The 72,089-nt window shown below is 39.4% G+C and overlaps 3 protein-coding genes and 1 pseudogene across 3 annotated transcripts; 1 reads left to right on the plus strand and 3 right to left on the minus strand.

The window, feature by feature from the left end:
• Positions 1-4,956: 4,956 nt before the first annotated feature.
• Positions 4,957-5,538, minus strand: LOC110713743. The gene has a single exon (XM_021892190.1). The coding sequence runs from the start codon at positions 5,536-5,538 to the stop codon at positions 4,957-4,959; it is 582 nt and encodes a 193-aa protein (XP_021747882.1).
• Positions 5,539-16,797: 11,259 nt separating this feature from the next.
• On the minus strand, positions 16,798-20,821 carry LOC110713543 (annotated as a pseudogene).
• A 13,945-nt stretch (positions 20,822-34,766) lies between these two features.
• Positions 34,767-36,411, plus strand: LOC110713713 (wall-associated receptor kinase 5-like). The gene is made up of 3 exons (XM_021892163.1): positions 34,767-35,536; positions 35,630-36,031; positions 36,179-36,411. The coding sequence occupies exons 1-3, from the start codon at positions 35,104-35,106 to the stop codon at positions 36,229-36,231; spliced, it is 888 nt and encodes a 295-aa protein (XP_021747855.1). The 5' UTR covers positions 34,767-35,103; the 3' UTR covers positions 36,232-36,411.
• Positions 36,412-37,208: 797 nt separating this feature from the next.
• Positions 37,209-56,121, minus strand: LOC110713803 (hydroxyproline O-galactosyltransferase GALT6-like). Its single transcript, XM_021892244.1, has 7 exons — positions 54,954-56,121; positions 39,784-40,016; positions 39,130-39,420; positions 38,920-39,048; positions 38,661-38,834; positions 38,188-38,295; positions 37,209-38,094 (listed from the first exon to the last, which is right to left on the minus strand). Exons 1-7 carry the CDS (start codon positions 55,690-55,692, stop codon positions 37,888-37,890), a joined length of 1,881 nt encoding a protein of 626 aa, XP_021747936.1. The 5' UTR covers positions 55,693-56,121; the 3' UTR covers positions 37,209-37,887.
• Between the last annotated feature and the right edge of the window lie 15,968 nt (positions 56,122-72,089).

The following is a 72,089-nucleotide window of genomic DNA, read 5'->3' on the forward strand; positions in this document are numbered from 1 at the left end:
TCAGAAAGGTCTTAAGAATTCTTCCAGACAATGACAGATGGAGAGCAAAGGTTGCAGCTGTGCAGGAATCAAAAGACTTCACCAAGTTCAATCTAGAACAGCTCGCGGGTTCCCTCATTACCCACGAGATCCAGTTGAACAACCGGACTCAGGAGACTTCAAAAGTCAAGGGCTAGCACTAAAAGCTAATGAAGAATCCGAAGAGAAGTCTGACATTGATGAAGAAGAAGCTGCAATGTTGGTGAGAAGGCTGAAAAAATTCTACCGTAACAACAAGTTTTTAGACAAGAAGAAAGGATACAGTAAAAGAAATCAGGAATCCAAAGCCAAGTCTTCTTGTCACAAATGTGGAAGCACCAACCACTTCATCAAAGAGTGTCCATAATGGGAATCTGAGAAAGGCAAGGGAAAAGAAGCTGATCTAAACAGAAACTCTAAGCCTAACTTTTCTAAAACAAATTTCAGGATAGCAATGATTTCCACGTGGGGAGAATCAAGTTCCGAAGAAGAGGAACAGGAACACACAGACGATGAAGTAGCCAATCTCTGTCTAATGGAAAAGTATGATGATGAGGTAGTCATTCAACCTAGTTATTTGAAATCTCTCTCAAAGGATAAATTAATCTCTTTATTGTTAGAAACCTTAGATGAATATAAAGAATTATGTGCAAAACTAAGGCAAGCCGAAAAGACAACTGGAATTTGTAGAGATCATGTTAAGTATCTGAATAGCTTAAGAAATGATGTTCAAGGCAGATTCTTTGAATTGTTAGATAAAAATATTATGCTAAAAGAATCCCTTGAAAGAGTCAAGAGTGAGAATATCATGCTGAATATTGAATTGACTCAATATAAAATGCTGTGTACTAACATTGATTCTTGCAGGTCTACTGAAGTTCCTTTAATCATGTTTAATAATGAACTAGAGCATGTTAAGAAAAATATAAAGGATACTAATGATAAAAATGAGAAACTAGAAAAGGACCTAGAAATTGCAAGAAAAAGTAAAAATACAGCAAGCACGGGTGTTCCCAAGTGGGTAAAGGAAGCTCAGACAAAAAGGAGGAAGAAATTTCTGAGGGGGAATCTAGCTCAGAAAGTGAGAGTCTTGACCTCCCTTATACAGGGGGACTCAGGAGGAGTAAGAGAAAAATTGTCAAACCTGCTACTTCTACTCTTAAGCCTGTGATTATTGAAGACATTAGTTCTTCAGATCACTCTGACCCTGATTTTACCCCTACACAAGTTCCTTTTGCTTCCGAGCCATCTTCTGTTCATGACTCCCCCCCAAAACAAGCTCAAACCTCTTCCACTCCTGTTTCACCTCCAAAACAGACTTCTCCCTCTCCCTCCCCAGCTTTTCCTACATCACAGCCTACAGGCTTTGCTGCCTTCTCTGGAACAAATGCTTCTGCTTTTGATATTCAACAGGTGAAAGCAGAAATGGAGCAGCTGATAAAGATGGTGTGCACAAAGCTGGAGGACATGGCAAAGCAGCTGGCTTCTCTTCAATGCCAAGTGCAGGCTGTGGCAGATGCTCAGGCGACCAGTTTTACTTGGATGGAGAACAAAGTTGATGCTGCTGAGAAGAACATATTGCACAGCACTCAGGAGATATTGGAGACGATTAACAGGGTGGCTTTTGAAGAAGTGGAGGAAGCTTCTAATGACCCCATAACCCCAGCTGATGAACCTACCTATTCCCCATAATTGCAATTTCGAACTTGTCACTTTTAATTTCTTTTGCTTTTGCTTGTTTCATTTGGATTTCAGTTTGTAATTCTTAACTCTTGCTACTCTTTCCTGCTTTTGATTTTCGTCTATGGGAACTTGGCTCGTATTTTTCATATGATTGTGTGTGTTTGTTGATAATTTAGTACCTAACTTATTTTTTCCTTGCATTATTTGAGCTCACTATTCCCTACGTAGTCTAGTGGGAGTATAGCAAAATGTTTTTTTCAATCTTTTGATAATGCCAAAAGGGGGAAAAGACAAACTTCATGGCGGCTAAGGTGTTTACCAAGGAACTCACACATCGAAGGTACAAACTTTTGCTAAGTTCAGTTAACTCAATAAAGTACTAGTATCTAAGTTTTAAGTCTTTGTTAATTTTTCTTTTGCTCAGTCTTTTTAAAATAAATACTTTTTAGTATATTTCTAAGTCCTTTAATTACTCTTATTTTGTTTTCATGTCTCGCTTTAAATTTTTGTTGCATGCCTGGATGATTTTATTTACCTAAGTTTGTCAATGTTTGTCATCATCAAAAAGGGGGAATTTGTTGAGCCTTTTGGTTTTGATGGACAAATTGACAAACTCGACTAATGAATGTTTTGAGTCTTTGGTGAATAAAGGGTTCAAGCAAAGTTCGTTCCGGAGTAGGAACTTGGATGCGGAGTAGCATTCTCTAAAAAGCCTCATGCAAATCTCACGTTCTAGTTTTAATTGTGAGCACTCAATAATATAAAGTCGGAAAGGAACTCAATGACTTATGTTATTAAAAAGACTACTGGAATAAAAGTTAGTTTTAAAAGATAATTTCTTAAAGAAAAGATAATTTATAAAAGTTTTATTTAGTCATCTATTTTCGAATAAAGATAATTATCGAAGATAATTATCTAGTTGTTTTAATATAAATAATTAATTTATCTTTTCAAATAAAATCTTTTTAAACAAACTTTTGATAATCTTTTTAAACAAACTTTTGATAAAGTTAGCAAGCAGTTTTCTGTGAGAAAATCTCTGATTATACGGCTAATGTTTATCAAGTTGTTGAGATAGTGGATTAGTGAGATAAGGCTAGGAAACCTCCTTCATGATCACCATCTGTCAAGATAAATCCACAAGTTGTTAGTGGGGTGTTGGCATGTGGACGTGATTATAGTGGAGGTTAATGACTAAGCCTTCTCTATAAATACTCATGCAAACTATCTCAGCAAAATATAACTCTTGAGCATAAATATTCCAGTAGCCATCTAATAACATAAAGAGAGTTATTATCCTTCTTATATTCTTGAGTGCAATAGGTATTTGTAATTACATATTGTATTCAAGTACTTTGGGGTTGGGATTGTGAGTTTGTGTAAGGTGAGGTCAAGGAAGCTTCGCTGCTGAAGTCTTCTGTGAGAGTTGGGAACAAGTTCCTAATTTGTGGAACTTGTTAACGGGTTTGAATCTTCACTTGTAAAGAGTTTGATTACATAGTGGAAATTTAGAAAAGCCTATATCTACTCTCGTCATTATTTCATTTAGTTAAATTCCGCAAAAGTTTTTAGATTTCACCTCAAATACAATTCACCCCCCCTCTTGTATTAGCCAGTTAGACTTTCAGTATCAAACAACAACAACATTAAAATCAGTTTTAAAAATCGTTCGCCTAGATTTGACCAATTAGTATATGATACTCCTGGAGTACCTATTGTACTCCAGGCTCAACCTAAATTAATGGGCTAAAACCCAACTAAAAGAAGCGCATGCGAAATTTTATTTTACGAAATAACAAATAAAGTAAATAAAATAACTTAAATTGTATATAAGAAAGATAGACTCAAAATGTCAGAATCAAACCATTTTATTTATCTCTCCACTCACTTTTCTTTTTTCTCTCTCAGTTTGAAATTACAGTTTCTCCAATTGAAATGGAGTGAAAAATCTTCAATTGCATGTCTGCAAAATATTGAAGACAAAATTCCTACTCAAGCAAGCCCAAAACTAACTTAAATTAATACCTGAAGTAAGTTTTTAAATAATTGTAAATTATTTTGCTAATTAGCTTTGAATTTGTGATAATTTTTGTATTTTTAAAAATTTAATATGCAATTAATACATGCAGATATGATGTAGTAGATGAAAATGAAAAAGGAGATAAAAAATTTCGCTTCTACATTTTGATTTTTGGCTACTGTTATCTCAAGATAATATTACTGTTCTTTAGATCTTATGTTATTTTGTGTTTAATTTGTGTTATTTTAGTCTTTGAAAGTAGTGGTGGGGAATGTTATTTTGTAATTTAAATGAAATTTTTTACTTAAAATCTAATGTTATTTTGCTTCTTAGGCTTCTGTTATTCAATTGCGTTCTTGTGTTATTGTGTTAAAACCATGTGTTATTTTACAGTCACCATATGTTATTTTGATAAATATAATTATGTTACTAAATTTTTCGTGCCTACAATTGTGTTACTTTGTATATAATCTTATGTTATTCTTTCAATATTTTTATGTTATTCTGTACATTTAGTTTTATTCTACTGCTTTTGTTTGATTGTCTTCTTCGCACTTATCTCCTTGTTTAATCTGCCATCATTAATGGCATTCCAATATGCTTTTTGAGTTTCTCTCTCCTTTTTTTTCCCCTTTCCCCATCTTAATTGACTGATTTAGGGTATTATAATCCTTAATTTATATCAAATTTTCTCTCTTCTTTTCTCGTTTGGGGATATCTTTTTTTTTTTTAACAATTGTGAAGTTTTAATCCCGGAGTACCGTGAGCATTGTACTCCGGGAGTACAATAGAAATTGCGAGATTTGACGAACCACCAAGGCTGAAACGCCTAGTTCGTTCAAACAACCGTATGGTTGTTCGAAATTTCTAGGCGTTTCATCTCAACCGCCCAGAAATTTCGAACAACCATATGGTCGTTCGAAAGATCTTGGCGTTTGAGCCTAGATCGATCGAAAATTTTGGGCGTTTGAACCGATTGAAAATAATAATAAAAACAAAAAAAACTTCGTCTCCGGCGATCACCTTCCTCGTCGTTTCCGCGGCTGATTGTGTAGATAAAAAAAACTTGAGGTACAAGGACGTGGTGGTGGGTGGTTAAAAGAGGAAGTGGTGGTGGTGGGTGGTAAAAGGATGTGATGGTAGTGGTTTAGAGAGAGAAGAGAGAGTGAGGGTTTGTGGGGATAAATTGTGTTTGGGGGAGTAACTTCTTTTTTTTATGTAAGGGTCTCAAATACCTACCCGCACAGCTTTAACTGCAAATCAGTAGTTAAACCACTCTCAAACTTCCTAGCTTTTGCTTTCTCCGTAGAGACAGACCCTTCAGCAAAACGGGACAATTCAATAAACTTGGTGTAGTATTCCGTAACTGACATCCTGTCCATCCTAAGGTTTGAGAATTCCTCAGCTTTCTGCTTCTGCAAAAAGCTAGGATAAAACTTGTCTCTCACTTTCTCTTGGAATTTGGTCCAGATGAAGTTGAACCCAGGTAGTGCTCTAATGGTAGTCTCGTTTTGTTGCCACCAAAGGTCAGCTTCACCCCTCAGGTAATAAGTAGCACAACTCACTTTTGAGTTTTCAGGGCATCCCACAGCTCCAAATAGTTTCTCAAATTCCCTCAACCAGTTTTCCAATATAATAGGGTAAGGCTCGCCTTGATATGTTGGTGGCTTACTTTGTGACACCTTATTAAAGAGCACTCCTTGAGCATCCCCATTACCAGTTGAGTTTCTTGCCAATTGTTGGGCAACTGCTGCCAATTGCCTTACTACTTCATTCAAATCGTTTCCACCACTACCAGAACTTCTTCCCCCTGCCATTTTGCTTCTCCTGAATTGAGGACAAGGATTTATATTAGAAATGGCTAGGTTTAGCTCTCAAGACATACACTCATCTATTACTTAACGACCTTTAAACATTCACAGTAAAATTTGAAGCTAACAATTTGGGATAGCGAGAGCTAAGAATTCCCTTAATTTGTAGCTTTATCACTCAATTATTGATTGTAACCAACCATACATTTAATAAAGCATCAAATAGATAAAAAAAAAAATAATTCCCATAGACGCCCATAGCTTAGAAATGTTCGTTGGAATCAAGTTGCTTAAAAGTTGATTATTGGAATAGTGATGTGAAATGGGAGATTTGGAAAACAAATGAATTTATTTAAAAAAAAATTTAACAAGGAAATTGAAGGGAATATTTTCAAGCCTTTAAATCCCACTAGATTGAACCCCACTGTGATCATACACTAAAGTACGGTGGCGTCCAAAAGGGAAGAAGATAGAGCAAAAGAGTCGCCAACAAGTTTTTAAGGAACTTGTAAACCGTTCACGAGGTGAAGGTTACACCCCTTAACGATCCAAGAGATCGTCAACTCCATAAGGTCATGAACCAAATAAGGGTCCGGGGATGATGGTACAAATCCAACCTAAAAGAGATTGAACCTGCCCTAATAATAGACCTCTACTTTATTCTGCTCGTATTCATGTGCGCTTTCTGACTAACATGCAATCAATAGATTAACCCTAAACCTGTTTAATCTATGTTGGTTGAATTTTAATGCACAAATAAACTATTATTGGTGATCACTTGAATTATAATCACAATTAAGCTAACAAGATTATTAATTATTTTATTAAGCATGATTGCAAATACAAATTCCCTTTAACATGCAATAAAAGGTGATCAAGCAACAACAATATAAAATAATATGCATATCAAGCAACATAATAAATAATCAATATCATTAATAATAATCATATCAATCATAATCATAAATATTAGGAAGAGTATAGGAAACATCATACTTTTAATCATACTTAATATTAAAAATACCCTAGACATGATACTAGGAATCAAAATAACAATCTAAGCATGATATCTACATCATGAAATCAATTAAACCATCAAAGCACTTACTTGGATGCCTCGTATCTCTTTCTAATAACAAAATACACACGTTAGTAACTTCAAGGAAAATAATAATCAAAACAATTAAATTAAATAATTGAAAGAGAGATTTGGGACCAAACCCTCAGAAATTAAACCTTTCACGTCTAGGGCGAAGGCAACTTCGAATATGGCTAGGTGTTTCAAGATCTTGTGAATGCAGAATTTTGTATGAAAAAGTAAAGTTTAGAAAAGAATGCTAAAAGATTAATGTTATTGAGAATTGATGAAAGAAAGATGATGAATGAAGAGAATTGAAGAATTAGATGAATGATAATTGGTGAATGATGAAGACTTAAGAATAAGGAGAATTGGTGAATGTTGGTGATTGTTGATGATTGAAACCAGAGTTTTTGATACGATATTTATAGAGAAAATCATCCAAAAAAGATAATTTATCAAAACAGAGTCTGAAGATCGCAAAACCACCTTGGCGCCAGCCCTGGCTCATTGGCGCCAGGACCAGTGGCTAGCGCCAGGCGCCAATGGCTGGCGTCTGGCGCCAATCCTGGTTCCAGGCGCCAAGGCCTGGGGTTGGACGCCAAACCGGCTTTTAACGCGTTTTCGAAATTCTGATAAAATTCCCGTACTGGAAGATAAAATAATATAATTTCAGTCGAAAATGCTATTTGATCTAATTAAAACTCTAAAGAATCCTAATTGAATTAAGAATGATAAGAACCTTCTAGAATGTTCTAGAAGACCAAAACCATTCCTAATTACATTAGGAATGATAAATCATATTAGGCCCTCCCCTAGATCATTGGGCCGTACTTAAAACTCAAACCGGGCCCAGTTTAGTAAATTGGACATAACTTCCTCAATATTCATCGGAATTGGGCTTATAATATATCGTTGGAAAGGTCTTTGCAAGCCCCATCCAACTACACCACTATTAGACCCATATCATGGACCAACCAAACTGGATTGGCTGTTTTCTTAAAATAAAGTTTTCAAAAACAGGGAGAAGAGAAAAGAAAAGAAATAAAACTTTCCGCAACACTAGACCTTTCCACACTTTTGTTTCATTCGATTATGATTCGACGTGAAAGGTACTCATCACTGGATTTGGTTTTGGGGAGACACAAATGGGTGTCTACAGAAGCCCCCACTTTGACTGAGTTTGGAGAAACGCAAGTTTCGAAAAACGAAAGTCAAAGTATCGATAGGGACGGAGAATGATTTAGAACGTTCTGCGATCCTAAATCAATCTTGTAACACCGATACCTGCAAAAAAATGTTAGTTAAACAGATAAAAGAGTTAAGAAATGTGTATCTTGCACCGTCGAGCACACGCTTCTGAAAGTAACTGATTTGCTGCTTTACTGTTTTGATGACCTCCTGCAAGCTAGAGAATGCCATCCCGCTTGAAAACCGCTACGCCTTGTAACTGTCTCCAAATTAGAAGATTGCTTCTCCTGAAGCTACCTTCTCCGCTGTGATAATATTCTACGTCCAAGGGAATACCATCGAAGATTGCTTCTCTTGAAACAATCCTCAGTTGTTTGTGACAACTCTCCACAATCTAGGGAACGCCATCTTGCTGTTTGTTTTGACGATCTTCCGCAATCTAGGGAACGTCGTCGATCAATGTTGCTACATCTTGAGCCTTTTCTTGAATCATAGTGACAACCTTTCCAATCATAGCAAAAGTCGTCGAAGACTGCCCATCTCGTGCTATCTTCTCAAATCTTTGGTGACAACCTCCACAATCTTAGCGAATGCCGTCGAAGACTGCCCATCTCAAGCTATCTTCTCAAATCTTTGGTGACAACCTCCACAATCTTAGCGAATGCCGTCGAAGATCGCCCATCTCGTGCTATCTTCTCAAATCTTTGTTGACAACTTCCACAATCTTAGCGAACGCTGTCGAAGACCGCCCATCTTGTGCTATCTTCTCAAATCTTTGGTGACAACTTCCACAATGTTAGCAAATGCTGTCGAAGACCGCCCATCTCGTGCTATCTTCTCAAATCTTTGCTGACAACTTCCACAATCTTAGCGAACGCTGTCGAAAATAACTTTACTTGAAGTCATCCTCAATTGTTGCGATAATTTTCCCAAAGGAAAAATACCGAAGACCCACGCCTGTCGTTTTTTAAAAGTTCACCTGAACTTTGCTTTTGCTATGCCTGTACGTCAGCGCTTTCGTTGCTCTTAAACCTGTATGTCGGTGTTTTTTCTGCTTTTGAGCCAATGCCTAGGCGCTTTAAGCTAAGTGAGACGATCTTTCATCAAGTCGATCACTTATTGCAATTGTAATCAAACTGACTACTTAATCATGTCAAATCGCTTAGAGGGGCTAACTGGCGTACCAAGGAACCCAAAAAATATATTGCAGAAGGCTAGCACAACCCCAACAGGTGGTTGGCTGCTTTATCGTCGCTGAAAATCAATCAACGCCAAACATATGGAATTAGCGCCAGGCGCTGGAATTGGCGTTTGGCGCCAAGCACAGAAAGTGACGCTAATGCCTAGGGACTGGCTCCAGCACGGATTCTCCTTTAAATTCAATTTTCCGTTTTATTTCTTGCTCTGTTCGTCACGAACGCTGCGATAGGGTCTTCCCTGTTCTGCTGCACTTGTATTTATTTTGACTATAGAACTTTGCTAATCTCTTTAATCATCTTAGGGTTGTCCTAAGGCTTAACGTTGCTTGACTCATTGACTTGACACGACTCAAGGTATAAGCTTGACTCGATGTGATTGACCGAATCGAGGTTGACTCGACTCAAAGTGAAATGACACGTGTGACTCAAATCAAAGTGATATGGCACGTTATGACTCAATGTGTACATGACTCGTGTGTGCATTGTAATGTGATCGTGCGACTCGAAAATGCAAAAAAGAAAAAAATTTCCGTCAATTGTATTGAGGGTACCGACTTTCTCCCGAAAAAGAAAGACGTGAAAAAGAAAATCAAAAGTTTGAAGATGCATGTTGAATGAGCTTAGCCAAATGTTGTTTGATACTATCTCTCAAGGTGCAAGGATTAATCCATCCTAGGCTATCTAAATGGTTGACTCCATGATGAAAGTATTTGGGTAACTTAGGCACGGAGGCTAAGCACTTCATACTTCGTGATGCAATGACAATTATGAGTGATTTTGACGAAGCATGCTTCAGCGTTAAGATTTCATGACAAAGGGTTCCTAAGGGAAGTATATTTGGTCATGTATCTGTGAAGTGTGTGATAGTGACACTAAAGTTAGGCCGCAAGAGCTAAGAGTGTGGAAAAATATATTATTGAAAAGAGTCAAATGGTGGTGACTCTTAGGCTAGGTAAGCTAATGATGTAGGGACCAAACCCCCAACTCTAGCTCTAAGTGAAAAGGGATGAGCATTGGATATTCCTTGATATGATCATGGTGCAAGTGTGTGAATGTGAATATGAATGCATGTTTATTACGGCCGCACCTCAATGTGAGGTTGCCTACGTATCCGTTAGGAATCAGGTCGAACATAGCTCTAGCCAAACCTCGCACAAGTGTGTATACCTCAAAAAGGTCTTTTTACGGGTTGTAACGTGGTTAGGCTAAAGGTTTAAAGAAGAAGGGGATAAAGGCTCAAGACCCTAGATAAGCCCCCAAGGTGTGCAACCTTGCTTTTGAATATTTGTATTTTCATGCTTGAGGTTTTCTACTCTTCTTTTTTTTTAGCTCTCTTTTTGCTTTAGCATTTATTTTATTTTAATAAGTGTGGGCAATCCCGATCATGCGGTCTATCACTCACTTGGCATTCATGTTTCTCAGGCACGGTACCGAGCACTCGATAAAAGACGCAATCTGAGACGTGTTCTTATCGAAGATATTTTCACATCAAAGACATTGGAACACTTACCCTTTTGTACACTTGTTTTCGTTTTTATTATTGCTTATTTTTTGCTATTGCTTTCTTTTGAATTTGCTCAAGCTTTCTTTAGAATTGCATAAGTTGCACGCCATCCCATCCCAAGGTTAGGTAGATGTAGGTTGAAAAAAGAAGGGTCTATCGTTAGACGAGGCTCAAAGTGGTTTATGAAGAAAGGATTTGTAAATTAGAAAGGCGAAAGAAGATATGATGTGGCTACAAGGGGTGCCTCAAATCCTTAGTACACCTTGTGCTTAATTCGACATGGTTTTTTTTTATATTTTTTTTACAATGCAATGTGATGATCATATGCAAGGAAATAAATGCCCATTTTATTAAAAAGGGAAAAAGGAAAAAATCCTATTAATCTAAAAGAAAAGAAAAGGTGCCTATGCTAGACTTATTGGGGAAAGGAAAAAATGAAGAAGAAATAGAAAAAGAGGCCATGAAATCTTGTCGTTGAAGCTCGCCTCTTGTCTTGTGTTGTTTGCTTTATCATCACTCCCTCTTCTTGTTAACTGGAGGCATGGGAAGCTTGTTATTATCAATCAAATGTTGGATATCCTCCTTTAGCTTCCAACAGTTCTCAGTAGTATGACCCCTACCTTGATGATACTTGCAGTGTTCGTTTGGATTCCAACTAGGCAATCTCTTTTCAGGTGTGGGATCTTGAATAGGTCCAATGGGAGTAATGAGTCCTTTGGCATGGAGTCGGTCGAAGGCAGTATCATAGCTCATCCCAATGGGGGTGAAGTCTTTCCTTAGTTGCTTCTTAGATCCTTGGTTATCCATGGCTAAAACTTCACTGAGATCAAAGGTACTAACATTGTTACTAGAGTGGGCGTTTTCGGAAGAAGAAGGATTGTCGTTCTTCTTTCCTTTCCAGCCACCGTGGTTACTATTGTTAGTAGCTTTTTGCTTTGCAAGGTCATCTTCGATTTCAATTCCGATGTCATAAACGGCCTTGAAAGTATTCAAATTGTGTTGATATTTTAGGTGCTTCGAATACTTTTCTTGGAGATTCTTGATAAACATCCTCACAGATTCTTTTTCGGTGGGGACCTCAATCATCTAGGCGGAAGTTTCCCTCCATTTATTAAAGAAAGAAGTAAAGCCTTCATTTTCTTTTTGTCTTAACATCTCAAGTTGTCTATGATCGGTTTCAACTTGGATATTGCACTTGTACCTATCAAAGAAAGCGTTTGCTATCGATTCCCAGGTAGAGGTTTTCTCCTTGTCAAGGGAGAAGAACCATTGTTGGCAAACGGTTTCAAGAGATAGTGGGAACAGAGAGGGGAAAACCTTCTTATCGATACCCTTAATGGTCATTATGGTTTCAAAAGCTCTTAGATGGAAGTAAGGATTATATGTTGCCTTGAATTTTGGGATGTCGTTGGCATTGAACTTCTGCGGAAGAAGATCTTTGTCCACCGAGACCCCTTGCGAACTCATGCCCTGAAATTTATAGTCACTAGATAGCTTGCTTAGACTCTCTTGAATGAGATCCATCCGTTGTTGCTTCACGGGATCATCGACCTTAAGTGTGAGGAGCTTCAATGTTTCAGTCATGGTAACCAATTGGTTCCTAAGCTCATTGACTTCTTCTTGAGTTGCCATTATCTTCTTAGCCTTCCTCTTTTGACGAATCGGTTTATCAAAAAGCGAGACTTGAATAAAGAGGTTGTCCTTGATTAATCGCCCTTCTCTCCTCGACCAAGTACTGTGGAAAAGGAATTTGGGGATACTTATTGTTAATTATTTGACTCAAACTTTATTCAACATGCAATGGATGGAGGAGGTGAAGAAAGATCGGAATAGAATGTGAAAGAAGATTTAGATGGAGGGATATGAAGAATTAGGGATAGAATGCACCCCCCAACTCAAATTAGGGATAGAAGATTTAAATGTTCGTTGGAATCAAGTTGCTTAAAAGTTGATTATTGGAATAGTGATGTGAAATGGGAGATTTGGAAAACAAATGAATTTATTTTAAAAAAAAAAAATTTACAAGGAAATTGAAGGGAATATTTTCAAGCCTTTAAATCCCACTAGCTTGAACCCCACTGTGATCATACACTAAAGTACGGTGGCGTCCAAAAGGGAAGAAGATAGAGCAAAAGAGTCGCCAACAAGTTTTTAAGGAACTTGTAAACCGTTCACGAGGTGAAGGTTACACCCCTTAACGATCCAAGAGATCGTCAACTCCATAAGGTCATGAACCAAATAAGGGTCCGGGGATGATGGTACAAATCCAACCTAAAAGAGATTGAACCTGCCCTAATAATAGACCTCTACTTTATTCTGCTCGTATTCATGTGCGCTTTCTGACTAACATGCAATCAATAGATTAACCCTAAACCTGTTTAATCTATGTTGGTTGAATTTTAATGAACAAATAAACTATTATTGGTGATCACTTGAATTATAATCACAATTAAGCTAACAAGATTATTAATTATTTTATTAAGCATGATTGCAAATACAAATTCCCTTTAACATGCAATAAAAGGTGATCAAGCAACAACAATATAAAATAATATGCATATCAAGCAACATAATAAATAATCAATATCATTAATAATAATCATATCAATCATAATCATAAATATTAGGAAGAGTATAGGAAACATCATACTTTTAATCATACTTAATATTAAAAATACCCTAGACATGATACTAGGAATCAAAATAACAATCTAAGCATGATATCTACATCATGAAATCAATTAAACCATCAAAGCACTTACTTGGATGCCTCGTATCTCTTTCTAATAACAAAATACACACGTTAGTAACTTCAAGGAAAATAATAATCAAAACAATTAAATTAAATAATTGAAAGAGAGATTTGGGACCAAACCCTCAGAAATTAAACCTTTCACGTCTAGGGCGAAGGCAACTTCGAATATGGCTAGGTGTTTCAAGATCTTGTGAATGCAGAATTTTGTATGAAAAAGTAAAGTTTAGAAAAGAATGCTAAAAGATTAATGTTATTGAGAATTGATGAAAGAAAGATGATGAATGAAGAGAATTGAAGAATTAGATGAATGATAATTGGTGAATGATGAAGACATAAGAATAAGGAGAATTGGTGAATGTTGGTGATTGTTGATGATTGAAACCAGAGTTTTTGATACGATATTTATAGAGAAAATCATCCAAAAAAGATAATTTATCAAAACAGAGTCTGAAGATCGCAAAACCACCTTGGCGCCAGCCCTGGCTCATTGGCGCCAGGACCAGTGGCTAGCGCCAGGCGCCAATGGCTGGCGTCTGGCGCCAATCCTGGTTCCAGGCGCCAAGGCCTGGGGTTGGACGCCAAACCGGCTTTTAACGCGTTTTCGAAATTCTGATAAAATTCCCGTACTGGAAGATAAAATAATATAATTTCAGTCGAAAATGCTATTTGATCTAATTAAAACTCTAAAGAATCCTAATTGAATTAAGAATGATAAGAACCTTCTAGAATGTTCTAGAAGACCAAAACCATTCCTAATTACATTAGGAATGATAAATCATATTAGGCCCTCCCCTAGATCATTGGGCCGTACTTAAAACTCAAACCGGGCCCAGTTTAGTAAATTGGACATAACTTCCTCAATATTCATCGGAATTGGGCTTATAATATATCGTTGGAAAGGTCTTTGCAAGCCCCATCCAACTACACCACTATTAGACCCATATCATGGACCAACCAAACTGGATTGGCTGTTTTCTTAAAATAAAGTTTTCAAAAACAGGGAGAAGAGAAAAGAAAAGAAATAAAACTTTCCGCAACACTAGACCTTTCCACACTTTCGTTTCATTCGATTATGATTCGACGTGAAAGGTACTCATCACTGGATTTGGTTTTGGGGAGACACAAATGGGTGTCTACAGAAATAAATAAGGTCTTATTAATTAAAGTAGACTGAAATTACTAAAATAAAAAAGTTGTGTTCTAGAACCTTGTGTGGTTATGCCACTTATTGCTTTAAAACTGAAATAACAATAACTAAAATAAAGACTATGAATTCGTGACGAGGAAAGTTATAAGATCTAATCCTTTCGAATGTTGTCCTTTTTGTCGCTGGATTGCTTGTAGCTTGAAGGATCGAAATTAGAATCATTTGACTCCTCCATTGGTTCAGGTGACTCAGGTTCAGGTTCTACTTGTACAAACTCCCCTTCTTCCTCCTCATCCGATGACATGTCTATTATTATTGGAGTTGGAGGTGGATTTGGATCAGAAATCTCCATAAGTGAACTATCTCCCTCTTGTTGTTCTCCATTCTCTGCCTGACCACCCCCTGACGAAGAAGAAGAAGAATTTCCTAATTGTTGATTAGGAGGAGGATTGTTCCCTACTGGGTTATCGTAGTCGTAGTCAGGGTAGGGAAGGTTTAAGTGCTGACAATGAGCTTTCTCCACTCTTACGAGATATTTAGTTAAGAAAATATAATCTGGATACCACTGGCCATAATAGTCTTTGTATTTATGGTAATTCGGAACGTCTCCTGGAAGGTAAAAATCAGAAAATCTCTGTTTGACAGCAATGTAAGGGGGCTCCTCTGGAAGACAATGGACAATCATCGTCGAAATACGATCAGGGGTGTCATAAACTCTGTCTCGTAAGACATTGCTCATGTAGGAACAAAAGTATCTGATCTTTTCTACAAAGTCATAGGGGTGTTCATTATGTTTCTTTACAAGAGATCCCATTTGTGTAAATTTGCTAGGAAAGATTGGCATCCTGTAGAGAAAAGGCTTAGAAAAGAATTTCCTTCCCAAAAAGAAATAAAATAAAATAAATAATACAGTCTTGTAGGAGATTGAATTCGGTGTTCAATCATACAATCTCGAGGGATCACATAGAATAATACACATATTTCATGCTTTCATCAACAAACATCTAGTCAAACAACATGCTTGAACACTCAAAATAAAATTATGCACATAGGGAATAAAGTAAATTCTAGCCTATATGCTCTTTCTTTTTCCTACCCAAGCTCACCAACATGTTAATAAAAGCTTTTAACACATAATACTTACCTCAATCCTTGCTTCCTGCAATACATTAAAAAAAAAAACATATTTACCCTAAAAAAAATTGAATTTATTGAGAAGAGGGCCAAAATTTCGGCCCTAAAAAAAAATTAATTTCCGACACTAAAAAAAAATTCGAGTGTCCCATAAAAAAAAGGGTAATGTATTTTGATTTACCTAAAAAGGAAATGAGACCTTATATTAAAGGAGGCGGGGAATTGAAAAGTTTTTGGTCAATTAAATTGAGAAACTGTGAAACACAATAAAAGAAAAATCCAAAAAACAATTATTAATTTATGTTTAATACAAGTGGTAAACTAGTAATCACATGTTATAATAGATGTATAGTACAAATTAATATTGATTTCGACCTTCATCGATATTCTTTGGATCTAGACCACAAATTTTCGACAATACATTACTTTTTTTTTTTTAGTATTCATCCCCGATACTATATCTTAGTAAGATTAGTATGGAGTGTTGACTACATTCTCATTTAGGGGTGTGCAGAAATGGACCTGGATTGGAAAGCCGACTTGGATCGGACCTGGGGATTTTGGGTCGGCTTTCGATCCTCACAAATTTTCTATTTCGGGTTTTCAGTCCGGGTAAAAACCGAAATATTTCGATCCAGACCGGAAAATGTATTTTTGTAATTTTTTGGATTAAAATTTTAAATTTTTTGTTTAAATTTCTAAAAAATTTAGGTACAAAACTTGTAATTTATAAATTCTAGGTGCAAAATAGGAAAGCACGCAAACAAAAACAAAACGTTAAAAATGTATGTATTTATTAAGATACTAAAATGCAAAAAAAAAAAAAAAAAAAGAGAGAGAGAGAGAAAAGAATATAACCGGTCCATTCTGGTCTAAAATCGGACTGGAACGGAATAAACAGGTCTAGACCGGAACCCAGACCGGTTGTCCGATCCTGGTCCCCAAAAAAAATCAATTTCGTGTTCCAATCCAGTTTTGGACCAGTGCACAACCCTATTTGATAGAAGATAATAAGTAGTGACAATGCTAAGTATATTGGGTAAGTATGTGATTTCATTTCCAAATAAACACGTTATTCGACTTGAATTTTAAATTCACTCAATGCTACTCCGCTCCGTCCCATAATATATATAGTCAGGGCCGTAGCATTGATTTTGGGGGCCCTGTTCCAAATCGAAAAAGGGGCCCTTAATAATGTTAAAATTATACATTTTTTTTTTAATCTATAATTTTAGCAATGCACAATTTTCCTATATATACATTGCAAAATAAAAATGCTTTCATATAACAATGACATATTCAATTACGCAAAATTATATTCGAATATTTTATTCATGTTGATAATAGTAACTAAATACAACTCAAGGCTCATATCAACTTAAGCTATATTAACTTCTATTTATTTGAAAAGTGATATTCTTCTAACGCTCTTTGAGGCAAAATCATCAATCAAGTCTTCATATTCCACTTTCTCTAGAAGATCATTCTCAATTGCTATCATCGCCAATCCATTAAGTCTTTCTTGTAGCATCATAGAACGAAGATATGACTTCAATAGCTTTAACTTTAAAAAACTCCTTTCTGCAGTTGCAACTGTCACAGGAATAGTCAACAAAATTCTATATGCAATAGTAGCATTAGGAAAACAACCCACATCATTCGAAAATATCAAAATATCAAAAGGTCCTTTTATGTCATTGTGCAAAATTTCTTTAAGCAACTTCAACTCCACAAATAATTCATTCCCATCATATCTGATTTTTCATTAGACATAAGTGCATTTTCAAAATTCAAACAAGAGGATTTCAAACTTAAATCATCCAATGACTTCATCCTTTGAGGAGTGAATAAGAAACCAAAAATATTTTCATATTCCTCAAATTGCTCAAATCTTTTATAAAGAGAACTAATAGTTTGATCAACAATATAAAGAAAGTAATCAACTCTAAATGATTCTTCTGGAGATAGAGGAGCATTTGATGAAGTGCTTGCTTGGATTCTCATCAAAATGTTTTTTTCTTTTAATTTCACGCTTTTGGGGAAATATAGGATCAATATCCATTTCAATAGCAATGTCCTTAGCCTTACTCAAAGCATCATAAAAACCAGTTTCTCTATACCCCTCAAAAAAAGAAATCAACCCTCTTATTTTTTTAATAGCCACATCAATAAGCATATCCTTTGATTGTAATAGCTTGCTTACTAAATTAATTGCAAATAATATTTCATACCAAATTACTATTGCAATTAAAAACTCAAAATCACCAAGCTCATTATTTGCTAAGGATTTAGCTTCACTCTTTATATTGTAATCCTTATCATTGCTATCGGCTACTTGAAGTAAAGCTTCTCGTATATCTGACATTTGAAATCTAATAGCCTTAACACTTTCAACACGACTTTCCCAACGAGTAGATGACAAAGACTTAACAGTTAGTCCTTTTACATTGTCTTTCAAGATTTGCCATCTCTTAGTAGAAGCTGTAAAAATTGTATATATACGTTGGATGACTCCAAAAAAGTCTCTAGCTTTACTACATGTGTTAGCCATATCACATAATGTCAAGTTTAAACTATGACAACCACAAGGAGTATAAAAAGCATTAGAATTTAAATCCAAAAATTTCTTTTGAACTCCTTGATGTTTTCCTTTCATATTAAATCCATTATCATAGCCTTGTCCTCGCACATCCATTATATCAAGATCAAGATTTTTCAATTCATTCTGTAAAACATCAAAAAGCCCTTGGCCAGTTGTATCATTTACATTCAAAAATCCTAAGAAAGATTCCTCGATGCAAACATTACAATTAGAGACATTCACATATCTTAATATCAATGACATTTGCTCTTGATGGCTAACATCGGGAGTACAATCAAGAATTACTGAGAAATATTTTGCTTGCTTTATCTTTCTAATAATTTCATTTTTTATTGCAGAACCAAGCAAAAGTATTAACTCGTTTTGAATTGTATGACCTAAATATTGAAAGTGAATATCATTATTAGTTATACGGTTGTCATGTTCTTGAATGATTGGGTCAAACTCGGCCAACATTTCAATCAAGCCCAAAAAATTACCATTACTTTTTTGGTATAGTTTCCCATTTGAACCACGAAAGGCTAGATTATGTTTGGCAAGAAATTTGACAATTGAAATAATTCTTTGCATTACTTTCTTCCAATGGTCTTTTTCTTTTTCAATTAGCATTTGAGTCGTCTTATCAATAGTTTAATTCTTTTAAAACCTAAGACGCAAATCATACCAAGTAGTCATATTCTTAACATGATCTATGCTTGTCTCATGCTCTTTAAGTCTAAAGCCTACATGCCCCCAATATGAAAATCCTTCATTTGTCAATTGTCCTCTTCCCATCCTTTTTTTAAATATTTTACAGCAAAAACAATAGACTCTATCAAGCTCTTTGGAATAAACAAGCCAATCCCTATCACATTTCTCACCGTTTGATAAAACTCTAGCATACAAATTAGCCGTAAATCGTCTTGAAGATTTATCTTTAGGACCTTTCACAATAGAATTATCTCTTTTAGGACCATTTTTCACTAATAAATCAATCATTTTAGAATCAAGACCATCCCAAACTCTAGGATCATATATATTAGGCACATAACTAGTTTCACGGTGATCAACATTATCATTATCAGAAGGCATATCATCAATATTTTCAGCATTATTATCATTCTCAATAGGCACATCGTCAACATTGCAATTAACACTAGGCACATCATCAAAAATATTATCCACATCATCAACATTCTCCGCAATAGGCATATCACTAACAAGATCAACATTAACATTATTAATATCATCAACATCAACATTATTATTCTCAATAGGGACATCATCTACAGGCTCAACAAGAGGAACTTGAGGTTCTTTTATAACGAATTTATCAAGAGAACCTTTTTGAGAATTAATTAACACTTCTAATTTTCTCTTTTTGTTACGCTTTTGAGACCCAGATTCATACTTTCTAGGAGGCATAATCTCAAAATCTCAAAAAAAAAAAAATTTCAGTATCATATATATGGATTGAAAAAACCTGGAAAGCAGAAGCTTTATTTCAATCAATTGGACGAATTGGCGAATTACTCCATAACGTTGATTCCCAATCTTTGTTCAAAAGAATACGACCAATTTGGACCTTCAAAAAATAAAATTGTTAGATACAAAACTAGTCTCATCTGCTGTATATCAATCAAATCTGCTTACCTTAATAGCAATAGCCTAGAATTTTATTCGATATCAATATCCTCTCCGTTGGATGTGTAACTATAATCAAGGTTTGGAGAGTGATATTTTCTTTATTCGATTTCAATATCCTCTCCGTTGTCAAAGAATTGTGTCTAAAAGATTGTACTCGAGTACTCGACTGTCAAATATTTTTAAAGTAAAGTGATAAGGCTATTGCTATTAAGGTATATATGAGAAATTGAGAACATTATAATTTCTAGAATTTCCACTTTTCCAGATATTATTAGCCAAAATCAAAAATTAATGTCTCTGTTGCAACACGATTACACGAGCAGGGCCGAAATTTTTTTTTAAAAAAATGAAATAAAAATTGCTTCAATTCATCAATTGAAATTATCAAACCCAGAATTAATTAAAAACAAAAATAAAAAATTTACCAGAAGACACAGACACGAAGCATTCAAACTTCAAAGCAGGGCCGAAAAATTAAAAAAAAATGAAATAAAAATTGCTTCAATTGAAATTATCAAACCCATAAATAATTAAAAACAAAAATAAAAAATTTACCTAAAATCGATTGCTTCAATTCGTTGTTCGTTCCCCTCAAAAAGAAAAAAAAATTGCTTCAACCCTTCAATTCGTTTTTGATTTTGTATAAAGTATAATTGTATCAATTGGGAATAGATAGATGAAGATGATTGAATGGAAGATAACCCATATATATGGGAAAATAATTACCGTTTGATAACAAGAAATTCGGAAGATTGAAATTGATTTCTTGACTGAGTTTTTTTTTTTTTTTTCCGTTGAAATTCTGGGAAAATATGCAATACAATTTTCCATGATTGATGTTATTAGGGAGGAATTTGGAAACACGGAGAAATTAATATGGAAGGTTGAATTGATTGAATGGGATTATGGGAATTGGGAAAGTTGAATGCGTGAATGTTGCTTCTCCTTCCTCTTTGCTGTCTTCTGGTTCTGGCGATAAAAACAACATTTTTTTTTTAAAATAATAATTGGAAAAAAAATTGGGCCCTTTAAATTGGGGCCCTGTGCTAAGGGGCACCTTGCACATGGCCTTCTACGGGCCTGTATATAGTCATAGATAAATTAGGAAGTACAATGAATAAAATTAAAAAAAAAGTTACAGTAAAATAGTCTTTACCTACTACTTAAAAATAGAATAGGAAGAATATTTTGGTTATCCAAAAAGAAAACAGAAACTATATTATTGGACATAAATAATGTATGGAGAGATACTCATAGAGTGTATGAGAGTATTGGAGGATATGTAGGTGGATACTTCCTCAAATTAAATGATGTCCAACACCTTATTTCTATACATGATTTATGGAGGTGGAAGAAGTGTGTAGAAACTTCTATAAACATGTTCTTTAAATACTCCACACAAGTCTAGAGTCTTCATGACCATTAGAGTAGCTATAGCCCACTACCGGGTATGGTTACATACCAACTACTTTTTGTTTTTGTTTATACTGTTATTATTGATAAATATACTGTTATTATTGATTTTATACTGTTATTTTTTATTCTATACTGTTATTATTCCAACGAGATTTTCAATGAAGAAAAAGGGAAAAAGAAAAGAGCGTATTTTTGTATTATACTATTATTATTATTATTATTAATTTTATAATGTTATTACTGATTTTTATACTATTTTCGTCCCTTGGTAAAGACCATACCGGGTAGCGGTCTATAGGGGTGTACAAAAACTGGCCCGAACCTGATCCGAACCTGTAGATTCAGGTCCGGCCCCGGTCCTTGAAATTCGAGGATTTCGGGTTTCAGGTCTCGTCTGGGTAAAACCCGAAATTTTCAGATCCGGACCTGAAACCGTTAAAGCTATTTTTTTATTTAATAAGTCTAAATAGGTCCGTAAATAGGTCCAAACAAGTCCAAATAGGTCTAAATAGGTCCAAACAGGTCAAAACAGGTCCATAACAAGTCCAAACAGGTCTAAACAGGTTAGCAATTTAATACTTCCTCCGTTTTCTTTTGCTTGCAACAATTCCCTAAAAAGGAAATGTCACAATACTTGCAACACGCTATAAAAGGAAAGTTACTTTAGGAAAAAACTATACTATTTCTCTTATTTAAAGAACATGACCCACTAAATTACACTCCTAACAACCACTCATCCTATTTTAAAGTTTATTATATCATGTAAACCCCACCTTTCTTAATTACCGTGTTAAAGGGTGTGTTGCATCTAAAAGAAAACGGAGGAAGTATTATTTTAAAAAAAAGGAAAAAAAAATCAATAATCAGGTCTATTTAGGTCCAAACCCGAACCGGACCTGATTTTTCAAGTATGTACCGGAACCGGACCTGTTGATTCAGGTCCGGTCTCCGGTCCTTAAAATCATGGATCCGGGTCCCGGTCCGGTCCGATTTTGGACCGGTGTACAGCCCTAGCGGTCTATCACGCCTCCTGATTAGGGGATTTTTATCCACCAATCACCGTCTGACAAGTGGACCAACCAGGTTCCGCCACGTGTCCTTCACGAAGGCCAATAGGAGCCTGCCACGTGTCAATCACAGATACGTCCTCTACGGACCAATCGAGGCACGCCACGTGTCCACCCATGCCAAATGGGAAAACCGGCCAACAAGGCCCAATCCTGTCTAGAGGCCCGGTCAGCCCTAGGTTTACCCTAAACCTAGGGAGTGGCACGCTTCTCAAGGCTATAAATACTTAATTAATCCTCATTAATTAAGCAATCAAGAAATCAAGAGAACAGAGAAGAACAGAAACATTACGGAACACTAATAACCGGCTAATCTCGCTAACAAAGCAGATTACCAACATTAAACACTCTCACCTAGAGAGGTCTTATTACTTTAATTTCCGTATTAATTACTCCTTAATCAGGTACTAACTTGACCGTTGGAGGCGGAGCTCTCAGAATTCTCCGTTATTTTGCAAGTACAGGCGTCCGGTTCCAGTCTCGGAATTGTAACTCTCCCGCAGGACATCAGAAAACCCCGAAACATTTGGCGCCGTCTGTGGGGAGAGTACTTCAGAGATGGCATCCAAGTCTGTACCGACTCCTGAAGAGAGGCGTCCCCTAAACGACCCTCAAGTTCAGTCGGACCATGATACCGAAAGTGAATTTGAAGTGGAAACTCATAAAGCTCCAGACGGGACCCTAAGGGCCCGACGTACCCGTCATACCGAAAGGAGGGAACGGGAACATCTTCAAACAGGAAGCGAGCCAGCAGGCGCACCGCCTGCTCGGCAACAGCCGACTGATGGGTCTGCTCCCGTCACAAGGAACGAACTCATGAGCTTCATGAGGGACTTCAAGGGAGAGATCCAAGAGTTGATCAACAAAAAGCCGCCTGCTTCAGTCAAAGAGCAGTCGGCCAAGAAACCTTCCACTTCACTGAAGAGGAAGCCAGTTCAAGGGCGAGAGGCGACTCCTCATCCTAAATCCAAGAAGCGGGAGCCACCTGCTCTTGATTTCACAAAATTCCGTTATCCTACGGGAAATAGGAAACCGGTTCGTCATATTCAGGCGGACGGGTCAAAGCAAACATTCACAGATGCTCGGCTACTGCTAGAGCAGAAGAAGAGTGACCGATTGTCCGAGTCGGCCTCTACTTCAGACTTTCAAGACAGTTTGCGAAATGCCTCGATGAGGCATACTCAGTCGTATCATGAGAGTCAGTCAGGCGGCACCTCCCGTCAGTCCGGCTTTCATAGTGCCCAGGCGGTACCAAACTTACTATTTGTGCCGCAACAACAGTATTTTATGCAGCCACCTCCATTTGGTGGACCTGCAGCAAAAAACGTCCAACCTATGGACTGGCAGCTACGGTTGCTTAGACTTGGTGAACAGCCGTCGGCCTTCTCCAAGGAAATTACTGAAGCCGCTCAGCCGGCCAAAGTAAAAAATGTACTAGTAGGCGCCTATGACGGCACTACTAACCCGGAAGACCATCTGATGGCATTCACCAACCTGATGTACCTTCAAGGGTTGGATGATCCCACTTGGTGCAAGTGTTTCCCAGCGACTCTCAAGGGAATCGCACAGCAATGGTTCGGCAACCTGCCGACTGGTTGTGTAAACAGCTTCAGGACGCTTGCTTACTTATTTGCCTCCAACTTCGCCATGAACATCCCTGCGAAGAAAACGACCCTTGATTTGGGAACAATTCAGCAGGGCGAGAAGGAGGGGCTTCGTTCTTACATCAGGCGGTTCAACCTGATGAGAATACAGATTCAAGGGTTACCGGATGAGGTAGCTTATACTGACTTTTTTAGAGGTCTCAAAGACGGGTCTACCTTCAAATTTGATTTAGTTCGAAAAAGGGTGGCGACTCTTCAAGAGGCCTTGATTGAAGCAGAAGCCTATATACAGGCGACTGATCTGTGTACGATAAAACAGTCGGACGGGAAAAGGTTCGACAAAAGAGAAGGACGACAGAAACAGTCGTCTAACAAAGATGAGAAAAGAAAAGAGGTCTGGGCGGTTGATTCCTCTAAACAGCCGGCCCAGAAAAAGAAAAAAGAATTCAAACCATACTCCCCAAAGTATGTGTTTAACAAGGATAACCAGTTTATCCTAAAAGAAATAAAGGGACGGTTCTCAATTAAGAAGCCGGTCCCCATGAAGGGTTCTGCAAACAACCGGAACCAAGACAAAATCTGTGCTTATCATGATGACGTTGGTCATCACACCAATGACTGCATCAGTCTCATGCGGTACCTAGACCGCTTGGCTGAGCAAGGTGATCTTGACACTTATGTCAAGAAATCTACGGGGAACACTTCCTCAAAAAAGCTGTCGGCCAAAAAGAATCAACAGGCCGACAGTTCCGATACAGATGATGCAGTCGTCTACACCATTGCAGGCGGCTTCTCAGGAGGCGGCCCCACTATTAGGGGCAACAAAGATAATATAAGGCGGTTAGATGTAAATTCCGTTCACCAAGAACGGCCGTCCAAATATACATTTCCTGAGATTGTCATCACTGAAGAGGATCTAGGAGGGGTAAGGGGGCCGCATGACGACCCTCTCGTTATTGAATGTAAAGTGGCCAACCAGAGAGTTGGCCGAATCCTCATAGATACCGGGAGCTCCTCAGATCTCATCAGCAGCAAATGTCTGTCGAAACTGAAATATCAGACGGACTGCATACATCCGGCCTCCCACCCTTTAATAGGGTTTGGAGGAGGAGTCGTCCACCCACTGGGACGAGTAGATTTACCCATTCGCCTGGGCGAAAAAGGGGAAGGACGACACATGATAGTCCGGTTCCTAGTAGTAGAGGAACTCTCGGCCTACAACATGATTCTGGGTCGACCAACCCTGAATAATTCCAAGGCTGTTATAATCCCGTCTCTTATGCTGCTTAAGTTTGAAAGGGATAATGGAACAGTCGGCTCCCTAAGGGGAGATCAGAGGATGGCCCGAGAGTGCTATCTCTCGGATGTCAAGCCCACTGTTATGGCCACTGGGTTAAGTGGAGAAAAAACAGACCTTGACAATGTCAAGGAGAGTGCGCCTGTTCAAGAAACAGGCGACAAAAAGAGAAAGGCGTCCCAGACAGAGTCCGCAAGAAAAGAAAGAAAATAGCAATCATTGGCAGAGGAGCGGCCGGATGAGTTCCGCCCTCAGCCGGCTGGTGAGCATGCGGACCTGATCTTAGACGACTCATGTCCTGACCGAACAGTCAAAGTTGGGACGACTGCTCTGAGAAACCTTGGTGACGACTTTCACAACCTATTGAAAGAATACAAGGACATCTTTGCATTTGAAGTCCATGAAATGCCAGGCATTAGCCCTGATCTGGCAGTACATAAACTCGCTATGGATCCGAAAAAGAAGCCGGTACGGCAAAAGAAGCGGAACCATGGCGAAGAAAGAAGTCAGGCGGCAGCCGCCGAAGTTAAAAAATTACTTGATGCAGGGTTCATTCGGCAATGTTACTTCCCAGACTGGGTTGCAAATGTGGTGCTTGTTAAAAAGCCGAATGGCACCTGGCGAATGTGTGTAGACTACACAGACTTAAACAAGGCGTGCCCCAAAGACAGTTACCCTCTGCCTAAAATTGACAACCTGGTCGACTCAACAGCCGGCCATGCCTTGATGAGTTTTATGGACGCCTATTCTGGTTTCCATCAAATTCCCTTATGGAAGAAGGATCAGGAGAAGACGGCCTTCGTCACTGATCAGGGGTTATACTGTTACACGGTTATGCCGTTTGGTCTTAAGAATGCCCCGGCTACCTTCCAACGAATGATAAACACAGTGTTCTTTGATCAGATTGGGAGAAACGTCGAGGCATATATTGATGATATGATTGTCAAGACTAAACTTCAAGAAGATCATCTGACGGACCTCCGAGAAACTTTCGCCACACTCAGGCGGCACCATGTCATGCTCAATCCCAAGAAATGTGTATTTGGAGTTGAGTCTGGGAAATTTCTCGGATTCCTTATCAATCAGAGAGGAATAGAGGCGAACCCTGAGAAGGTGCAGGCGGTCATTGACATGCAGTCGCCTCGTACCATCCGAGAGGTTCAGAAGTTAACAGGTTGTCTAGCGGCCTTGGGGAGATTCCTAAGCCGATCAGGCGACAAATGCCTATACTTTTTCCAGGCAATTAAGAAAAAGGCAAGGTTTGAATGGGGGCCGGATGCTTAGGCCGCCTTCCAGAAATTAAAAGTTCACTTGCATTCCTTGCCAAGGCTGGTCAGCCCTTTGCCCAAAGAGGATCTCTACATGTACCTGGCCGTCTCTGATCATGCGTTAAGCGCTGTGCTCCTTGCTGAAAGGGACGGCTGTCAGCTCCCGGTCTACTTTGTCAGTCACGTACTGAAAAATGCCGAGTTGAGGTATCCCCTAGTGGAGAAATTTGGTCTTGCACTCTTCATGGCTGTTAAAAAATTGAAGCCCTACTTTTTGGCACATGCAGTCGTCGTGTATACCGACCAACCAATCAAGCGGCCCCTTACCATCATGGAGTCGTCAGGACGAATGATCAAATGGGCCATAGAAATACAGAGCCTCGAAATTACTTTCGAGCCTAGAAAAGCAGTGAAGGGGCAAGCCTTTGCTGACTTTATTGTAGAGATGACTCGTCTTCCTGACTCTCAAGTTCCAGACCAAGTCTGGAAGGTATATGCGGACGGAAGCTCTACTTCAAATGGTTGTGGAGCAGGCGTCGTATGTCAATCTCCAGAGGGCGACAGGTTCGAGTATGCTCTACGCTTCAGTTTTCAGGCTTCAAACAATGAGGCAGAATATGAAGCTTTACTAGCCGGGATCCGCATGTGCAAGGCGGCAGGGGCAAGAAAAATAGACGCCTGTTCTGATTCACAATTGATAGTGAGTCAGTACAATGGCGAATACGAAGCAACCCATCCGGCCATGATCAAGTATTTACAGGCGGTCCGACAAGCAGTCGGCTCCCTTGAGGATTTCCATCTGATCCAAGTGCCGAGATCAGAAAACAACCAGGCAGATGCACTGTCAAAATTAGCATCATCTGCCTCCTCCGATACTCCTCGAACTGTTTTTTGGGAAGTAATGGAGAAGAGAAGCATCGAGGAAAACCCTATTGGAATCTTAGACAGAAGCTCAACCTGGATGGATTCAATCAGGGCATATCTGACAAACGGTACACTGCCGGATGATCCTCAACAGGCGGCAGCACTGAAAAAACGAGCCTCCTGTTTTGAAATGATACAGGGAGAACTTCACAAGAGGGGGTACCTTCAACCCTTCTTAAAGTGTGTTACTCCTGAAAAGGGACGAGAGATACTAGATGATCTTCACTCTGGTTACTGTGCTTCTCATATAGGTGGTAGGATGCTTGCTCAAAGGGCAAGGCGGCAGGGCTACTTTTGGCCTACTTTGGAAGCAGATGCAATGGAGATGGTGAAAAAATGTGACAAATGCCAAAGGTTTGGCAAATTAATTCACCGTCCGGCTACTGACCTCACTACCATTCACATCCCACTACCGTTTGCTAAGTGGGGCATGGACATTCTGGGTCCATATACGCCTGCTACAGGCGACAGAAGGTATATACTTGTTGCCGTTGACTACTTCACTAAATGGGTAGAGGCAGAGGCTGTAAAGGGAATCAAGACGAAAGATGTAATTTCATTCATTTGGAAAAACGTCATCACTCGGTTCGGGGTTCCCATGTCTATGGTTTTTGATAATGGTCCCCAATTTGAGACGCCTGTTCTCAAAAGCTGGTTGGGAGACCAAGGAATTGCACACTACTTTGCATCTGTCGGCCGTCCACAAGAAAACGGCCAGGTAGAAGCCTTTAATAAAATCATCTCAGACGGTCTCAAGAAAAAGATTGAACGAGCAGGCGGCCTATGGGCGGATGAACTACCACATGTTCTCTGGGCCATTAGGACGACTGAAAAAGGGGCGACTGGAGAAACTCCATTCCTCCTAACTTATGGTGCGGAAGCTGTTCTTCCAATAGAACACTACGAGCCGACTCTTCGAGTAATGCTATATGACGAAGAGGCAAACTGGGAAGCCATGCGCCTGGCATTAGACTCACTCCCTGAAAAGAGGGGCAATGCTGTTTTGCGCCATGAGATCTATCGCCTGAGAATGACTAGATCATACAACAAAAAAGTACACAGGCGTCCACTCAAAGTAGGGGACTTTGTACTTAGAAAAATGGAAGCAGTTGGTAGGGCTAATGAGTCTGGAAAACTAACTCCCAACTGGGAAGGACCCTACCGAATCTATGAGGAAGTCAGGGACGGTACCTACCGTCTGGAAACACCAGACGGACAACCGTTGCCTCGAACTTGGAATGTAGATAACCTTAAAAAATATTTCTTCTGAATGATGTAAAGTAAAGAGCTACTTAATAAAGTTTGCACTTACTATTCAATTTTGTATTACGAGGGGCATGCCGTCTGTACCTTTACAGTCGGCTACTCTCCATTGAGTTTTTTCACTCTATCTTCAGAGGGGCATGCCGTCTGTACCTTTACAGTCGGCTACTCTCCATTGAGTTTTTCACTCTATCTTCAGAGGGGCATGCCGTCTGTTCCTTTACAGTCGGCTACTCTCCATTGAGTATTTTACTCACAATACTTAGCTAAAAAGATTAGGGCCTGGCCGAGCCTGTGCCTAACAGGCGGCTACCCTTCTTTTACTTAGCACCTACGTTCACCAAGAACTTACCAAGGCCACCGGCCGAATGATCAGACCAGGCGCCAAGCCACCTGATCAAATCTACAAAACTAATACGACCTGTCCCAACATCATAGCAAGCGTCCGACGGCATCTCTCCGGATGAAATTCGTCGCAGAGAGCAGCTCCCTTTTGGGTGGAACATTGTTCTATAAACTAACTACACGGCACCTATACGACTGTCCCCAAGGGCAACCACGTAGCCGTTTTTGAGACAAGGATAACTCTATCACTAACCAAACCAGTGGTAGCAGTTGACATCTGAGTCAGATGACCGCCTGTATTACTTGGGATAAATGCAGGGGGTACCTATTGAGTTAATAGCCAACAAACATTGGCGAATCAAGGGGTCTAGCCGGCCTACGCCGCCTGGTACCTCTACTACTCAATCTAGATTGTGACGAAGACTAAGTAACTCCTATGTTAACTTAATAGTCACTCAAACTTAGTATGGAGCCTAAAAGGTATGAGTCGTCCGCCTGTTTTTAATACAGGGGCTCTCAACCACTACTCTTGCTAGGTTAACAAATTACGAGTTAAAAGCCAACATTGGCAATAAAGGGAAACAACCGGTACCCGCCGCTTGTTATCCTACTGAATTCCTTGGCGACTAGGTAATACTATTTACTTGGTCAGACCGATTGAATAAATAGTTCGAATACCGATTGAATAAATGGCCGACTGATCGTCTATCCTGGAAACAGACAACCAGTCGTCCAGGGGCATAGGCGGCGTACTTACTATTTGTACCTGTCTGCAACGTTCGGCCATACACAACAGTCGGTCTAGTGAACAATGGGATATTAGATATGGAATACTTAGACAAATTTGAATCAAAACAAAAATTTGATTAAAAATAAGCCGGTCATTAAAGACCAGCAAAATATTCAAAGCCCCGGCCCCCTGGCCGGGTAAATACAAAGCAAACGGCACGCAGGCCGTGAAAAAAAAAATATACTTTAAGCTTAAGAAGGGGGCAGTTCAGTATTAGCAGCTGTCGCCTGGTCAGCACTCTTCTTGCTGGACTCGGCTTTAGCTGCACCCTCTTTTGATGCCTTACCCCCAAGTGGCACAAGCGCCACAACCGGCTCTTCCTCCTCCTCCAACGTACCTTCCAACGCCTCTTCTTCAGCAGCCGCCAGGATCTCTTGATTATATGTTTCCGAACACTGGCGGTACGTTCTTTCCCATGAGGCAAAGTCGGCATTGGGGAACAGGCGGCCCCAGGTCATGCGCTGGATTTGAGCGGAGTCTTCCACCATCTCCCGGACGAGCTCTTTCTTCTCTTGCTCGGCCTTTTCCGAGAGCTCTTGGGTAAGACTCTTCTCTTGGCTCACCAGGCGTTCTTTTACGTTGGCCAAAGATTTCTCCATGGCTTCGTAAGAGTGCATTTTTTGGCGAAGAGGTTTCAGCTCGGCCTTAAGATTTGTGACGGTCGCCTCCAGCTCGTCATTCTTCTTCTGGGCCGCCTCTAACTGAGCCCGAACAGCGGCGGTAGCCTGCGCCTGATAATAAAGAATATCAATGGTCAGTACTTCATTTTGGGCAATTTGAAACATTGCCTTATCACAGTTGGAGGCGGCCATAGCTTTTGCGGCCTTTACCTCTTTGTTTTTCCGATCAATCGGCTTGCGAAGGCTGTTAACTCGGAGCAGGGCCTAAGTACAAAAAAAACAGGCGTCAGTTTCCAAACAAAAAAGATAACAGGCGTCCTGGAACTCAAATACTCAAAAATATGCTAAGTATACCTCAGCAAGGACCCCTGAAATCCCATCAAGGTCAAGGGTGCCGGCACCCCTGACCGCCTCCCTTTCAGATGGAGGAACTACTTTGATCATGGACTTGGCTACCTCAACTAAGTCAAGCCCCTGAGGGCCGGCTGCATCAAGCGTAAAAAAAAGCAAGTTAGACCTAGTCAAGAAGGAAGCAAGTGTGAAAGTTTTTACAAGTGATTGTCCATACTTCTAGGCGGCCCCGCCGGGGTTTTAGAAGAAGGGGCCGGCTGCTTCTCAGCCGCCACTGTTTTCCTGGAAGACCCAGGAGAGCTTGCAACAGTCGTCCTCCGGGCCTTGGGGTCCGGCTGTTGCGAGGAAGAAGCTCTTGGAGTGCCAGACTGAAAACAAAAAGAGTTAGTATATGCATAAGACAACTCCTAAAAGAGGAAGAGTTTTCGAAGCCTACCAAGGGTGCCCCCTTGTTGGGGGAGTCGGCACAAGACTGTTGCATGAGAGAGGCCCGCAACATGGCCGCCGCAGTCTTGGATGCTGTTATTTTACTCATGGCGTCGGCTGCAAAAAATAAACAGCAAAGTTAGCAAAGATCCCAAGTAAACAAGGCGTGAAAAAAACAGAGTATTTGTCAGGCCGGCTACCTCTAGAGCACCGACTGCTGAGGCCACAGGCGGCCAAAAAGTACTCGTCATAGAGCCACTTGAAGCTCGGGACGCAGTGTAGGGGTACTTGCTCTCGTACCCCTGAAGTAGAGTTCACCCTAGTCTCTACTTTGAAGAGTCCTTTGTCTAGGATCTCTCTTTTAGCCTTTGGGGGAACAGGCGGCATGCTGCGGCCGCCTGCGAGAAGAGGCGGATCCCTATTCCACTTGTTAAAACGTTGGTTCAGCTCCGTGTCTGAACCCTCAATGATAAGGAAGGTGTTCCGCCAATCCTTCCATTTGTTCGCCTTACCTCTCGTCATGAGGTAACCCCTATGGCTTGTTAATTGATACCAGCCGGTACCTCCCGACTTAGGGGTCCGGCTGAGATAGTTCATGTGGGCGAAAGCCTCAAAGCTTGGCTCCACCCCGTACATTTCGCACCCGGCCACATAGCCGAGTACGTTTACCCAAGAGTTGGGGGCTAACTGCCATAACCCCAAATCATACCCATCTAAAATCCGCTGAACAGCCGGATGTAATGGGAAGCGCAGTCCAGCTTTGATGGCCGCCACATAGCAGCCAAAGCAGCCGTCATCATAGCTGGTACCAGCCGGCCAGACGACAGTGTCTTCTGGATCCGGCACGAACAGTAAAAATTCCGGGCCCATTCTGTGGTTAGCAATAAAGCTCTCCACTTTGTCTTGCATGGTTGCGATCCGGCCCCGGGGTACTATGCAGTAGTAGGGGGCGTTTTCCTCTCTGTAAGAGGCGGACGGCTCCGCCCAATTGTCCCCCTTCTCAACTGCATGAGAAAGTCTCGCCTCTTGTAGGCGGCTATGTCTTTCTTCTGAGCCTGGAGAACTGTGGCCAGAAGAGCTGGACTCGGACTCGTCCTCTGACGAGTCCGAAGAGGACGACTCCTCCCCTCTCCCAGAGGGGCCCGCCTCCTCTCCCTTAGAAGGAGCAGGAGGAAAATTAGACATGTCAACGGTAAGATGGGAAGGGACCACCTTGGCCCCTCTCTCAGAACTGTCGGCTTGGCAGCCGCCTCGTTTCAATTCTACATCTGGCGCCTGGTCAGATGTTTCACTAATGAGCACCCTTTGGGAGGAGCCGTCTGAGTTTGATATCATAGCAGTCTTTTTTGTTCTGGCCATCACGTTCTGCATAGACACAGATACAGTCGGACTTTGTATAAAGGGCAAAGATGGGTCCAGAAAAGGGCAGGCGGCACTCCTAGTCCTAGATTCAGCCGTCCCCGGTGACCGGCTGATCACTAACTTAGGTCGTGTCGTGTGCTTCCGTTGTGCCATTTCAAAAAATAAAAAGAAAATTAAGAGTAAGAGAACTGAGTTACCTGAACGAGTGACGGTTGATGAAGTTCTGGAAATCCGGTACAGTCGGCTTGTCAGAACAGGCGGTAGGCAGAAAAGGTCCGAAATGTCAGAGCAAGTTCAGGGGTCCGAATGTTCTCGCAAAGTTCTCAAATGTGAAAATGACCGAAGTCAGCACTTCCTTATATAGGCAAAGTGAGAAGGCGAAGGGTCGCTTCCAAATTCAAAATTTGGGCGGGAAAATCTCTCGGCCGTTTGCAAGGTGACACCTGTAGCAGGCCGTCGCCTGTCACCGTGCGACACCTGTCACAGGCGACACGTGACCAGTCACGTGCCACCTGTGAGGGGCAAATGATTAGGGGATTTTTATCCACCAATCACCGTCTGACAAGTGGACCAACCAGGTTCCGCCACGTGTCCTTCACGAAGGCCAATAGGAGCCTGCCACGTGTCAATCACGGATACGTCCTCTACGGACCAATCGAGGCACGCCACGTGTCCACCCATGCCAAATGGGAAAACCGGCCAACAAGCCCAATCCTGTCTAGAGGCCCGGTCAGCCCTAGGTTTACCCTAAACCTAGGGAGTGGCACGCTTCTCAAGGCTATAAATACTTAATTAATCCTCATTAATTAAGCAATCAAGAAATCAAGAGAACAGAGAAGAACAAAAACATTACGGAACACTAATAACCGGCTAATCTCGCTAACAAAGCAGATTACCAACATTAAACACTCTCACCTAGAGAGGTCTTATTACTTTAATTTCCGTATTAATTACTCCTTAATCAGGTACTAACTTGACCGTTGGAGGCGGAGCTCTCAGGAGTCTCCGTTATTTTGCAGGTACAGGCGTCCGGTTCCAGTCTCGGAATTGTAACTCTCCCGCAGGACATCAGAAAACCCCGAAACACCTCCCATCACCCTTTTTTAGATTATTCCACAATTCTCATCAAAATCTCAATGAAGTAGGGTTTTCTACAATACTTGAGATGAAATAAATTGGGTTATGAAATTCGGACTACACTAACCCAATAGAAATCATAGAGTGAATTCATAAAATCAATAAAATGATTGATAGTTATAATGAAATTACTATACGAGCACAAACATGAGATTTTATTTAGTTACATTTAAATTCATTATATACATCATCTAATTCATCGTCTATTATATGTTACAAAACGGGATTTCCCTACATCACAAGGAATCAAAAATCAACATTAAGGTATGATAATAGTTGTCTAATACGGAATACTGATTACTGACTAGGGTATGTGACTTTTCTCATCTAAGGATCTAAAGAAATTTTAATTTTTAGAATTGGAATTTCTTCTTGAATATTTAGATTAACCGAAAGCAATAGAATATGTTACTGGCAGAAAAGAACTTTCCAATATGGAACTCTGGAAGTAACTACATTGTGCCCAAAATCCAATCCCCAAAGTAAAGCAATACAAATGGACCATGGCCGTGGACCAAGAGCGCAGCTATTGCCACTAGAATGCATTTTACATAAATACCCCTTAACTTTGTTTGAGGAATTTCAAGGATTAATTAGTTTGCTTCCCCTAACTCAAAAATTAGAACCACCATCTTGTATGACTTGTATTTGGTGCATAATGGAAATTATTCTTGCTACAGCTCGAAGTCCAATTCTCTATTTTGATAGGCCTAAAACTAATACCTCGTCTAATGGTAAGGGTCGCATCATACAACCTAAAATTTGTGAGATCAATCTTCATTAAGGGCACTTTGAAGGTTAAGTTTTTTATTATTTTTTTCTACCCTTTTCCCCTGAATTTCATGGAGACTTGTTTACTAGTCCATACCAGGTTGATTTCTGCAAGATTTCGATCTAATACACCATTTTTTGATTTAGTGTTTAGAGAGCCACAAGGAAGGATGATGAGAATCGATATCAAGATCTCTTAAAATCGGAAGGAGGGTTCCCTTACTCTCATTCTCCGCCATCTTTCTTTGCCTACCAGTATTCCATCTTCTAGGGATAGAAGTGTGATTTGGTCATGCCTTTTCACACATCTTCTCGGGATTGTGGCATCTCATGACTCAAACAGTCAATTGTTATAACCTTAAAAGTACTTGCTAAAAAATATACCAAGTACTAAACAAAAAAAATTACACAATAGGATAATGGTGACTTGTGAAACACTAAAAGCATTAAATTCCTCATTTTAGTCGGCTAGTAAAGAGGTAGAAAAAGGCAGTTAGAAGCATGGAAACAGAGAGAAAGACGGCATCTACCACATACTAATACTATCAAAGGTGAATCCAATTCCTTCCCATTGAAAAAAAAAAACTCTCCACATTGCTCTTTCCTTACTTCACTTGCCTCACACTTTCCAATACAAAAACCACCCTCACACTAATCAACCAACACTTCCCATTCACACCTTCATTTCTTAACCATGAACCTAAACCACCTCCCTCTATTCCTCCTCCTCCTCCTCGTCCCCCTCGTCCACTCCCAAGTATGCCAACGCTTCTGCGGTGACATCCCCCTACGTTACCCCTTCGGGGGTGGTCCGGGGTGTGGTGACCCTAGGTTCACTAAACATGTTACATGCAACCAAAGACAACTTTCCTTCATCACCCACACTGGCTCATACCCGGTCACCAACATCGACTATAACAAACAGGTACTCTATGTCTCTGACCCAACTATGTCCACCTGTTTCTGTACTCAGCCTAGCAAAGGGTTCAGCCTTGATTGGGATGCCCCATTCTCTTTTGACGACAGCAGTGTCTTCGCACTACTGGACTGCTCACTGGATTCATCCCCTATATATAAAGGCGCTATCAATGGAAACACTTCGAATGTCCCTCAGTGTGATAATGCAGGTACAGTAATATATCAGTTCAAAGTGTTCTAGCTTTCCATTATAATACTTGTACAAAATTATTACTCTAAACATATTTCATCACTGCGAGTAGGTACCCCTCTCTGCAGCTCGCTCTACTCCTGCCAGCCTATCAGTCAGCTGAACGTCCCGATCAACACATGCTGCGTGTACGCACCTGTGGATCTGGGGCCTGCCTTCGAGATGAACCTACAGAAGGCACAGTGTAAGGCATACACCGCGATTTACAGCTTTGAAGATCAGGAAGCGAATCCAGAAGTATGGAAGTACGGGGTAGCATTGAAGTACAAGTTCAACGTGAAGAACGACTACCCGGTCTATTGTAGCAACTGTGAGAAGAGTAACGGGGCTTGTGCTTACACCGGAATTTACAACACTTTTGTGTGTAATTGTCCAAGTGGAGTGAACACTTCTACTGATTGTTACTTTCAAAATTCTTGGAATTCTGGGCTAAGGAATGCTCCTTGGATCAAAGGTAATCATTTTTCATAAAGATTTCTCTTGATGCAAGTAAAACACATGCTTCCTATTCTTTTTATTTCTTTTTGTCTAATTATATAGTTAGTGTATAATAATTAGGATTTGACTTTTTCTAAATTGTCATCTTTGGCTGCTTTTACAGGAACCTTGATCTTCTATTCTGTTTTGCTTCTCCTGCTAGCGATTTCGCTGTAAAATACAAGATCACAGCAAAATGACAGACAAAAGAACCAGATCAAACACCAGTGTTCTCTTCCCTTTCTTTTTGTACTCTTTAACTTCTTTAGATTTTGCAATGTTTTTGTTTGTTTTTGTTTTATTAAGACAGGTAATTGTAATATATGAAAATGCAAATAAATATAACAGTTTCTCCAATGTGTTGTTCTCTGTGTATATATGTCACTAACTGTTGACTCCTCCATGTTCATTCATTAATTATCTATCGTTCAATATTGGGATTTTAATCTACTGACACCAGATGGGATGCAGAACATGTCTCATTTATGATTTGATGGACGGACTGACAATGTGCAAGAACTAGCATATTACGTTATTTAAACAGACACATTGGGGTGAAAAAAATAAAATAAAATTGAGCCCCTCCTCCGAGGCCTTGACACGAACCTGCCCGGATCTGATCTGAATCCCACAGACCTTGCTAAATGTTAATCGATATTTGATATGGACTTGGCTAAAACACTTATATAAAACCAGCCTGAGTAGCTAAAAAAAATAAAAAAAACAGATTAGGATTCGACTAAACAATTCCGTTTGACACGTCCAGAAGCAACAGGCATCAAAAGGGGCCAGCACTAGCATATATTAATCAGACAGATTGGACATGAAAAAGAAGAGTCAAGAAAAGAGAGAATTATTAGAGGATAGACAGGGATAATGATCACGATAATCAGCTTACAATAAATGGAGAAAAACACAGTTGGAAAGTACAAGTTTGGAGGTTTAGTGGATTTTCTAGAAAATTATTTCATCAAGAATATGATTCCTTCTTTAAAGCCACTAGATTAGAAAGAATCACTTTTCTCACACAAGAATCTTTGCTTTTTATCTCCCACTTCAACGGGATCAGAGCTCCTAGACAGAGGTAAAAGAAAGCTTTTCCTAAACTAATGATTCAGAAACAGCAGAATGATTAACATAAGAGTTCTATTCTATTGACTATATATAAAACGCTTTATCATGCACATTTTTATGAGGGTGTAGGGCATAACTACCCTGAAAACATGCAGAATTCGAGGAAGAAAAAGGCGAGTCTAGGGTATCATCTCATAGTCTGAGTTTAATCTTATGTTGTTGCAATAAAATATGCATTGCTAAAACTTCTGATTGAATGCACATGAAGTACCAGCTTCAAAAACAGGATAAATTGGAGAATATTCGTACCTTGAACTGGCAAGATGAGAGCTCCAGTCTTTAATTCACAGCGTCAAATATGCTTAAAATGTACGTGTGCCTTCGTTCTTTACCTATATCATCAGCAAATATTATGATAGCAAAGCTGTATACTCTTACTGTAGGCAAAAAATTGAACTTGTGAATGCGTAAACTTATTGTATATCATTCACCAGGATGAATTTGTATGAAGAAAATCATGTATAATTTCTCAAATTTAGAGTAATTTATATGAAGTTCCCAATAAAAAAGGAAAATTCCTTGTATACATTGTAGGCTCAGTGCTACGTGCCAGGCCACCTTTCATCATGTTCATGATGATTACACAAGTATAAGCTATCTACAATTCAAAACCTCTCTGTGTCACTTTTCCTAATAGCTAAATCCTCCAAATCATAAGAGAGGATAAAAATTGTCAAACTGGTCTAGCTAGTATAAATGTTACAGGTTGCAGCATATGGGTTTTCCTTCACTTTGTAGTCTTTCCCACAAACAGATCAGTTGTTTAGGAGATTGATAGTGTGCAGTATAATAATCATCGAAGCAGCCGGACTGGTGGAAATGCGAGTTGTGCAGATACTCCACAGGTCTTGAACTGTTGAACTTCTCTACCCACATCCCCATGCTCACATCTTCCATCTTGAACAACTACAATGCAACATGCAAAATTACTGATTTTATTCAAAAAATTGTCTAATACTGGTTAGAGACTTAGAGACATGGATAGGATATTTGACATACTCTCAATCTGTCCTTTCGATACTCTGTCACAATAAAACGGGCAATGTCTGAAGACACAATATATCCAGGTCCATCAGCATATGGTGGATAAATTTCGCCAGGCCATTCCTGAAACATTACACAAGAAAGAAGTTTTAGAAACACAGCAGTGAAAAAACTGGTCTATGCAACTTCCAGCTCTCAATAAAAGTAACCAACTATACAACCCTGAAATAATAAGAAGCTACATCAAATGTAGAGGTGACCAGTAGGCTGGTCAAAGTGGGAACCAGGGGCAGACTAGATAAGCAAGGCCCTGAACTTGGCTAAGTCGGGTGGGCTCGGGTTAATCCGGATGACTGGCCACTTTTAGTAAACATGATTGACTAATTTTTTGAAATGAAATCGCAACAGGCTTCATACAGCCATTCTGTAAACATATGAAAATACCTAATAGCCAGTCATGATTCATGACCTCTGATAGTTCCTTTTACCTCATATGTAACTGCCCATTTACCAGTCCGTAGTGGGGTGTGATAGTAATTAATTTTTCCAACATAAAGGCTCTTCCCACTGTTAACTCGTCGTGCTTCCTCAATCACAGCGTCTACCCTTACAAAGGTATCATCATCGCATTTCATGATATATTTTGTTGACAAGAAATTTACCTGCAAAGAAAATAAAAAAGTAAACTGTCAATATGTTTTGGCAACTTTCAATCAAATGATTAACAAACAATATACATGTTCTTACCCCGTATTCACAAATAGCTAAAGTCTTCAAAACAACAAGATCATAATTGTCTAGGTATGGAACAATGATGATGTCGCCAAAAAACTCAGCTTCTTTCCTCAACTCCACATTTATAGTATCTCTTTCATGCTGCCAATAGTTTGATGTCAAGGATCACTCTCTTGGAATATAAGGATCAAACATAAAACACGGTTATCAATTGCCTCTTACCAGTGCTACGAAGAAGCGAGCTACAACAATTGAAGATTTAACCAAGTAATGTTGCATCCAGGATTTACGGACCGCCATACGTTCAGCAAAATGGTCTCCAGCTGAAATTACACCAATAAAAAGATCAACGGGTTCATAAGGAAGTGGTCGAGCCTTCCACTCAGAAGACATCTCAAGGTGCCTCTCAGGAGCGACACTAGGATGTGAAGTGGGCAAAGAAGCAGCAAATGCAGAATGTACATCAACATCCCCATACACGCGTAGTATCATGGCATCTTCTAAGTCAAAACCCTGTAAATGCAAGCACAATTCAGTAAGTTATTGTGTGTAATGCACTGGAAAGAAAATGGGGAAATTGATAATTGTAAAAATGCTAACCAACTTTTTTTTTAAAAAAAATTGCAAGCAACATGGAGAGGTCTTTAGTAGGGATATAAAATAACATGTTTACTTCTGTAAGTTTACAAAAAGATCAATAACAATTTTCATACCAAAAGAAATCGAAATTCATACGAAGCTAAAATGATCATTTTTCTTCTAATTTCTGTGAGCAATCGAGCATCTCTACCAAAATGTTTCGGAAACAGGTAAACATGCAAAGAGAGGTAATTATATCAATTTTGGCACTGGAAGCTATTTTAACATAATGCTTACATTCCGATAAGCAAATGAGGTTAGATGCCGCCCATTAACGCTAATATGATAACCTTCCAAGCCCGCAGTGATGGTAAGAACAAAGAACTTCTCTTCTAAGAAAGGAAAAGGCCAGTCCAAATCGATCTTTTTCCTCCGCCCCATCAACCTGTCCAACCACAAACTAGCCTTTGACTCTTCGAAATCATTAGCATCATCACGGATCCATTTCTCACATTTTACCTGTCCATCGACTGCAAAAAATATCCAACAATCAGCCAAGTGAAGAACAAACACACAGAATTAAAGGAAATTAGGTCTCTACTAAGTGCTAAGGACTGCTAACAAATGAATAGCGAACTAACATCATATATATGCAAACAATCCCCACCAAAACTCTAACACAGATCATCAATGTAACACCTGATTTACCGTACCTTTATGGATGCATATAAGAAGACTCCATTTTCAATAGGTGTTCAACTTATTGAAAAATAATCTAAAATTTCCAGTACAGCACTTCTAATCTGTACTGTTATCAGCACAAACCCAACAAATCCAATGTATGGGATGATTTTTTTTTTTTTTAAGGGTTTTGAGAAGTATGGCCAAATGGGCAATATTACACTAATACAATTAGTCAATTAGTATCCATTTATCCAAAAAAAAAAAAAAAAAAAACATTAGTATCTCATTCATGCAGAAACAAACTCTTATATAAAAGTTCTATCATATAGATGGAACCAAACAGCCGTAACAGGACAACTCTGCTCTAATAGCTTGTTAATGGAATCATTGATTTAAAAGCATAGCTTAGTTGTTAATTCCGATCAATGGTTTTATCCATCTAAAATACTACTCTGATATTCTTAGCCTTCCTTCCACATCAACAACCAAGACTTCTATTTCATATCTTCCATGCAGGCATGTATCTTGCCTCTAGTCTCTATCATTAGCTTGCTTCAGCTAAAATTAGTGAATAGAGTTTGTATGATTATTAAGAAAGTACTTTTAAAATCATATTAATTACCATGCTTTCAAACGAAATTAGAATACAAAGTTTGATCTCCAGAAACCACGTGTATTATACAATAATCTTTTTAGACCTTCGAAAAAATCTCATACTGTAATTCAAATTGACCTACTGTTTTAAAATAGTAACCCCAATTTATTTTTAGTACAACCAGAATTAAAATTAAAACTTTCCCACATTACCCTAGCAAGAGCTCAAACAGGACTTATTTGCATAAAGATTTAGACAATTAAATAATCCATAGAATGATACGGAGCAGTAAAAATGTATCCCAAGAAGGGCATTACAATCTACAATCCTAGTAAGAGATGATTCCCATGTTTAACAAAACAACCATTTAGACCTTGTTCACATCAACCATATATGAGATCAACTTGAATTTTCTCATTTTTATCCAACTGAAATTAAATTACAATTTAACATGTCGACGGAAAGACCACTCACTTTTACTCTCTTAATTTAGTGCAAACGAAACTAAAACAATTATAGATTAAGTTTCCTTTTCTAAACTCACACTAATCCCTAATGAAGTCATCGAGTCTTTTGATCGGAGACATTTCACTTGTAATTTCATCCACTCTTGGTAAATGCTAACATTGATTTCACTAGACAATAAAAAAAAAAAAACATTAATAAGAAAACATTACATATATATCTTGGAAAAATAGAATAATTAGTTTTACCCTTTGGCACCTTTCTTTCAAGTTTCAACAATAACAAGTTATATGTATGATCTATATGACACGGGGTGACAATGTTTCTTTCAGAACAGTGCACCAAAAAAAAACAATGTTTCTTTTAGAACAGAACAAACCAAAGTAGCGCAATCATAATTAAACCCCTGAACTTTTGAATATCTATGCTGCATTCCTAGCAGCAAGTTATAGATACTATTAATAAGCTATCACTAACAGAATTATATAAATTAATTACTCGATTACGTACTAATATTCTTTAATTGTTGGACCCGTAATAAATAAAGAAAAAGCACAACAAAATTCTCACTCAACTATTTATTTTGAGTACGGTACAATGTCTATGTATATTGTTAAGAATAGCAATTTCCTAAATTCCACGGGTATCGTAATATTTAATTTTGAATCACACTAGTGTCACCATTATTCACAAATCTCGGCAATTACCCTATCAGCTCTACACTCACAAATCTCATAATAAAACTATATTCCGAGTGCCCGAGTGTAACACATAAGACGAAGAGTTTATACAGTTGTAGTTGTAACAAACAAAATGTCAATATCAAACTATAACTTTAGATTATAGTAGCGGGGAGGTGTTAAAAAAAAAAATGGATTTGATGCTATCAAGTCAAGTCTAATTTCAAACTTAAATTATGTTAAATTACTGTATTTACTCCCTTCGTATTTTTTAAGTGTTACAATTACCAAATTTTAACATGTTTTAATAAGTACTTGTATTACACTTCCTGATTAGGGGATTTTGCTCCCACCAATCGGAATGCGCCACGTGGGCCAATCAGGTCCTGCCAAGTGTCCCCCAGTTGGACCTCTCAGGGCTTGCCACGTGGCACACGCTTATTCGTCCACCCTTGACTTATTATGTCATGACACGTGGCATACTCCATGCCTAATGGAGAAGCCGGTCGCCTAGGCCCAACTTCCGAGGGAAGCCCAATCAGCCCAAGGTTAACCTAAACCTAGATTGGCACGTTTCCCGAGGTTATAAATACCTCCCTTAATCCTCATTAAGGGAGATTACGCAAAAAACGCAGATTACACACATTAAACACTCTCACCTAGAGAGACCCAATCACTTTAATTTCCGCATTAATTACTCCTTAATCAAGTACTAACTTGACCGTCGGAGGCGGATCTCCGATCATCCGGAGCATCCGTTTGTTTTGCAGGTACAGGCGTCCGGTTCCAGTCTCGGAATTGTAACTCTCCCGCAGGACATCAGAAAACCCCGAAACATTTTTGGCGCCGTCTGTGGGGAGAGTACTTCTGAGATGGCATCCACGTCTGTACCGACTCCTGAAGAGAGGCGTCCCCTAGACGACCCTCAAGTTCAGTCGGACCACGATACTGAGAATGAATTTGAAGTTGAAGCTCACACAGCTTCAGACGGGACCCTAAGGGCCCGACGTACCCGTCATACCGAAAGGAGGGAACGGGAACATCTTCAAACTGGAAGCGAGCCAGCAGGCGCACCGCCTGTTCGACAGCAGCCGACTGATGGGTCTGCTCCCATCACAAGGAACGAACTCATGACCTTCATGAGGGACTTCAAAGGAGAAATTCAAGAGTTGATCAACAAGAAGCCGCCTGCTCTGGACAAGGAGCAGTCGGCTAAGAAACCCTCCACTTCACGGAAGAGGAAGCCAGTTCAAGGGCGAGAGGCGACCCCTCATCCTAAATCTAGGAAGTGGGAGCCACCTGCCCTTGATTTCACAAAATACCGTTTTCCTACTCCAGGAAATAGGAAACTTGTTCGTCATATTCAGGCGGACGGGTCGAGGAAAACATACACAGACGCTCGGCTACTATTAGAGCAGAAGAAGAGTGACCGATTGTCAGAGTCGGCCTCTACTTCAAACTTCCAAGACAGTCTGCGAAATACCTCGATGAGGCATACTCAGTCGTATCATGAGGGTCAGTCAGGCGGCACCTCCCGTCAGTCCGGCTTTCATAGCGACCAGGCGGTACCAAACTTACCGTTTGTACCGCAACAATAGTATTTTTTACAGCCACCTCCGTTTGGTGGACATGCAGCAAAAAATGTCCAACCTATGGACTGGCAGCTACGGTTGCTTAGACTTGGTGAACAGCCGTCGGCCTTCTCCAAGGAAATTACTGAAGCCGCTCAGCCGGCCAAAGTGAAAAATGTATTAGTAGGCACCTATGACGGCACTACTAACCCAGAAGACCATCTGATGGCATTCACCAACCTGATGTACCTTCAAGGGTTGGATGATCCCACTTGGTGCAAGTGTTTCCCAGCGACTCTCAAAGGAATCGCACAACAATGGTTCGGCAACCTGCCGACTGGTTGTGTAAATAACTTCAAGACGCTTGCTTACTTATTCACCTCCAACTTCGCCATGAACATCCCTGCGAAGAAGACGACCCTTGATTTAGGAACAATTCAGCAGGGCGAGAAGGAGGGGCTTCGTTCTTACATCAGGCGATTTAACCTGATGAGAATACAGATTCAAGGGTTACCGGATGAAGTAGCCTATACTGACTTTTTCAGAGGTCTCAAAGACGGGTCGACCTTCAAATTTGATTTGGTCCGAAAGAGGGTGGCGACTCTTCAAGAGGCCTTTATTGAAGCGGAAGCCTATATACAGGCGACTGATCTTTGTAGTACGGTAAAACAGTCAGACGGGAAAAGGTCCGACAAAAGAGAAGGACGACAGAAGCAGTCGTCAAACAAAGACGAGAAGAGAAAAGAGGTCTGGGCAACTGATTCCTCTAAACAGCCGTCCCAGAAGAAGAAAAAAGAATTCAAACCATACTCCCCAAAGTATGTGTTTAACAAGGATAGCCAATTTATCCTAAAGGAAATCAAGGGACGGATCTCAATTGAGAAGCCGGTCCCCATGAAGGGTTCTGCAAACAATCGGAACCAAGAAAAATTCTGTGATTATCATGAAGATGTTGGTCATCACACCAATGAATGCATCACTCTCATGCGGTATCTGGACCGCCTGGCTGAGCAAGGTGACCTTGACACTTATGTCAAGAAATCTACGGGGAACACTTCCTCGAAAAAGTAGTCGACCAAAAAGAATCAACAGGCCGACAGCTCCGATACAGATGATGCAGTCGTCTACACCATTGCAGGCGGCTTCTCAAGAGGCGGCCCCACTATTAGGGGCAACAAAGACAATATCAGACGGTTAGATGTAAATTCCGTTCACCAGGAACGACCTTCCAAATATTCATTTCCTGAGATTGTCATCACTGAAGAAGATCTAGGAGGGGTAAGAGGGCCGCATGACGACCCTATCGTTATTGAATGTAAAGTGGCCAACCAGAGAGTTGGCCGAATCCTCATAGATACCGGAAGCTCCTCAGATCTCATCAGTAGCAAATGTCTGTCGAAACTAAAATATCAGACTGATTGCATATATCCGGCATCCCACCCTTTAGTAGGGTTTGGAGGAGGAGTCGTCCACCCAGTGGAACGAGTGGATTTACCCATCCGCCTGGGCGAAAAAGGGGAAGGACGACACATGGTAGTCCGGTTCTTGGTAGTAGAAGAACTCTCGGCCTACAACATGATTCTGGGACGACCAACCCTGAATAATTCCAAGGCTGTTATAATCCCATCTCTTATGTTGCTCAAGTTTGAGAGGGATAATGGAACAGTCGGGTCCCTAAGGGAAGATCAGAGGATGGCCCGAGAGTGCTATCTCTCGGATGTCAAGCCCACTGTTATGGCCACTATGTCGAGCGGTGGAAAAATAGACCTTGACAATGTCAAGGAGAGTGCGCCTGTTCAAGAAGCAGGCGGCAAGAAGAGAAAGGCATCCCAAACAGGGGCCGCAAGAAAAGACAGAAAATAGCAATCATTGACAGAGGAGCGGTCGGATGAATTCCGCCCTCAGCCAGCTGGTGAGCATACGGACCTGATCTTAGATAACTCGCGTCCTGACAGAACAATCAAGGTTGGAACGACTGCTCTAAGGGACCTGGGTGACGACTTGCATAAACTATTGAAAGAATACAAGGACATCTTTGCATTCGAAGTCCATGAAATGCCAGGCATTAGTCCTGATCTGGCGGTACATAAACTGGTCGTGGATCCGAAAAAGAAGCCGGTACGGCAGAAGAAGCGGAACCATGGCGAAGAAAGAAGTCAGGCGGTAGCCGCCGAAGTTAAAAAATTACTTGATGCAGGGTTCATTCGGCAATGTTACTTCCCAGACTGGGTTGCAAATGTGGTGCTTGTTAAAAAGCCAAATGGCACCTGGCGAATGTGTGTAGACTACACAGACTTAAACAAGGCGTGCCCCAAAGACAGTTACCCTCTGCCTACAATTGATAACCTGGTCGACTCAACAGCCGGCCATGCTTTGATGAGCTTTATGGACGCCTACTCTGGTTTCCATCAAATTCCTTTATGGAAGAAAGATCAGGAGAAGACGGCCTTCGTCACTGATCAGGGGTTATACTGTTACACGGTCATGCCGTTTGGTCTTAAGAATGCCCCGACCACTTTCCAGCGAATGATAAACACTGTGTTCTTTGATCAGATTGGGAGAAATGTCGAGGCATATATTGATGATATGATTGTCAAGTCTAAACTTCAGAAAGATCATCTGTCGGACCTCCGAGAAACTTTCGCCACACTCAGGCGGCACCATGTCATGCTCAATCCCAAGAAATGTTTCTTTGGAGTTGAGTCTGGGAAATTTCTTGGATTCCTTATCAATCAGAGAGGAATAAAGGCGAACCCCGAGAAGGTGCAGGCGGTCATCGACATGCAGTCGCCTCGTACCATCCGAGAGGTTCAGAAGTTAACAGGTTGTCTGGCAGCCTTGGGAAGATTTCTAAGCCGATCAGGCGACAAATGCCTATACTTTTTCCAGGCAATTAAGAAAAAGGCAAGGTTTGAATGGGGGCCGGATGCTGAGGCGGCCTTCCAGAAATTGAAAGTTCACTTGCATTCCTTGCCGAGGCTGGTCAGCCCTTTGCCCAAAGAAGTACTCTACATGTACCTGGCCGTCTTTGATCATGCGTTAAGCGCTGTTCCCCTTGCTGAAAGAGACGGCTGTCAGCTCCCGGTCTACTTTGTCAGTCACGTACTGAAAAATGCCGAGTTGAGGTATCCCTTAGTGGAGAAATTTGGTCTTGCACTCTTCATGGCTGTTAAAAAATTGAAGCCTTACTTTTTGGCACATGCAGTCGTCGTGTATACAGACCAACCTATCAAGCGGTCACTGACCATCATGGAGTCGTCAGGCCGAATGATCAAATGGGCCATAGAAATACAGAGCCTCGAAGTTACCTTCGAGCCTAGAAAAGTAGTGAAGGGGCAAGCCTTTGCTGACTTTATTGTTGAGATGACTCGTCCTCCTGACTCTCAAGTTCCAGACCAAGTCTGGAAGGTATATGTGGATGGAAGCTCTACTTCAAATGGTTGTGGAGCAGGCGTCATATGTCAGTCGCCAGAAGGCGACAGGTACGAGTATGCTCTACGCTTCAGTTTTCAGGCCTCAAACAATGAGGCAGAATATGAAGCTTTACTAGCCGGAATCCGCATGTGCAAGGCGGCAGGGGCAAGAAAAATAGACGCCTGTTCTGATTCACAATTGATAGTGAGTCAGTACAATGGCGAATACGAAGCAACCCATCCGGCCATGATCAAGTATTTACAGGCGGTCCGACAAGCAGTCGGCTCCCTTGAGGATTTCCATCTGACCCAAGTACCGAGATCAGAAAACAACCAGGCGGATGCACTTTCAAAATTAGCATCATCCGCCTCCTGTGATACTCCTCGAACTGTTTTTTGGGAAGTAATGGAGAGGAGAAGCATTGAGGAAGACCCTATTGGAATCTTAGACAGAAGCTCAACCTGGATGGATCCAATCAGGGCATATCTGACAAATGGTACCTGCCGGATGATCATCAACAGGCGGCAGCACTGAAAAAACGAGCAACCAGTTTTGAAATAATAAAGGGAGAACTTCACAAAAGGGGGTACCTTCAACCCCTCTTAAAGTGTGTTACTCCAGAAAAGGGGCGAGAGATACTAGATGATCTTCACTCTGGTTACTGTGCTTCTCATATAGGCGGTAGGACGCTTGCTCAACGGGCAAGGCGGCAGGGCTACTTTTGGCCTACTTTAGAAGCAGATGCAATGGAACCAATAATTATTTAAACTGAACTGAAACCAAACCGTAAGACACTTGAACGATTTCAATCCGACCTAATTTCAAGCCGAACCGATTTCAGACCGAATTGAAACCAAACTGTCAAACCATTTTGACGGTACTAGTCATACCTCATCGATTTTGCTATGTCGTCCATCAGGTCCTGATGGTGCAGTCAAAAGTTGTTGTGTTGTGCATTGTCACAACTCCTAAGGTTAGATACCTCTTATCCGGTCTAAAATCATATGCATAATGACTTTATGTTTAACTTATAATGTAAATGATCATTTTTAAGTTGCACATGTAGTTCTTTCTAGTTATGTTATGACTAAGATGAGAACTACAGTATAAAATTGAAACTTCAAAAAACTTTGGCTTTGGTTTGTGAATTCTTTTGAACTACTTGTTTCTATATTAGTGAGCCTTGCGTTAATGATAGAATAAAAAAGTTAGTTGGTTTACTTTGATGGAAAGGAGGTGACTTGGTGAATGAATAAACGGGCAGGATACAAATCGGATGCTGCAAAACTTATCTTGTGCTTAATTTATAATTAGGCTTATAATCCAACTTTGATCATAATTTTCCTAAATTCCAACTCAATTTTATTTTTCTTTCTAAACAAAGCACTATTAAAATATATACATGTGTAAAGTTAAGTTGAACTATTAAATACATATTATAAAATCAGAGATGTTTAAGATGGTGAAAAAATGTGACAAGTGCCAAAGGTTTGGCAAGCTAATTCACTGTCCGGCTACTGACCTCACTACCATTCATAGCCCACTACCGTTTGCTAAGTGGGGCATGGATATTCTGGGTCCGTATACGCCTGCTACAGGCACAAGGAGGTACATACTTGTTGCCGTCGACTACTTCACTAAATGGGTAGAGGCGGAGGCTGTAAAGGGAATCAAGACGAAGGATGTAATTTCATTCATTTGGAAAAATGTCATCACTCGGTTCGGGGTTCCCATGTCTATGGTTTTTGATAATGGTCCCCAATTTGAGACGCCTGTTCTCAAAAGCTGGTTGGGTGACCAAGGAATTGTACACTACTTTGCATCTATCGGCCGTCCACAAGCAAACGGCCAGGTAGAAGCCTTTAATAAAATCATCTCAGACGGTCTCAAGAAAAAGATTGAACGAGCAGGCGGCCTATGGGCGGATGAGTTACCACATGTTCTCTGGGCCATTAGGACGACTGAAAAAGGGGCGACTGGAGAAACTCCATTCCTCCTAACTTATGGTGCGGAAGCTGTTCTTCCAATAGAACACTACGAGCCGACTCTTCGAGTAATGCTATATGACGAAGAGGCAAACTGGGAAGCCATGCGCCTGGCATTGGACTCACTTCCTGAAAGGAGGGGCAATGCTGTCTTGCGCCATGAAATTTACCGCCTGAGAATGACTAGATCATACAACAAAAAAGTACACAGGCGTCCACTCAAAGTGGGGGACTTTGTACTTAGAAAAATGGAAGCAGTTGGAAGGGCTAATGAGTCTGGCAAACTAACTCCCAACTGGGAAGGACCCTACCGAATATGTGAAGAGGTCAGGGACGGTACCTACCGTCTGGAAACACCAGACGACCAACCGTTGCCTCAAACTTGGAATGTAGATAATCTTAAGAAATATTTCTTTTGAATGATATAAATAGTCAAGGGCTACTTAATAAAAGTTTGCATACTTAATATTCAATTTTGTACTAAGAGGGGCACGCCTACTAACAAACAGTCGGCTACTCTCCATACTTAGTTTTCATTTTTACTTAAGAGGGGCATGCCTACTGACAAACAGTCGGCTACTCTCCATGTTTAATTTTTATTCTTACTTAAGAGGGGCAGGCCGCCTATACATTTACAGTCGCCTACTCTCCATTGAGTATTTCACTTTATCATCAGGGGGGCATGCCGTCTGTACCTTTACAGTCGACTACTCTCCATTGAGTATTTTACTCTATCTTCAGAGGGGCATGCCGTCTGGATATATAATCGGCTACTCTCCATAGAAGAGGGCCGACTGGTTCCAAAGCACACAACCACCCCCCTTATACTTAGCTAAAAATGACCAGGGCCTGGCCGACCCTGTGCCTAAACAGGCGGCTACCCTCCTCTTAGTTAGCACCTACGTTCACCAAGAACTAACCAAGGCCACAAGCCGAATGATCAGTCCAGGCGCCAAGCCAACTGATCCAATCTTTAAACTAATACGACCTGTCCCAACATCATAGCAGGCGTCCGGCGGCATCCCTCCGGATGAAATTCGTCACAGAGAGCAGCTCCCTTTTGGGTGGAACATTGCTCTATAAACTAATTACACGGCACCTATACGACTGTCCCCAAGGGCAACCACGTAGCCGTTTTTGAGACAAGGATAACTCTATCACTAACCAAACCAGTGGTAGCAGTTGACATCTGAGTCAGATGACCGCCTGTATTACTTGGGATAAATGCAGGGGGTACCTCTTGAGTTAATATCCAACAAACATTGGCGAATCAAAAGGTTCAGCCGGCCTCCGCCGCCTGGTACCTTTACTACTCAAGCAGGAGTGACGGCGACTGAGTAACACCAAAGTTAACTCATAGTCACTCTCTCAAACTTAGTATGGAGCCTAAAAGGTATGAGTCGTCCGCCTGTTTTTAGCAAACAGGGGCTCTCAACCACTACTCCTGCTAGGTTAACAACCTATGAGTTAAAAGCCAACAAACATTGGTGAATAAAGGGGAACAACCGGTACCCACCGCTTGATACCTCTACTACTCAGTTACTTGGCGACTATGTAACAATCATGTTTACTTGGTCACTCCTTAAAAATTTAGTATGAAACTAAAAAGGTGTTCATACAGCACCTGTTCACACTAGATTAAATATGGCGGGGAACAGTCGGCCTAGACGGCCTAAAGTCTCTAGCCTAAAAACATGACAAGTAGGAAACCACTTTCCTAATTGGTTAATTTTACAAACGACAGGACCGCCTGCCTAAAGGGGATCCAGTCTTTAAAATGGTTCGTATACCGATTGGATAAATGGCCGACTGATCGTCTAGCCTGGAAACAGACAACCAGTCGTCCAGGGGCGTAGGCGGCGTGACTAACTATCCGTACCTGTCTGCAACTATCGGCCATGTAAAACAGTCGGTATAGTGTACAATTGGATATCAGAATATTCAATACTTAAACAAATTTGAAGCAAAAAAAAAAATTCATTAAAAGGAAGCCGGTCATTAAAGACCGGCAAAATATTCAGAGCCCCGGCCCCCTGGCCGGGTAAATACAAACAAACGGCACGCAGGCCGGGGAAACAAGACATAAAGCTTATGAAGGGGGCAGATCTTCAATATTAGCAGCTGCCGCCTGGTCAGCACTCTTTTTGCTGGACTCGGCTTCAGCTGCATCCTTCTTCGATGCATTACCCCCAAGCGGCACAAGCGCCACTACCGGCTACTCCTTCTCCTCCAACGCCTCTTCCTCAGCAGCCGCCAGGATCTCTTGATTATATCTATCAGAACACTAGCGGTACGTTTTTTCCCAGGAGGCAAAGTCGGCATTGGGGAAGAGGCGGCCCCAAGTCATGCGCTGGATTTGAGCAGAGTCTTCCATCATCTCCCGGACCAGCTCTTTCTTTTCTTGCTCGGCCTTTTCTGAGAGCTCCTGAGTAAGACTCTTCTCCTGGGTTACCAGGCGTTCCTTTACGCTCGCCAAGGATTTCTCCAAGGTTTCGTATGAGGACATCTTTTGGCGAAGAGGTCTCAGCTCGGTCTTGAGGTTGTTGATGGTCGCCTCCAGCTCCCTATTCCTCTTCTGGGCCGCCTCTAACTGAGCCCGGATAGCGGCGGTAGCCTGCGCCTGATAATAAAGAATATCAATTGTCAGAACTTCATTTTGGGCAATTTGAAACATTGCCTTATCACAGTCAGAGGCGGCCATAGCTTTTGCAGCCTTTACCTCTTTGTTCTTCCGGTCAAGCGGCTTGCGAAGGTCGTTCACTCGGAGCAGGGCCTAAGTAAAAAGGGGAACAGGCGTCAGTTTCCAAACAAAAAAGAAAACTGGCGTCCTGGAATTCAAATACTCAAAAATATGATAAGTATACCTCAGCAAGGACCCCTGCAATCCCGTCTAGGTCAAGGGTGCCGACACCCCTGACCGCCTCCCTTTCAGCTGGAGGTACGGCCTTGACCATAGACTTGGCCACTTCGACCAAGTCAGGCTCCTGAGGGCCGACTGCATCAAGCATAAACAAACGGATTAGACCTAGTAAAGGAGGGAGCAAGTCTAAAATTTACAAGGACAATTTCATACTTCTAGGTGGCCCAGCTGGAGTTTTAGAAGAAATGGCCGGCTGTTTCTCAGCCGCCGCATGTTTCCTGGCAGAACCAGGAGAGCTCGCAACAGTCGTCCTCCGGGCCTTGGGGTCCGGCTGTTGGGAAGAAGAAGCTCTTGGAGCGCCCATCTAAAAAAGAAGAAAATAGTCAGTATATGCATAAACACAACTCCAAAAAGAGGGTGAAAGGTTCGAAGCCCACCAAGGGTGCCCCCTTGTTGGGGGAGTCGGTTGAAGACTGTTGCATGATGGAGGCCCGCAACATGGCCGCCGCAGTCTTGGAGGCGGTAATTTTGCTCATGGCGTCCGCTGCAAAAACAAATAGCAAAGTTAATAAAAGTCATAACAAGAAATGCACGGAACAACAGAGTATTCGACAGGCCGGCTACCTCTTGAGCACCGACTGCTGAGGCCACAGGCTGCCAAAAAGTACTCGTCGTAGAGCCATTTGAAGCTCGGGACGCAGTGCAGGGGTACTTGCTCTCGTACCCCTGAAGTAGAGTTCACCTTCGACTCTACTTTGAAGAGTCCTTTATCTAGGATCTCTTTCTTAGCCTTGGGGGGAACAGGCGGCATGCTGCGGCCACCTGCAAGAAGGGGCGGATTCCTGTTCCACCTGTTGAAGCGCTTGTTCAGCTCTGTGTCTGAACTCTCAATGATAAGGAAGGTGCTCCGCCAGTCCTTCCATTTGTTTGCTTTACCTCACGTCATGAGGTAGCCCCTGTGGCTCGTCAATTGATACCAGCCGGTACCGCCTGCCTTAGGGGTCCGGCTGAGGTAGTTCATGTGGGCGAAAGCCTCGAATTTCGGCTCCACCCCGTGCAGTTCGCACCCGGCCACATAGCCGAGTACGTTGACCCAGGAGTTCGGGGCTAACTGCCATAACCCCAACTCATACCCATCCAAGATCCGCTGAACAGCCGGATGTAGTGGGAAGCGCAGCCCAGCCTTGATGGCCGCCTCGTAGCAGCCAAAGCAGGCGCCATCATAACTGGTACCAGCCGGCCAGACGACTGTGTCTTCCGGATCCGGCACGAACACTAAAAAGCCGGGGCCCATTGTGTGGTTTGCGATAAAGCTCTCCACTTTCTCTTGCATGGCCGTGATCCGGCCCCGAGGTACCGTGCAGTAGTAGGGGGTATTTTGCTCTCGGTGAGAGGCGGATGGCTCCGCCCAATCGTCCCCCTTCTCAACTGCGTGAGAAAGCCTCGTCTCTTGTAGGCGACTGTTTTTCTCTTCTGTGTCCAGAGAAGCATGGCCAGAAGAGCTAGACTCGGATTCGTCCTCTGACGAGTCCGAAGAGGACGACTCCTCTTCTCTCCCGGAGGGGCCCGCCTCCTCTCCTTTCAAAGGAGCAGGAGAGAATGTAGAATTGCCAACTGTAAAATGGGAAGGGGTCACTTTGACTCCTCCCTCAGAACTGCCGGCTTTCAAGCCGCTTTGTTTCACTTCCACATCTGGCGCCTGGTCAGATGTTTCACTAATCGACACCCTGTGGGAGGAGCCGTCTGAGTTTGAGATCCTGGCAGTCTTTTTTGTTCTGGCCATCATGCTCTGCATAGACACAGATACAGTCGGACTTTGTATAAAGGGCAAAGATGGGTCCAGAAAAGGGCAGGCGGCACTCCTAGTCCTAGATTCAGCCGTCCCCGGTGACCGGCTGATCACTAACCTAGGTCGTGTCGTGTGCTTCCGTGGTGCCATTTCAAAAAAGAATAAAGTAAAGAGAAAATTAAGAGTAAGAGAACCGACGGTTACCTAAACGAGTGACGATTGATGAAGTTCTGAAAATCCTTTGCAGTCGGCTTGTCAGAGCAAGCGGTAGACAGAAAGGGTCCAAAATGTCAGAGCAAGTTCAGGGGTCCGAATGTTCTCTCACAAAGTTTTCAAGTGTGAAAATGACCGAAGTCAACACCCCTTTATATAGGTGAAGTGAGAAGGCGAAGGGTCACTTCCAGAATTCAAAATTTTGGCGGGAGAATCTCTCGGCCTCTCGCGAGTGACACCTGTAGCAGGTCGTCGCCTGTTACAGGGCGATACCTGTCACATGTAACACGTGACCAGTCACGTGCCACCTGTGAGGGGCAAATGATTAGGGGATTTTGCTCCCACCAATCGGAATGCGCCACGTGGGCCAATCAGGTCCTGCCAAGTGTCCCCCAGTTGGACCTCTCAGGGCTTGCCACGTGGCACACGCTTATTCGTCCACCCTTGACTTATTATGTCATGACACGTGGCATACTCCATGCCTAATGGAGAAGCCGGTCGCCTAGGCCCAACTTCCGAGGGAAGCCCAATCAGCCCAAGGTTAACCTAAACCTAGATTGGCACGTTTCCCGAGGTTATAAATACCTCCCTTAATCCTCATTAAGGGAGATTACGCAAAAAACGCAGATTACACACATTAAACACTCTCACCTAGAGAGACCCAATCACTTTAATTTCCGCATTAATTACTCCTTAATCAAGTACTAACTTGACCGTCGGAGGCGGATCTCCGATCATCCGGAGCATCCGTTTGTTTTGCAGGTACAGGCGTCCGGTTCCAGTCTCGGAATTGTAACTCTCCCGCAGGACATCAGAAAACCCCGAAACACTTCCTATTTTGACAAAAAGATATATTAAAATATTATTTTTTCTCTCCTCTCATGGTCTCCACCCAAACCCACTATCATTTTTTTAAATTTTTTTATTATATATTTCTTCACACATTCATTACTTTTCAATAAATTATTAACTTTACTATCTTTCTTAGATATTTACCTCTTTTTTTTTCCTTAATTATTTATTTTTTTATCATAGGTTTCGAGTTAGATTAGTCGGGTCAAATTTTAACACCTCTAAACAACAACAATTACTAGAAAGTAAGTACCCCTCTCCATTGTTTCCGTTAATGTTTTACGAGTAAATATCGAGTACGTCAAAAATAAATAAATATCGAGAATAACATACAACAAATATTAAATAAGCAACAATACCAGTTTCTTCATTAAAAGGCGAACGCCACCCTTCGCAACGGACGGCATTACCCCACTGACCTCGATAACAATGATTCATCTCAATAACCGGTTTATCACTCCAATCCCCTTTAATCCTCGGATTAAAATGCAGAAACCTCGCCGCTTCCTCCCCTCGAACCACTCTCTCTTTCCTCAACTCCACCATAAACTGCGACACCATCACATCCTTCCCCAACGATATTTTCGGCTCCTTCTCTTTGTGGGCCTTTTTGGGCTGGCCCACCACCGTCACATGTGACCCAATCGTAAGCCCACAAGGCAGGCCCACCATCCCATCAAACTCTGACTCTGTAACTGACACTTTCTCCGGACACCTAAACGCCGCCGTTTCGTTACCTGGACTCACTGCCGCATGGGCTTCCTCCTTGGGCTTTTCCTTCAATTGGGCCCATAATTCTGATCCTACAACCCATGCTTGCATGGCAGTTTTGTAAATAGAGCTATTATCGCAATCCCGAGCTCTGAAATCCAACCGGGAGAGGATTCGAGTCGGTTTATCGGGTCGGGTTGAATCGTCTACGAAACGGGTCGGAAAATCGTGTTGATTACCCAAGAAACGGAAAAGAACTGGGAATTGAGTTGTCATTAAGAAAAAATAGACGAAAACTAGAACCATTAAAAGATGAAGTGACCTGAGTCGACTCACTATTACCACCGAGTCAACCTTGTAGTTGTTGTGACTCGCCCTCTTCATCATCTCTCTGACTTTCTCTCTCTAAAAAAATCAAGAATTGAGAGAAGAGAGAGAAACTAGAGAATGAATTTTGGGTGGAATTTTTTAAATTTTATTTTTTCTTAATTTTAGGATGTTTCATGCAGTCTTATATATTTGGTGGCAGTTTTAAGAGCAAATATAGTAATGAGACCAGTTAAGATGGTTTTTTTTTTTTTTTTTTAAATTATTGTTATTATTATTTTTTTAATATGTTGGAGTTACTAGGATCTCTTTAATTGAATCAAAAAAGATTCAACAATAAACAATGCGTTATATTGGAGCTTTTATTTTATGCTTTGGTCAAAAATAATTAGACATGTTTGCATATTTGGAAGATATGGTTTCATAATTTTAGTGATATTTTTTGGTGGTTAGAGAGCCACAAGGGCGAGGTAATAATCGATTTCAGGATCTCCTGAATCGAAAGGAAAGCCCTAACCACTTGAGCTATCTCTAACTCTTAATCTGTGTAATATTTTACATGTGAATAACTTTTTATTTATAAGGAATTTATGTTAATTTGGTGAAATTATTGGTGTAAGTGAGTGTTAATTGGAAATTGAATATGGTTTAACATGTGATTAAAAAACATTGACTTGTGTTTATATGTGTTAGAAAGAATGAATAATTGAATGTGGTCAACATACATAATATTAATATAGAAAAATTAATTAAAACAAGAGTAATTATAGTATGTAGTTTGATAAATAATCAATAATTGTTATTTACTCCAAATTTATACGGAATACTAGTAATATTTATTTGCAAATATAAAATAGTGAATAAATTGAGCAATATGCATGCTACTTGAGATTAGATTAATTTGAATTGAAACAAAATTGAGTCAAGATTTGAGTTAAGCAAGTCTAGGCTCATAATATTTTAATACCAAACCAAAAGTACATCCTATTGTACAATATTTATGTTCTCAAATGTACTCCCTCCACTTTTAAATAATTGATTGATTTTTCTATGCGCGGAGTTTTAAAAGAAATTAAACGAAGTAATAAAATATGGTGTAGTGGGGTAGGTGGAAGAATAAAATTTATAAAAAGCAAAAGTAGTAGAGAGAATTAGAGGAAACAGAATATGGAAACAATAAAATATGATCATTATAGACCCACTAGGTGAGAGAAATTAATTTAATATTGTAAAAGTTTTCCAAATAAGGAAATAGAGCAAGTATTTTAAAACGGCCGGAAAAAAAAAAAAGAAAAAAAAAGTTAAAACGAGTATTTAAAAACGGAGGGAGTACAAGCATCAACGAAATTTCAAATGTTTTTTTTAACTATAACAATGTATATACTACAACTAGGTTAGTTCCCGTGCCTTGCATGGAAATTTTCAATAATCATTTTTAAACTATCGTTATAATTTATAATCAAACAAAATAAAATCTAAAAATATAGTTGACAAATTTTGATCAAAATAAGGGATTACAGGTATAAAATGTGTAAAAAGTTATCAAACTTATGTTAAGAATGTCTTTTTTATAGCTATAAAAATATTTTGTGTTAAAGATATGTCAAATTTTTTTAATTTTAAGTAATTATATTGTATGAATTTAGAGAGCTATATTTGTATAAGATTTGTTTCTTAAAAAATAAAAAATAAAAAAAAAACTAAGGACACACCCGGAGATGACACGTGTCATTGCTGGTGTGTCTTTTAGGATATAGTTACTTCATAATAAACTTGAATAATATACTCGTAGTACTTTGTAATTGTAATTGTACGCCATTGACAAATTATTAAAGTTACCTAATGTAATGGGTAAAAGTTATAATTGATTGTTCTTATTGAGGGATACCTAGTTAATTCCCCAGTTTATCTGGGGTATAATTGTCTTTTTAAGTACTAGTGGATGGGTATATGCATCTTTTCATGTACTAATTGAGGGGTACATGTGTAATTTTCTCATCAAAGTAAAAGTAAGTTGCAAATAGTAATTGGACAGCTCACCAAAAGTATTGAATAAATGACCCTGTTTCTTCAATATATTTACAAAAATGCCATCAAATTAACAAAAAATTGTATATCGGCAGATTAAGTTGTATTTTCCGGTTTTTATTACCAAAAAAGAAAAAAGAAAAAAAAGTTGTAATTGAAATAGTGAATTATTGATTGCTAATATGAAAGGAAACTATTTAATTAACAAGTCAAACAACATTAAATGTATAGAGTAACACAATAATTTTTTTACTCCCTCCGTCCCCAAAAGTTCAACCTGATGGGCAATTTTTTCGGGTATTAAGAAAATTAAATAAGTAGTAAAAATACATTGAAAAAGTAAAAATATATGGGGTTTGTAAAAAGTAGAGAATGACCGTAATATATATACACGGAAAAGAAAAATTTACATGGAGAACATAATGTTGCACAAATATTGTCATTGAAGGGTATATTAATGTAGGGTTGTGCACCGATCCAAAACCAGACCGGACCGACACCAGAATGGACAGAAACCCGGAATCGACTTTTTCTTGGGACCAGCACCGAATCGTAATCAACCGGTCCGGGTTTCGGTCTAGGCCTGTTTATTCCGATCTGGTCCGATTAAGGACCAGTTATATTCTTCTTCTTTTTTTTTTTTTTTTTTTTTTTTTTTTTTTTTTTTGCAATTTAGTATCTTAAAATATACATATATTTTTAACGTCTTGTTTTTGTTTTCGTTCATTCCTATTTTGCACCTAGAATTTATAAATTACAAGTTTTGTACTTAAATTTTTTAGAACAATTAACATTAAATTTAATATTTTTACCCAAAATATTACAAAAATACACTTTCTGGTCCATTTCGGTCCAGAACGGGAACCCGGAATCGCCAATTTACGAGGATCGAAGACCAACCCGGAATCCCCCGGTCCGGTTCCGGTCGATTTTTCGGTCCAGTCCATTTATGCACACCCCTATATTTAGTGGTGTGCAGAAATTGACCAGGACTGGAAAATCGACCCAGACTGGTTGATTTCGGCCCGGTCTTCGTTCCACACAAATTGGACGGATTCCGGGTTTCTAGTCCGAGTAAAAACCGGAATATTTTGGTCTGGATCGAAATGGACCGAAAAGTGTATTTTTGTAATTTTTTGGGTGAAAATTTTAAATTTTATGTTTAAATTTCTAAAAAATTTAGGTACAAAACTTGTAATTTATAAATTCTAGGTGCAAAATAGGAAAGCACACAAAAAAAATAAGACGTTAAAAATGTATGTATATATTAAGATACTAAAATGGAAAAAAAAAATAATGTAACCGATCCATTTGGTCCAAAATCAGACCGGACCCGAATAAACAGGTCTGGACCGGAACCCGAATCGGTTGATTAAAGTTCGGTCCCGGTCCCCAAAAAAATCAATTTCTCAAGTTCCGGTCCGGTTTTGGACCAGTGCACAGCCCTACATATATTAATGCAAATGAAATAATCATTTTGTGACTAAATTTTGGTCACAAGGGTCGAACTTTAACTATTTTTTTGGTTGCAGAATGGCTACTTCCTCCGCTCCTTTTACATGTCTAATTGTTTGTCTTTTGCATAGTTTTCAATGCACACACTGATGCCTTGTTTAGGGCATGTTCACTTCAGCTTAATTTCAATTCAATTCAATTCATTTTAGATCAGCTCAGTTCAGTTCAGCTCCTAATTTCCTTCTCTCATAAAATATTCATTTCATCTCTATTTAGTTTAATTCAAATCAATTCAGTCAATGTGAACAGGCCCTTAGTTCACCTTGTTTTTACTTATTTCAGGAAAAAAAAAATTCAGATCAGATCAAAACAGAAAAAATAAGTTCAGATCAGATCAGAAAAAATAAGTTCAGATCAAATCATCATTTTATGTGCAATTTTTTATTGCTAAGTATCTTTAGTTTCGTAATGAAAAAATTATGAAAATTACAAATTAATAAAATACACAATATTACGAATCTAACAAGATCTCACTTGACATATCCCTTAAAGATTATCTTACACTTAAGGTCAACGTTTGGTTAAATCAGACAATAAGATCAGATCAGATTAGACCAGATCGGACTAGACCAGACCAGATCAAATCAGAGCAAACCAAATCAGACTAGCTTAGATCAGATAAGCAAAAATAAGGTGAACTAAACAAGGCCTGACACAAGTATGCATCAATTACTTTCAACTATGCATTTAAATGGCTATTTTATAGCTACCGTTTAGCCAAGTCCATTGTCCTAAGTCCATTGTCCTAAGCCCAATGACCTAAAATTACGAAAATACCTCTCCATAATCTAACCCTTCACTGATCATTGGAAAGTACAGATTTATCCCTATTCTATCCAGCTAAAACAACTTTGCCACTTGAAAGTACAAACATAAATAGCTCTCCAATCATTAATGAGGCCAGGGGTATTCTTTCTTATTCACTCTCTACTTTCTCTCTCTAATTACTTTCTCTCTCTCTCTAGAAAGTACTCTTGTTGACTTAAGCGTCGGAGGGGCTTTTCTGGGTAACATCGTTGGGCAGCTAACCTTCTCTTATTTGCAGGCCTAGCTCTCAAGCATACAGGCGGAGCCGAAGTACGTTCGGTCAATAGTCAGACTTAATTTCTAGGACATCTTGTTACCCTTACCCTAACATCCCAAGGAGTATTCTGTTTCTAAAAACAACTGCACATAGATAAACTTTATAAAATTTCACAGAAACAAATTTTTCACCAACGCCCCTGAGTTATTTTTTTATTCACCATATATCCGTGGAATTTTCTCAAATTCAACAAATACCCACGAGTTTTACAAAAATGTCACCAAATGCTCTTAATGATTGACAATGGTTAACTCCGCTAGTCATTAAGGCTAATTATGCCACGTGGGAGCACTTGATTGATTTTTATTTGAATTTTTTCATTAATTGTAAGTATTAAAAAATTAGGGAAAATTTATTTTAGAAAAATTTCAATAAAAATAAAAATAAAAATAACCACCACCCCTAACCGCACCAACTAGCCACCTTCCTGTGTTTTTTTTGCTACCCTCACCAACACCGGCCAGCCCCTGGTCACCTGAAACCAACTTCTTGCTCCCTCCCCCTACCGACGTTGACCACCTGCTCACCCCTAAGCCTTGCAGCAGTGGCCGCTGAACCCACGGGCCACGGCGTTGTAAACTAATGTGGGTTTGTTCAAAAATGGAGTTGGTTCAATTTTTTGTGAATCTTCACATTTTTTGGGAAAAAATGGAAAAGGGTGGTGTTTTTTACGGTGGAATATCGCCGAAAGAAACAACGGAGGTGGTGACATGATTCTCGCACCAAGAGAAAAAAGGGTGGTGTTTTTTTGTGGTGAAGTCGGTTATTGCGGGTATTGATTCTCGTACCAAGAGGAAAAATACATTAGGGAAGAAAAAATAATTATGATGATAATAGTATGACGATGAATTGGTGCGCGGTGTTAAAGGGGGACAATAGCAATAAGAAGCTCACACAAAGAAATCATGAGTTTCGATTTAACGAATGAAGAACAAAAATCTAGGGTTTCAAATTTGTGGGTTTTTAATTTTGGGGTTTTGGTGTGGTGGTTCATGGGGTGGAGATAGTAGGGGTGGAGAGGTTTGGGTTCATCGGTGCAGGGATGAGAGTTTGGACGCCGGCGGTGGGGTAGGGAGGGGTAGTCGGGTGGAGATGGTAGGAGGAGGGGCGCCGGCTAGTCGGGTGGAGATGGCAGGGGGAGGGGTCCGATTGGTGGGGTGATGGGTTTAGGGTGGCGCCGACACGGATTTCTCCGTGGACCCCCGCGTCGGAGGGGAGTGGCGGGGAAGGGCTAGCTGAGGTGGGTGGTTTTTTTTTTTATTTTTTTTATTTTTTTTATTTTAGTTAAATGTATAATTATTTTAAAATTAAAAAACAAAAATTCAATAAAATGCTGCCACATGGCAATTTAGTCTTAATGACTAACGGAGTTAACATCCGTTAGTCATTTGGGCATTTCATGACATTTTTTTTATTAAACTCAAGGGTATATGGTAAATTTGAAAATTTTTACGGGTATTTCGTGAATAAAAAAATAGCTCAGAGGCATTTGTGAAAAATTCGAAAAATTATATCTTTAAAACATAAAACATGCTACTCCTTTCATTTCATATTATTCTTCTTATTTAAAATCTTTTTATGAGACAAAACATCGAGGATAACTGGCATCAGAATGGCTTTGTATATAGGAAAGCGAAAATTTGATTGCTTGACTTGATTCTGGCTTTATTTAGCATTTTAGATTAAAAAAAATTAGCGCAAAACTTAACTTAAGGAGGTAGCAGTGGGCTAAGTTTAGAAATTGCAGTTAGCCAAAGAGTCTAAGACCTTGTTCAGTAAAGAGTTTTTTTGGAAAGTTTTTAGTTTTGTTTGGTGAAAAGCTTAAAGCTGAAACCTGAAGTTGATTGTGTTAGCTGATTTTGACTAACTGATTATATTAAATAATTTGACTAACTTATTTTATCAGCGGATTGTATGAAAGTGTTTGGTAAATAGCTGGTTGTTTAAAGCTGATTGAGCATGTGAAATGACCAATAAGCTAATTGTGTAGTTCATAAAGGATTTTAAAGAAAATGAGGTTATACGTGTCATTTCATCATAATAATTGAATAAGCTATTTGAAAAAAGCTCCTTTTAGGAATTTTTTGTAAAAGAGTTTATTTAATATGACCAACTAGTCAAACCAGGTAATACAATCAGATATTAACTCCGCTTCTTTTTAGTTGACACGTATTCCTTTTTACGAAGTTTTTTTTTTAGTTGACACGTTACCTTTTTGGATAATTTTTTTTACGTTGCATTTACAAGCTACGCCACTTGCTTTATCATTCTCTGTCACTCTCTCTCCTCTCCTTAATTTATGTGCCTAAATCAAACGCATCAACTAAATAGAAACGGAGGAGATATATTAGTTAGCTAACCACTGATTATTAAACAAGGCCTAAGTAAAATATAAAAGGTGTGACGCAAAATTGAATTTTTTTACGTAATCATACAGGTAACGGGATGACGAAGGCATGTGACCCATTATCGAAACGTGTCAGAACAAGAGAAGAGTTAGAAGAAGATGAGCTTTGAAGTGTCAGTAATGCATGTCATTGTATAACAGCAACCTTTGAGTTAAGAGTTGATGCCCACAAGACGTTTGCCTTTTACTTTTCAGTTTGGACTTCAACTTCTTGACTGCGATACTAAACTTGCCACGCTGCTCCAACTATTCCGCCGGACTCCCTCCGCCCGCCAACACTTTCCGGAATTTCACTAAATTATTTGACTGTTTTTCCCGCGCTAAATTGCTAACTTGTTTTCTATTTAGCATGCTAGACGTGGCAATCCTGACCCGACCTGATTGATCCGACTCGAATGATCCGACCCGTAACTTGAAAGTTGACCTGAAATCCGAACAAACCCGGCCCAAAATAGAGTTGACCTGAACATGACCTGAAGTGACCTGACCCGAATGACCTGACCCGAAACCCGAACTTTACTCGATCTGAAATGACCTGAAACCCGAAGTGACCCGACCTGATTTTAACCCAAATTGATTGACCCGAATCGACCCGATCCGAATTGACCCGAATCCTAAGTGAATAGGGTGAAATAGTGAATTACTTATTTTAGGGCTTCTTTATTTCCTACGTAATAGGTACTCATCATTTTTTTTTAACGATTTTACTTTATTTTTCCAACTATTTTTTTTAAATGAATTTATTTTGATGAACTGACACAAAATTGATCCGAATATACCCGACCCGAATTGACTCGATCGGAATTTGACCCGACCCGAAATTGACCCGAAAATTGATCTTAAAAACTGACCCGACCCGAACAGACCCGACCCAAATTGACACGACCCGGACTTGACCTGACCCGAACTTGACCTAAAATGTTGACCTAAATTTGACCCGAAACCCGAATCAACCCGACTCGACCTGAACCCGACCCAAACATTTGTTGACACGAACTTGACCCGACCCGAACCCGACCTAAATGACCTGTTTGCCAGGTCTAAGCATCTTATTATTTACTCCATACTTTGAACTTCATCCTTTTTTTTTCTTTTTTTTTTTTTTAGGTACAATACACACTTTATCATGATATTTAAAAAAAAATTAGACCTTACATCATACAAAACACTTAAAGTAGGATTAAGAGGTTGTTAGGAGTATAATCAAGTGTGTGCATTAAATAAAGGTAATAGTATAATTTTTATCATAAAAACCTAATGTGTTGTAACTATTGTGATATTTTCATTTTAAAAAGTGTTGCAACTATAAAGATTCGGAGAAAATAATACTACCTCCGTTTCATATCCTTTACAACGATTTGACATAAAGTAGAGGAAAAATTTCTAATCGTTGTAAAAAATATGTAACGAAGTTACAGAGTAGTATATAAGCATGGCCAGGCCATACCTGAAACTAGGGTTGCTCATAACCGGGTATCCGGGTTTTCGGGTACCCGAAAGTACGGGTACCCGGAAGTGCGGGTAGTTATTCTATCGGCCCATTACCCGACCCGCTAAAAGCGGGTACCCGCTTATCGGGTACCTGTTTTTACCGGGTACCCTCCTCGGGTACCCTAAATTTTAATATATATACATGTTTGTTTTTTATAAAAAAAAATAAACCTTTAATAATATGGACTTAAACGGTTAAACCTGCTGATTTTATTAAAAAAATTAACTTTTTTCATTAAAAAAAAAAGTGATGTTTTTATCTATTAAAAATTTAAAAGAACCTGCTGATTTTTGTTTAAAAAAAAAAAAACCTGCTGATTTTTGTTTCAAAAAAAAAAGAACTTGCTGATTCACTTCACAGTGAACCTGCTTCCACCGACAAACTAGCAAAATCACATTAAAAATCTGCTTCCACCAAAAAAATAACCTGATGGCTGCTGCAAATCCCTGCAATTCTTCTTATATGGGGTTGTACACCTGTTTTAGTACAAATATTCTCATAACTCAAACAAATTCTGATTCAAAGTACAAAATGCAAACCAAAGTTCAAAGTGTCCAGAATGCACTAGCCATAGTCAGAGAGTTTAAAGAGTCTACATCAAATTAAAACAATAAATTACAAAGTCCAAACAATGTCTCTAAGCCACAAATCAAACTAAATGGGAGAGGGGATAATTTTAGTCACTTGTGACATCCGAAGCTTCAATAGTTTCATCAATGATAATTGTTGGTTGCTCCGATGTCAAGTCTTTAATCCCTACAAAAGATAAATCATTCAAAAAAAACATGAATCAATTGTAGAATATCACAAAGGATAAAAAGCAAGTAATAAATTAAGTTATAATCACCTTCTTCTTCCATATTCTCCAACACAAGCAAGCTTTCCTCAATAGCAATAGGGGTTTTAGAATGACACATCCAATCTTGGCCACAAACAAGAGCTTCCACCATTTTAGAACTTAGAGAAGTGCGAAAGGAATTCAAGACACGCCCCCCGTGCTAAAAGCGGACTCCGAAGCAACGGAAGAAACCGGAATTGCTAGAATGTCACGAGCCATTGTCATAAGAATTGGATATGTTTTTCCTTGTGCACTCCACCATGCCAAAATATCAAAATCTCCATTATTAGGCTCTAGTTTATCCCCTAAATACTTCTCTAATTCGGTGATTCCTTTGGAAGCATCTTCATTACCACTCTCCCTCACAAAGCTATTCCTCAATCGAGATGCATTAAGAAGACCCCTTTGTTGTTCCATCTCACCCCTTTCACCATGAATAATAAGCACACTAGAAGAAGATGGTTTCACTTTGTTTGCATAACAATCAAATAATGAGTTCAATGCATCTTGAATACGTTAGCATAAAATAAAAGAATTGCTAACATCATAGGAACTACGCACAACATAATCCGTATACTTCATCTTATTCCTTGGATCAAGAACCAAGGCAATAAACATCAAAATGTTAATATTACGAACACTTGACCAATACTTATCAAATTTCAACTTCATTTGTTTTGCCATTTTCCTCACATCCTCATTCGGGTCATTAGCATAGTTATCTGTGGTGTACCCAATATCATAAATCTCTTCCACAAAAGTATTACCCGTCACATAACGAGAACCAGACAACTTCAGTGTGGCATTATAAAAGATTTCAAGAAAAGGAAAAAAACTTTCAATTTTGTCCCAATCCTCATCATCGGGAGCACCCCCCACCGGTTGCTTCATAAGCTCTCTAGTGTAAGGAGAGAACTTAGTTTTCATATTTTTAAAGGCTTTTCTGAACGCTAATGCAGTTTTAAGCATCAAGTAGGTGGAATTCCACCTTGTTTCAATATCCAAACAAACAAGGCCTTTACAAGTGATGTTCTCTTCTTGTACACAAGACTTGAACTTTAACAACCTAGAAGGAGAATACCTCACATATTTCACAGCAGCACGTACTTTAAGAACAGAAATATTCACATCTTTCAAGCCATCTTTAACAACCAAATTCAATATGTGTGCAGCACATCTCATATGCAAACACTCACAATTCAACACATTCCCATCCCAAAGGTTAAAGATTTTTTTCAAGTACTTTATAGCTAAATCATTTGAGCTAGCATTGTCAACCGTAACAGTCAAAACCCTCTTCAAATTCCATTCTAACAAACACTTTTCAACAAATTTACCAATAAGCTCCCCAAAATGACCAGCAACAGGACAAAAGTTATTGATTCTCTTATGCAAATTCCATTCATCATCAATAAAATGAGCAGTAAGACACATATATGACAAATTTTGAGCAGAAGTCCATGTATCCGTAGTAAGACAAACTCTAGAAGACAATTTCTTGAAAAAAGTCTTTACTTTTTCCTTTGTTCTATAAAAAGACCATAACAATCCCTCGTAATAGTAGCACGTGAGGGAGTAACAAAATCAGGAATAGCAACTTTGCAAAATTGATGAAAACCTTCACGTTCAACAAAAGCAAATGGCAACTCATCTACAATCAACATTTTAGCAAGTGCTTTCCTAACCTCATCATGATTAAATCTCCACAATTTAGGAACATTAAATGTCTCAACACTCCCATAAGTATTACCCGACCCGGAAATCTGATATTTAGCGGGTCGGGTACCCGACCCGCTAAATTGGGAAAAAAATCAAAATTACCCGTCGGGTACTTTGTGGGTCAGCGGGTCGGATCAAACGGGTGGGGTATTTTTGAACACCCCTACCTGATACCATGTGCAGTTTGTGGGCCTTAATATGCATGGGGCCTCAGATTTTGAAAAAGGTATATATATTAGCAGCTACAATTTTTATTGTGGCTTAGTGGTTTGATTTTTGTAGATACTGTACAATGGTTTGAGGTTCGAAACCCATTAAAGGCCTCGTATTCCTTAAAAAAATTTTCTTTCCAAAAAGCAAATTAATGCCTACTTAACTTGTTTTTTTTGAACTTTTTCTTTAGTGCATAAGTAATGTCTTTATATTTCGTTTGAGAACATTATTGAGTATAATTTGTTCTTTTGAGGGTTGGGCTTTTGTGTTAGTTAAGTTTTGTTTTATTAAATAAAAATAAGTCAGGAGTATAACAATAAACTGTTATTCAAAGAGCAATGATGAAATTAATATTTTTCATTTTAATGATAAAATTAATAAAACGGTAAATTTTTATATTTTGTATCGGGCCTCCGAAAAGGTTGTGACGACCATATATAAATATGGTCTTATACTCATATTGATGATATTGTCCTTGTGTATGTTTTGTATCAATCCGTGATAGATGGAGAACTAATTAGCTACTTAGCCATTTAGGCATTTACTCCATCCCCATATTCTACAAATGAATCCCTACTTTATAAGAAGTAGGAGATTGTTCTTATGAACAGTGCATGGACCTTTTTACCCTTTGTAGACACCTAAAAATGTCTCCCCAAAACCAAACCCGATGATGAACAACCTTTCACCGCCATTATTGATCGGGTTGAGTATTTAATCTTGGAGTGCTTAAATCCATAGTTCCATTTCATAAACCAACCCAAATTCTAGCCCATATCCCCAAACCATAACTTATTTTCCTCTTTTCGTGCCTTTAAACCCAAAGTAATTCATTTCGTGTCCTTTAAAATCATTCATTTCGTGTCCTTTTTATAAAAACGTTAAATCCAGTTTATTTTGGTCCATAATCTGGGTCCAATGATTCAATAATTGGAAGGGGCTTTAAAAGAGCTTTCCAACGATGTATTATAAGCCCAAATCCGAGTTATAACGAATAAGTTATGGCCAAAATATTAAACTGACCCCAAACCGAACCTAAGCCCACCTTACCTACAACCCAATGATCATGTGGAGGGTCCAAATTATTTAATCCCATTCCTAAAACAATTAGGATAAATTGGAATCTTCTAAAAGTTTCTAAAAGATATTAATTATCTTTTTTGAAAAGATAAGATTAAAGAGTTTGAAATTGAATAAAACTCCTCTTTTTGAAATCCTATTTCTATCCGAATTGAAAGACATTCAAAGATAGACAGATATTATTTTCGTGCTTCATATTTTTTATCCAAATTTTATATGGTTGGATAGCAAAAACACTTGCGTGGACCTGGTCCACAATAATATTATTGTGGACCCGAAGTCTATACACACGCAACTGACATTATATTGAATATAATGACCATTATTTTTAACATAGTAACCTTATTTTTAACATAGTAACCTTTATTAAAACTACTACAACGTTTAATAATATTGTGAACTTGAAATACGACGCTATTACCCTAATTTTAGCATAGTGGCCTTTATTATTCATATTGATCAGTATATAAAATATTTCATTACAAAAATAACCACTTAGGCCTATATATTACCAAAATGATTTTTATTTCAACATAGTGACCTTTTTTAAAATTATAGTGACCCCTTTTTTTTGTTAATAAAACAACCATACTTTCTCTAATGTTAGTGGTCCACAATAAATTATTGTGAACCAGGTCCATTTAAGAATTTGTAGTTGGATAGACCTTGAAATTATCTTTCCAATGATATATTATAATATCAATTCCGAGATATAACGGAAAAGATATAAATAAAATGTCAAACTTTATCCAAAACTGACACCGTCTCACTATTTCGTCCATATATTTTATTCTACAAAATATTTTAACCTGATTCTAATTTACTTAGAAAGTAGACTTCAAGAGCTTTCCAACAATATCTTATTCATCTTATTCCGATTTCTGGATCAAAAGATATGAAATAAACAAAACCCGCAAAAACTGCTGTCTATCTCAAGAGTTTTATCCGATTCGAATTCTTATCTTTTCTTGATTCTTTGACCTTCTTTTTTCTCTATAAGTAGAGGTCATATCTCCCCTTTTCCAATCATCAACAAGCTTGATCACAAAATAATTCTCTTCTCTCTCTTTAGCCTAAATACTAGCCTCCCCATTCTTTCACTATTTCTTCCTTTTAGCAATCCAAGGAGTTCATACAATACCCAAAGTTCTATACTTAAACCAAGGCGTGAAAGGTATAAATAACTGAGGGTTTGGACCAAATTAAATATATATTTATTTAATTTAATTTTCAATTTTATTTATTTTTTATTGAAGTTACTAACAATTTATTCATGATGTAGCAAATCAAGGAAACGCGGAAAGTGAGTAATTAATTCACTTAATTACTCTTATTAATTTATATTGCTAGTATCATGATTAGGTTAATTTATATTTGATTTGACTAACGCTATTATTGTTTAATTGCTTCCAATATTAATTTTTATTTTATTATATTTTATTGATCACCATATTGCATGTTTAAAGGGAATATGTAATTGAAAATCACGCCTAATAAGATAATTTGGACAACCGGTTTAGGATTCTTTTTAATCTAGTGATCACTAATATTTTAGAATTATGTGTTGCATTAATATTAAACCAATTTAGCTTAATAATAGATTGGAACAAATTGAATTTTTGTTTGTATGCCTTTGAGATCACAGGAATCACTTTTCACTATAAGAATCGAGTAGAGGCCAATACGGGCGAATGTGACTCCATGACTCACTTCATACCATCATCCCCGATCCTCCTTTCGTGGTTCCGAATCATATGGAGTTAGTAATCTCATGGATTATGAATGGGGGTGTAACCTTCACGGGTCAATCGTTGTTGCCTTCGTTGTCCCTTTATCGTGGTTGCCTTAAATGATCCGTGAACGGTTTACGAGTTCCTTAAAAACTTGTTGGCAGCTCCCTACTTTCCTTGTCCCTAATCGTATATGTCAATTCTCACTTCCTATGAGTGCCAATCATATTCACAACATGCTTTAACGTAGGCGCACTTCGAATGACGCCTACACCCTTTAAAATGTTTATTTACCTTGTTATCCCTATTGATAAATGAGTTTTGAGCTTCCTGCCTTTCTCCCCCCTTCTCATCTTTGTTCACCATGAGTAGAAGAAACCCCAAAGAGTAGGAGACAGAGAAGATGAAGAACAACCAAGAGTCTCTAGTCCCCCGCTCGCCGGAAATGTCGCAAGGCTCACATCTTGGTGCCATCGAACGTCCGTTGTTTGATTATGACAACTCCACTCTATGAAGTAAGCACAACTTCCGAACAATGCCCATGTGCAAAGAGTCTCCAGTCTTGGTTGTTCGTGGTACCTCATGGTCGCTTCCTGGGAGCTCGACATTCAGGTATTTCTCTCTTTTTCTTTCTAGATCTATCAATTTTAATTTTATGCAATTTCATGTTATTTTTGTGATGTCAAGTTCTAAAAGTGATTCACATAGGTTGCTAGACTACGAGTTCATTCCAAACGAGTTCCATCTTCATTGTAAGCTTATTGTCTTTAGTTCTCTGCTTTTATATGTGTCTGCATTGTCTTTCTTTTAATGCACTCACTGCTAGCATAGTATAACACTCATTTTGGCTCCTATGCTTATAATTAGTGATTTGGATTTATATATTTAATTGAAATTTTAAACGGTCTATTCATAGGTAAAGGGCAGCCTACTATGGAAATTGGAAAGGCCTGTAAGACTGAGGATTGCCTTTGGAGCTGCAAAAGGATAAGCATATTTGCATGAGGATCTTAAGGGGATAGCTTACATGGATGACAAGTTAGTTGATTAGGTATGCAATTTCTCCATACATTGAGCTGTTCATTGTATTCCCCTTGTTTTTAACTAATCAACCTAACAATTGATAAGATAAATCAGACAAGTAATAACACTCAAATTCAAACAAAGACGTGGAAGGTTAGTTGTAGGGAATAAATTTAAGCGTTAATCCCCTTAGCTTGAACCCCACTGTGATCATACACTAAAGTACGGTGGCGTCCAAAAGGGAAGAAAATAGAGCACAAGAGTCGCCAACAAGTTTTAGGAACTTGTAAATCGTTCATAGGGTGAAGGTTACACCCCTTCACGATCCAAGAGATCGTCAACTCCATAAGGTCTAGAACCAAATAAGGGTTCGGGGATGAAGGTACAAATCCAACCTAAAAGAGATTGAACCTGCCCTAATAATAGGCCTCTACTTTATTCAGATCGTATTCATGTGCGCTTTCTGACTAACATGCAATCAATAGGATTAACCCTAAACCTGTTTATCTATGTTGGTTGAATATTAATGCACAAATAAATCTATTATTGGTGATCACTTGAATTATAATCAAATTAACCCTAACAAGATTATTAATTATCTTATTAAGCGTGATTACAAGTGCAAATTCCCTTTAAACATGCATAAAAGGTGTGATCAAGCAATAACTATAAATATCAAGCAACATAATAATAATAATATCATGACAATAAAATTATAATCATCAAAATAATAATAATAATAATAATAATATTCATAATCATCATAAATTATAATCATTTCATAATCATGTTCATGTTAATATTAAAGCATAATAATAGCAAGATCCTAGGCATGATACTAACAATATTAATAACAAATCCTAGCATGTCTCTAAGCAATAAAAATCAAATCTTTAACCCTAACATGATACTAACGATCATAAATATTAGGAAGAACATAAAAGGCATCATAAAAATCATAATTAATATTAAAATTACCCTAGACATGATACTAGGAATATCATAATAACAATTTAAACATGATATCTACATTATAACATCAATTAAAGTACTTACTTTGATGCCTCGTACCTCTTTCTGATAACAAAATACACACGTTAGTAACTTTTAGGAAAATAATAAACAAACAATTAAATTAAATAATTGAAATAGAGATTTGGGACCAAACCCTTAGAAATTAAACCTTTCACGTCTAGGGCGAAGGCAACTTCGAATATGGCTAGGTGTTTCTAGATCTTGTGAATGCGGAATTTTGTATGTAAAAGTAAGTTTAGAAAAGAGAGAAAGAGATGGAGAGAGATGGAGAATGAGAAGAGAATGAGAGAATT

This window comes from Chenopodium quinoa, unplaced genomic scaffold (assembly GCF_001683475.1).
Source record: "Chenopodium quinoa cultivar QQ74 unplaced genomic scaffold, ASM168347v1, whole genome shotgun sequence".
NCBI classification, from domain to species: Eukaryota; Viridiplantae; Streptophyta; class Magnoliopsida; order Caryophyllales; family Amaranthaceae; genus Chenopodium; species Chenopodium quinoa.

Excerpts from the sequence above, each read along its gene's own strand:
- LOC110713743 (XM_021892190.1), bottom strand. The coding sequence starts at position 5,538 with ATGGCAGGGGGAAGAAGTTCTGGTAGTGGTGGAAACGATTTGAATGAA.
- LOC110713803 (XM_021892244.1), bottom strand. The coding sequence starts at position 55,692 with ATGATGAAGAGGGCGAGTCACAACAACTACAAGGTTGACTCGGTGGTA. Across the intron at positions 39,421-39,783 it reads CCTCATTTGCTTATCGGAAT|GGTTTTGACTTAGAAGATGC; the intron begins GTAAGCATTATG and ends TTGCATTTACAG. Across the intron at positions 38,296-38,660 it reads AATGGGCAGTTACATATGAG|GAATGGCCTGGCGAAATTTA; the intron begins GTAAAAGGAACT and ends GTAATGTTTCAG.
- LOC110713713 (XM_021892163.1), top strand. The coding sequence starts at position 35,104 with ATGAACCTAAACCACCTCCCTCTATTCCTCCTCCTCCTCCTCGTCCCC. Across the intron at positions 35,537-35,629 it reads CCCTCAGTGTGATAATGCAG|GTACCCCTCTCTGCAGCTCG; the intron begins GTACAGTAATAT and ends CACTGCGAGTAG. Across the intron at positions 36,032-36,178 it reads GAATGCTCCTTGGATCAAAG|GAACCTTGATCTTCTATTCT; the intron begins GTAATCATTTTT and ends CTGCTTTTACAG.